Below are 72089 nucleotides of genomic sequence, written 5' to 3'. Positions count from 1 at the left end.
CGCCTCCCCCAGTACCACTATTCCCTCGCTAGCCGCTCCAGCACCGACAGCCTTCTCCCCCGTAAATCAAGCCCCCCAAAACCCCACCTTCCAAACTCCACCATGGCCGAACGCGAACCGCGCAGGATCTATATGAGCCGCGATTGGAGCAATCTCCCCAGTGACGTCCTCGGCCTCTGTTGTTCATGTATGGATATGTTGAGCACCCTGCGGCTGGCTGGATGCTCGAGGGGCATGCACACGGCCATCATCAAAGCGAGGCCAAAGCTTTTCAAGACACCCTGCTTGCTGCTATCTGGTCTTGCAACATTGGCTCACCATGATACGGAGGCGTACATGATGCCCCTCGACTTCAATCCGATCTCCATTAGCCGAAACTTCTTTGCAGGTATGTAGTGGGTCGCCGTACATAATTTCCCTTGACTTCGATCCGGTCACCATCGCCCGAAACTTCTTGGCAGGTATGTACTGGGTCAGCATGAACTCCCACTGGATGGCTGCCTTCAGAGAAGACGGTAAAAAGTTGGCGCTCGTGAACTTCCATACCTCCCATGAGATTATCCTTCCTCCGTTGGATTATATAGAGTTTCACCATCGCGGTCCTAGTCATCTAGATTACCACGTCAGTTGGATGAACCTTGTTTTGCAGAAGATTGTAATCTGCCAAGTGGCCACACGACATGCGAATTACGCAGACTTCAAGCTAATTGCCTTGTTCGACCGCGGACTCGCCTATCTTTACGCCGGTGCCTTCTTTAGCTGGAGACAACTCAGCTCGCAGTGGATCATCGTCAAAGCTGATACACACTTCTGTGATGCTATTGAACACAATGGCATCATCTACGCGATCGACAAAGCAGATGGCACCACTTATTGCTAGGATGGCGCGTGTAAGTTGTTTCCTTCTCATGTTAATGATGACGCCATGACACTGTTTGAACTTTTTGTGATGATTGGCATATCCCTGTTTGAGCAGAATTTGAGTAGAACTATGGCAATGTATTAGGGACGCCGTAAATCATCTATATTTGGAATGAGTTAATTCATGCGATTGTGATCATGTCATTACAGCCAATTTGTACCCCCTGAATAATCAAACGGTTAGGAATATATGGATATTCTCCTTATTTTACAGTAATCTATATACTACTACTAAATATGAGTGTGTATCAATGGCCATTTAGTTTCCTCATTTTTATGATGTAGAAACATGCACCACACTGTTGGTTTCATCTAACCATACATTAGGGAAGTAAATGTGCATATGGAGAACTCTATATTTGGAAGTACTGAAATCCTGTAATGCTTACCATGTGTACATACCTATATTCGCCCTTCAGCAATCAATGGCTAGAATAATATCCTAACAAAAAATTTGCCCACAGAACACGAGTATATAACAATGCATGGTCTGTTAGTTACCTTGAAGAATTTGTTTGTGAGGACGGAACATGATTCCATAACATGCATGACATGGTAGTTTCCTGTGAAGAATCGATTGCGAGATAACATGAGTATAACCATGCATGGCACTTCTATATTTTTGAACCCAGTATACATTTCCCTGTATTTTCCTCCCAGTTCCAACAGGGACATATCAATGCTGATCTTACATTAACAATGCTGATCTTACATTAACAATGATGTTTCTTGCATTATCCTACTCATACTCTGAAAAATGCTGATCTTACATTAACAATGCCTGTCCTTTTTAATATGATGCAGTGTCCCTATAGTTACTGCCCTTTGTAATCACACCACATTTGCCAAAAACAGGGAAGCACAACTGGTTCCTCACTCGATAAGACGACGGCAAAAGACTGATTATCATTCGGACACATGAGCCGGAAAAGTTATATTGCAAAAACCTCACTGTATACAAGCACCGTGAAATACGTGAGTATCCGGATAGTGGCTGTTACGTCTATGAGCAGGATACCAGCTTGTTGGGGCCTTCAGGATTTTTTAGTTGGAGGCGGGTCAACAGCCTTGGTTCACACTCTCTGTTTCTCGGACTCAATTATCCGGATAGTGTCTATTACGTCTATGAGCAAACTCCCCTGATTGTCAACGATACAGCCTGCAGCCAAAAGAAGGTGAGAATGACAAAGGCATTCGGATTAACTTTGATCCTTGGATGTCTCAATTACGACAGGCAGTGATGTGGTTCAAGCCTTCAGGTTGATAGGTAATTGGGCTGTTGCGTCAAAAGGGTGGAGTATTGGTGTCTCCGGATCATTGGTCGCTGAAGCGGGGCTAAAAATTATGATGGTATTGGATCATCTCTTCGGATGACTTTGTTGTCTTTGCTGCTTGTTCCGGATGGGTAGTTCTTTCTTTTGTTATGCATATTCCTTGTCATTTGGTCATCCTCGTCTATGTCACTCTTGCTATGTAATAGTTGGCTCTGTTTAGAATGTCATTCTTGTCTGGATCACGAGAGTCTGAGCACTACAGATGGGTGCGTTTTGGTGGTGTAGCAAGACTTCTTATGAACTATCATGTCTTGCTGTTTATGTCAGTAGTAGTCACTAGTCAGTGTTTGAATGTTGTATATATCGTTGTTTTGAACTGTTTATTGTCTCGAACTACTGGTGGGCTAAATGAGGGCATCACCATTCTCAAGTGTTCAGAGTGTATCTCCTATTTTCAAGTTATATAATTTGAGCTCAGTGTCTTTTCGATGATGTACACTTGTTTGGGCCAGTGAGGTGTCGTTGAATATGGGCCGAGTAGTAACGCAATGCCAAACAGGTCAATTATGACTCTCAGGCCGGGCTCTCAAAAGATCCTAAAAAAAGTCCGGGCTCTCCAAAATAGAAAGAATAAGGACTCTTAGGCTGACATGTGGGCGCCACCGGTGTTTTCGTGCGCTTGCGCGCCGAGAGCATATTGGCGCGTGTTCGAAATTCAAGCTACCTTTTCATCCCCAATCTCCCGCCCCTCACCCACCTCTGGAATCTCGATTCCTACTCCAGTTCCCCCAAATCCCCCAAATCCCCCTCCTGTACTCCCTGTACTCAAGCTCACTATCATGTCGCCGGTCAACGCGGATCTCCGAACGTCCGTCCTGCCTTCGGTCGCTGCGTGCTATCGCTCAATAGTGGCATGGCGGCGCTTGACGACCAGTTTGCAGGCAAAGTGCTGATGGTAACCATCAACGGCGACTGGCCTCTCGTCTTGCCGGACGACCTTGTCAAAGCTCTTGGCATTGCACATGACATCCATATAAGTGACTTGCTCGTTGAAGTCTGTCCGCCACCGGCTGATTTCTTCGTCAGGTTCCGGACAACTTTCGACTGCAGTCGTGTGTTCGAATCTTCCCGGCGTTTGTTTTGCGATGGCGTGCTGGTGAGCTTTGATTGGTGGCACCCATGATGGGGCTCGGTGCCCTCTGAGCTTGAGTTTTTAGCAAAGCTTACCTTCCACGGCATGCCTCGACGTGCTTGGAACAGTGAGTCCATGAATGAGCTTATCAACGACCTTGGAGGTGAGCTCGTAAGTATGTTTGTTCCTCAAGACAGCTGGGCTCTGACGGTTATGGCATGGATGAAGAAGCCGTCCACCATACCGAAGGTGATTGGTGTTGAGATACCGGTGCAGGAACCGGGGTTGTACTATTCGTCTCCACCAAGGCTGCCGCGGACCACGTTAGGGATGTACCTGTATCGAGTGTTCATGCATGTCGAAGAAGTGGTCAATCCATCAATCGAAGTCCTGGTGCCGCCGCTGGTGCCAGGGTCCGTCGATTACGTCCATTACAGGAGTTAACGGCAGACTTTCCCTGTGTTGCTCGGAACGATGGATGGCATAGGGCATACTCCATCGCGCGGCGGAGGCCACTGCTTCTTTGGGAGAAGAGGCAGGGATGGCTGCCTGGATGTGCTCTAATTTGAGGTAACAACTAAATCTTGTTAGATACTAGTTAAATTTGAGCTATGGGTGTGAAGCACTGATGTGCCAGTACATTTGATTGTGACCTGTTCTAATTTTGTACCTGAACTTTTTTTAGAAAGGGCTGTACGTCAAATTAATGTGCTAGCAGAACTTATTGTGTTGTCTGTCTGTTTTCTTTGCACAGCATTCAAGATATTTCCCTGTCATTGATAAAGACGATGAACCGTTATGTACGAGTTCGTTGGTTTCAACATAGCCCTACCCGTAGCGATCCACTGCTTCCATCCTGATTGTGCCGCCTGCGTGAAATTTTTGTATGCAAGTTCAGTGTGCTATGATGTTCTATATGATTGTGTCAACTATATAAGTTTTTACTGAGCATCAGCAATGCATATGGCTGAAAGATGTATTTACGAGCATCGACCGATGGGTCTCTCTCTCTCTCTCACACACACACACACACGCACACATGCACAAGTGGGACCCGTTGTCACGACCGGATTTTCGGGATATAATTTTCCCACAAAGCGGCCTTTGTGCTCACCAGCCCCAGGATTACTGTTAGCTGATGAGGCACCAACTTGATACAAGAATTCCAAGCAAGGTACAAAATATGTAGTACAAGACCATTGTGACCTAGGAGTACAACACTTGGCTTCTAGTGGTTGATGGCGGAAGCGGTCTGTGGTTCATCTGCGTCTATGGGACTCCATTTCCCACAAGAACAGCTGACCAGGATAACTCCTATCTTCGCGAGGCTGCTATCGTCATAGCGTAGGTTCCGGGGCTGTCATCGCGATGCTTATCTCCAAGCAAGGAATCTGGCCAAGACAATAGCCAGTGGACAAGCCAGTGAGTACGTTTGAATGTACTCGCAAACATTAAGAACACGGGTACAATATAATAAGAGACAACATGCTCCGGAATATTAATGATCACAACGTCTGCCATGTAAGTCTGTGATGCTCGCATGCAGAGAAAATATGGACATGCAGTACGGGAGTAAAAATAGAATGCACTAACCGAGTGTCTGAAAGGACTCCTCGAAAGGTTGCAAATAAATTAACAATGCCACAGTCGGGCGTCTGAGCGACACCACATAAAGGGCTTATAGAAGAATAAATAAACAACAAGCATGCAGCAGTCGGGCGTCTGAGCGACACCTCATAAAGGGCTTATAGAAGATAAGTAAATAACAAGTATGCCGCAGTCGGGCGTCTGAGCGACACCACATAAAGGGCTTATATAAGAATAATCATAGTGAATATCCAGGAGGTAGCACCGTCCCAGGGATACTCAATAATTGCAAATAAAGTAAATGGTTAGTCCACAATGATAATAAATCATAAACCTCACATAGGTCATAAATAAAGTTCTGGTATATCCGTTTCTCCATCCGAAGACCGTCACTAGATTCTAATCACGCCGTTCTCCATCCGAATGCCGTTACTAGATTCTAATCAAGCCGTTCTCCATCCAAATGCCGTTACTAGGATCCATCTTAGACTGTAGTCCTTACTCATGAACATGGCTATCCGAATGGATATATCCTCTGCAGAGGGTGTACTATTTACCCACGAGTGACGGGTTTATTTAGTCCCTCGAGACTAATTCCGTCTACGGCCTTTTAATTGAAAACACGCCCGACCTGCACACACCAGCTTAACTTACCGGTGTCTGGAATCACCCACGACACCCGTCAAGCAAAACTCTAAGTGGGGAGGCTACAACCTCGACGTAGCATGGGATCAAATTTATATACGCGCGCTCTAAGGGGTGCCCCCCTCTCGGTCCCAACCGGAAACACCCATGCCCCCGGACCAGGTGGCATGCCTACCGAATGCATCCAGTATCTTCCACCATGGCCTCTCTATAGGGTGTGTGCCTTGGTAAGGGGTTGACAACTTACTGAATCGTACCCTACCCGCGGCAGGGACCGGTGGTAGTACAAAACAAGAAGTGGACGCTACTAAACAGGACTCGACCCATGACTGACTCAGGTGGTCCAAGTATTCTCCGAATGAATAGCTTAACCAAAACAATTATTACCAAGGACGGATTGAATCACCGCTCACCAGAACTCGTCATGCCATACCGGACACGCTCGTCCCTACGAGGAACTAGGGACAAGCTCGTGTCTACCCAAGACCACGACTTTCCCGGTTTCCTTCCGGTATGCATGAGAAGCTCGCGAGGATGATCATTATCACCAGAATATCCATTTACAACAGCAAGGGAAAATCCCCAATAGGCTTTCATACATGTGACTATACCGTTACGCAAGAATAACGTCTGCTCCAAGTCAACGTGGTGTTGTAATCGTATCAAAACACCACACAAAAATATTATGCCAGAGTTCAGAAATGCTTGCCTTCAAGAGTATGCAAAGGGTGCACTTTTTGAAAGCTTTCTCCTTTCTCCAAAATCCTATTTTGCAAAATGTTCAAATAACAAATATTTCAAACACAGTACAAAAAGTTGTCTCAAATATTTTTGAAATAAATCTTAAAATAAACTAGATGAAATTTGAGAGAGGTAGGAAAAAGAATCAACTCATTTGGAGATTTATTTTAAAAGTTATAGCCAGTCAAAGATCAGTCAAACTTCTGTCTTTAAATAAAACCAGAAAAAAGAAAACGTTTCGGGAGAAATACGCTTTCGCAGCAGAGGAAACGTACTCAGGACGTCTGCATCTTCACTTAAAACAGAGAAGACGGCGTGCGGGTCACTGACAGTGGGTCCAGAGGGCCCACTGGTCAGGTTTGACCGTTCCTCCCTCTCCCCTCTCTCCTCTGCCCGACGGGAGCGGGACTCCGGCGATCGCCGGCGACGAACGGCGGCTCCTCGAGGGCACCTGAGGGTAGGGATGGACTCGCCAGATCGGGGCGGTCCTCTCGGTGGTCGTCGGGTCGACGGTGGTGGGAGGAGTTGCCGGCGGCGAGCTCCGCGGCGGAGCGGGCTACGGGGGTGAAGTGGTTTTTGGGCTCCGGTGGTCTCCGATCGAGGTTGAGTTGCTGGGCAGCTCCGCAAGGACAAGGGGAAGCTACTGGTGGCGCTGGTTGGGCGGGAGAGTGGCTGCCTGCGATGTATTGCACCGGAGCTCGGCGGCGGCCGAACCGGCCGGAGTTGGGGAAGATGGCCCTGACCGGTCAATCCACTGCTAGGGAAGCTCTAGGAGGAAAGCTTGAGGTCGCTTGAGGTCTTGCACGAGCTCGGGGATCCCTTAAATAGGCGCTCGGGGTTGGACCGCGGCGGCTGAGGATAAGATCGCCAGCGACAGCCGTGCTATAGCTGCAGGGCGACGTGGCGGCGACGAACGCGTGTCGACGAGCTTCGGGATAAGACCGAGCTGTTCACGGGGGCAGCTGGCGCGCAGGTGTGGCTTGGGCGGCGCCGTCCATGGCAGAGGCTCGCTGCTAACGCCGGCGTGCGGCCAAACGCTCTGCCAGCGGCGCTGCATGGGTCAAGGGTGGTGTGGAGAGTGGGCGAGGCTAATGCGCGGTTCAGCAGTCGAGCAGAGGCCAGGGACGGGTCGCGTCAAGTGCGGCAGTGCGACGCGGTGGCTCAGTGCGCGCGCGTGCAAAACGGGCGCTCTGGGCGCGCCCAGAGCACGCACGAGACATGCTCGACGAAATGCGAGGGCGATCTAGAGCGCGAGGGTGAGGCTGGCAATTAACAGGACTAGGATAGAGATAGCTAGGAGTTTAGTGGACAAGGTTGCTGGGTCAGGGGATCAAGTCCACCGTGCAAACTAAAAACTCAAGCCAAAACAGACTGTGCACACCAACTGTTCGACAGAAAGCCAAGTGCACTTAGACAACTCTTGGAGTGGCCAAAATCTACAGATCAGGGCCTCTTTAGGTGAGGATGATGATGGCAAGATCATTTGGGCAAAACCAGAAACTTGTTAGTGCAAGTTTTGTAAAACTCTAGATTTGGACAGAAAGGAAAGGGTCTCATTGCATGCACTTAAAATCCTCCAATGGGTCCAATCTCCTGGACTTAAGGGTTTGGTAGGGAGGGCTACAAGCAGGAAAAAGCTCAGGGTCACTAGTGCAAAATAAAATAGGGTTGTAGTACAAATCACCCAACTGGACCAGAATGAAAAAGAGGTTGATTCACTCAAATTTTCAAAGGACAACACTAGATTTTTGCATGAAGGTGAATTGTATACATCTACTAACATCTCCAAACACTTGGAAGAATTTTTAATGAAATATTAAAACAGGTTGTAGTGCAAAAATGCCTACTGGACCAGATTGGAAAAGTTGGTGTAGAGCTCAAAATCTCCAATGGCCAAGAGATATTTTTGCATAAAAGTGATGTGGAAACATCACATGACATCCCCAAATTTTGGTGGAATTTTTAAAGGCATTTGTCAAATGGTTGTAGTGCAAAACAGGCTCCAATTTCAAAGAAATCAGTTTTAAAAGAATAAAGCTCTGAGAAAACAAATCTTGCAATTAAACCCACTATTAAAGAATTGTTTTATTATAGAGAGTGTTCAAGTCCAGTAATCCTTAGGAAAGTTTGCACTTGAGGTAAAAATCCACAATATCAAAAGGGTAAATCAAGACAAATGGAAAAGTTTTATTTCCTGGAATTTTAATTAATAAAACAAAGGTCAAAATTTTGGGGTGTCACAACACTACCCCCCTTAAGAAAAATCTTGTCCTCGAGATTTGTCAAAAGTTGTCTTGAACAAATACTATTTTTATCAAAGGAAATCCTTCAACTGTGCAAAAACAAAGCGGCTACAGTGAGAGGGTAAATTTGTGGTGTAAAACCACAGTGTGGCACACTGGCGTAGCGTGGAAAAATCCACGGTCGGGGAAAACTGAGATATTTCTACGAGGATACAGTAATTCAGAATAAATTCTAAATTACTAAAATACGCTGATCGCACCCGAGAGCACAGTGCTCTCTCTGGCTGATAGGGGGGCCCAGGGCCCACTGTCGGCCTCTTCTTCTACCTCCGGCTCTCTCTTCTCTCTCGCGTGCTCTCCCGCGCTTCCTCCACCGGCGATGCCTAGCTTGTAGGGCATCTAGGCCATACTGCGGTAGTGCGCGGCGTGCTAGCTGCCGGTGCAGCGTGCACTCACCTCGCGGGCCAGTGGGCTGTCGGCACTGCTCGCGGACTCGTCTCCGAACACCGGCGATCGTGCGGCGAGTGGCGCTGGTGGACCTCGCCCACCGTACACCGATCTCGAACTATAAAATGATCGCGGTGCTCCTCTCTTCTTCCTCTCACCTGGCCTCGCTCCCACTCCTCCTTCCCTCTCCTGCATTTCTGTCAGCAGGAGCTCGAGACGAGGCTCTAATGGCGGAGGCGATGCCGGAATGGTATGTGGTCCTGGTGTGTGGAGGTTTGGCGGTGCTGCTGGGGTTCTCCGTGCTCCTGTGCGCGATGATCCTAGATGATCGTCGTGATGCTGCCGCTCGAGTGTTAGCTCTGCGCGGAAGCGGCGATCACGTGGATTAGGCGCGGCATCGAGGGCTAATTGCGGTCGGTGTGCTGGGGCAACTCGTGCCCGAATGATCACTCACAATTCTCTCTTACTGAGATTGTGATGCCCTCGAGTGTGGTTAGTTAGGCGCAAAGTGTGCACGAGGATTTGTGGTTAGCGCACGAGGTCGAGTGGTTGTAGCTGTGAGCCTACTGTTACGATGCTGCGAAAATAAAAAAAATCTATGTCGCGAAGATATATATGTTGTAGCAACTCGGGGAAAGAAATCTCATTAAAAGAAAACACCGCGAGTGAAAATTAGTTAAAACAAAAACAACAGCAGTAAAACTGCTCACATAAATGAAACCAATTTCGGATCCACCGCACAAATTACAGTACATAAATAAAATACTGGAATAATAAATACAGCGGTGACATTTACAAAGAAAACGGCAAAAACACAGGGTCCTGAGAAAACGCCTCTTGGTTTGGGTAAGCGGGAGGGATGTGCACCACTGCCCAATATTTCGAGGTGGAAGGGGTGATCCTCGATTTGAGCAACTCGTACTGGGGTGGATGGGTGGCACTCATGGTGCTGCAGGTAAAGTCCCACAATAATTTAACAAAACTGCCTGGGGTTGCATCTGGGGTCCTCAGATAAATACTGGGGGTCGGCATGGTAAAGGAATGGCTGTGAGTGTTGTGCACAAGGCGAGAGGTACTCGGCAAGGTCACGAAGTGGCCTTTATATAGCATCGGGGCTGGGTTACCTACCGTGGTGAAAGGTGACTGGTTGTCGATCCTGTTCTAGGGTCAAAGCCACAGATATACGCATCACATAAATGTGACGCATTACTGTGGGTGCTGTCGGGGTTGGTCTTGGTAGCTGCGCCCGAAATTTTAAGAAATGCACTGTACGTCAACGTACATATGCATAGCTACTACTCCAAAAAAAAACAGGGGCGAATAAGCAGACATCATTTAAAAAAAGCGATACAAGATCACACCATTACAAGCGGAGGGAAATTAAGGCTTGATACTACTCAAGCGACTTAGTCGACTTCGTTAATGTCTAAGTGGGCTGGCCTGGCTGATGCCGAGGTCTCTCCACGGGTCTCACCGTCGGGATTTGCTGGTTGAGGTTGAGGGGCTGCAGGGTCGGGGTAGTGGTGATGACCATCGCGGGGGTTGTTGGCCACAATCCCGTTGGAATGAGCTCCCAAAAGACGAAGAAGCACTTCTGGAGTCACCAAAGTACTCTGGTTGATGGCTGGGGCAGACCTCAAGGGATCGATCGGGTGTCCGAACAGCACGACTGGGTTGTCGGCGTCGGGCTCCGCTTCTCTTCTTGCCGGGGCTCGGCGAACCAGCTCTCCACGAGCTGCGATCAGATCGAGGGTGACCTGATCAAACAGTTGCTCTAGTGCGCTTACATAGCGCACCAAATGCAATAGTGCAGGATCTGTCTCGTGATCTCCGTTGGCAACCTGGGGCGGCCTACCATACCCGTCACGACTGGGGTAGTAGTAGAATGAGCAACAGTTAACTCTGGGCGACAAGTGCCGGAGTTGAACTATAGCTTCTCGGGCTGCCAGTTGGATGGCTTGTGGCTCAAAGGAAGTTGTCCTTCCAGTGAACCTGTAGGGGCGTTCTGGCGACAGACCCCTACCATAGATGTGCATGGTGGCCCAGTACTGACGGCTCTCACCGTACATGGGCCCTTGGTACACAACATATTCAGGGGGCTCTTCTAACGCATAGGCACGGCGGGTGAGGTTTGCGAGCACCGTCACAAAACCTCCAAGGTTGGTTGCTGTGGTCTCATTGTGAACAATGGGGCCAGGCATCGTGGCTTGGTTTTGGGAAAGGGGCTGTGCTATGCTGGGTTGAGGCTAGCGTGCCCTTTTTATAGGAAAAGGGGACGGAGTCTTCCTCCGCACGCTTGCGATTGAGACGGGTTGGGTGTCGGTCACTGGCGTGTGATCAACGGGCTAGGCTGATAGGTTGGGCACCGTCTGCCGAAAAGGCGTCGGGTCACTATGGGGCTATCTTACGCGGGAAGCTTGGCCGGGGTTAGGCTAAGGTCTGGTGGTTTGGTTAACCTAGGTTTATTGACCTGGCTAAGATAGGATTAGCCAATGGCCAGCCTGGCTCTGATACCAAGTCTGTCACGACCGGATTTTCGGGATATAATTTTCCCAGAAAGCGGCCTTTGTGCTCACCAGCCCCAGGATTACTGTTAGCTGATGAGGCACCAACTTGATACAAGAATTCCAAGCAAGGTACAAAATATGTAGTACAAGACCATTGTGGCCTAGGAGTACAACACTTGGCTTCTAGTGGTTGATGGCGGAAGCGGTCTGTGGTTCATCTGCGTCTATGGGACTCCATTTCCCACAAGAACAGCTGACCAGGATAACTCCTATCTTCGCGAGGCTGCTATCGTCATAGCGTAGGTTCTGGGGCTGTCATCGCGATGCTTATCTCCAAGCAAGGAATCTGGCCAAGACAATAGCCAGTGGACAAGCCAGTGAGTACGTTTGAATGTACTCGCAAACATTAAGAACACGGGTATAATATAATAAGAGACAAACATGCTCCGGAATATTAATGATCACAACGTCTGCCATGTAAGTCTGAGATGCTCGCATGTAGAGAAAATATGGACATGCAGTACGGGAGTAAAAATAGAATGCACTAACCGAGTGTCTGAAAGGACTCCTCGAAAGGTTGCAAATAAATTAACAATGCCGCAGTCGGGCGTCTGAGCGACACCACATAAAGGGCTTATAGAAGAATAAATAAACAACAAGCATGCATCAGTCGGGTGTCTGAGCGACACCTCATAAAGGGCTTATAGAAGATAAGTAAATAACAAGTATGCCGCAGTCGGGCGTCTGAGCGACACCACATAAAGGGCTTATATAAGAATAATCATAGTGAATATCCAGGAGGTAGCGTCCCAGGGATACTCAATAATTGCAAATAAAGTAAATGGTTAGTCCACAATGATAATAAATCATAAACCTCACATAGGTCATAAATAAAGTTCTGGTATATCCGTTTCTCCATCCGAAGACCGTCACTAGATTCTAATCACGCCGTTCTCCATCCGAATGCTGTTACTAGATTCTAATCAAGCCGTTCTCCATCCAAATGCCGTTACTAGGATCCATCTTAGACTGTAGTCCTTACTCATGAACATGGCTATCCGAATGGATATATCCTCTGCAGAGGGTGTACTATTTACCCACGAGTGACGGGTTTATTTAGTCCCTCGAGACTAATTCCTTCTACGGCCTTTTAATTGAAAACACGCCCGACCTGCACACACCAGCTTAACTTACCGGTGTCTGGAATCACCCACGACACCCGTCAAGCAAAACTCTAAGTGCGGAGGCTACGACCTCGACGTAGCATGGGATCAAATTTTTATACGCGCGCTCTAAGGGGTGCCCCCCTCTCGGTCCCAACCGGAAACACCCATGCCCCCGGACCAGGTGGCATGCCTACCGGATGCATCCAGTATCTTCCACCATGGCCTCTCTATACGGTGTGTGCCTTGGTAAGGGGTTGACAACTTACTGAATCGTACCCTACCCGCGGCAGGGACCGGTGGTAGTACAAAACAAGAAGTGGACGCTACTAAACAGGACTCGACCCATGACTGACTCAGGTGGTCCAAGTATTCTCCGAATGAACAGCTTAACCAAAACAATTATTACCAAGGACGGACAGAATCACCGCTCACCAGAAATCGTCATGCCATACCGGACACGCTCCTCCCGACGAGGAACTAGGGAAAAGCTCGTGTCTACCCAAGACCACGACTTTCCCGGCTTCCTTCCGGTATGCATGAGAAGCTCGCGAGGATGATCATTATCACCAGAATATCCATTTACAACAGCAAGGGAAAATCCCCAATAGGCATTCATACATGTGACTATACCGTTACGCAAGAATAACGTCTGCTCCAAGTCAACGTGGTGTTGTAACCGTATCAAAACACCACACAAAAATATTATGCCAGAGTTCAGAAATGCTTGCCTTCAAGAGTATGCAAAGGGTGCACTTTTTGAAAGCTTTCTCCTTTCTCCAAAATCCTATTTTGCAAAATGTTCAAATAACAAATATTTCAAACACAGTACAAAAAGTTGTCTCAAATATTTTTTAAATAAATCTTAAAATAAACTAGATGAAATTTGAGAGAGGTAGGAAAAAGAATCAACTCATTTGGAGTTTTATTTTAAAAGTTATAGCCAGTCAAAGATCAGTCAAACTTCTGTCTTTAAATAAAACCAGAAAAAAGAAAACGTTTCGGGAGAAATACGCTTTCGCAGCAGAGGAAACGTACTCAGGACGTCTGCGTCTTCACTTAAAACAGAGAAGACGGCGCGCGGGTCACTGACAGTGGGTCCAGAGGGCCCACTGGTCAGGTTTGACCGTTCCTCCCTCTCCCTCCTCTCCTCTGCCCGACGGGAGCGGGACTCCGGCGATCGCCGGCGACGAACGGCGGCTCCTCGAGGGCACCTGAGGGTAGGGATGGACTCGCCAGACCGGGGCGGTCCTCTCGGTGGTCGTCTGGTCGACGGTGGTGGGAGGAGTCGTCGGCGGCGAGCTCCGCGGCGGAGGGGGCTACGGGGGTGAAGTGGTTTTTGGGCTCCGGTGGTCTCCGATCGAGGTTGAGTTGCTGGGCAGCTCCGCAAGGACAAGGGGAAGCTACTGGTGGCGCTGGTTGGGTGAGAGAGTGGCTGCCTGCGATGTATTGCACCGGAGCTCGGCGGCGGCCGAACCGGCCGGAGTTGGGGAAGATGGCCCTGACCGGTTAATCCACTGCTAGGGAAGCTCTAGGAGGAAAGCTTGAGGTCGCCTGAGGTCTTGCACGAGCTCGGGGATCCCTTAAATAGGCGCTCGGGGTTGGACCGCGGCGGCTGAGGATAAGATCGCCGGCGACAGCCGTGCTGTAGCTGCAGGGCGACGTGGCGGCGACGAACGCGTGCCGACGAGCTTCGGGATAAGACCGAGCTGTTCACGGGGGCAGCTGGCGCGCTGGTGTGGCTTGGGCGGCGCCGTCCATGGCAGAGGCTCGCTGCTGACGCCGGCGTGCCGCCAAACGCTCTGCCAGCGGCGCTGCGGGGGTCAGGGGTGGTGTTGAGAGTGGGCGAGGCTAATGCGCGGTTCAGTAGTCGAGCAGAGGCCAGGGACGGGTCGCGTCGAGTGCGGCAGTGCGACGTGGCGACTCAGTGCGCGCGCGTGCAAAACGTGTGCTCTGGGATATGCTCGACGAAATGCGAGGGCGATCTAGAGCGCGAGGGTGAGGCTGGCAATTAACAGGACTAGGATAGAGATAGCTAGGAGTTTAGTGGACAAGGTTGCTGGGTCAGGGGATCAAGTCCACCGTGCAAACTAAAAACTCAAGCCAAAACAGACTGTGCACACCAACTGTTCGACAGAAAGCCAAGTGCACTTAGACAACTCTTGGAGTGGCCAAAATCTCCAAATCAGGGCCTCTTTAGGTGAGGATGATGATGGCAAGATCATTTGGGCAAAACCAGAAACTTGTTAGTGCAAGTTTTGTAAAACTCTAGATTTGGACAGAAAGGAAAGGGTCTCATTGCATGCACTTAAAATCCTCCAATGGGTCCAATCTCCTGGACTTAAGGGTTTGGTAGGGAGGGCTACAAGCAGGAAAAAGCTCAGGGTCACTAGTGCAAAATAAAATAGGGTTGCAGTACAAATCACCCAACTAGACCAGAATGAAAAATAGGTTGATTCACTCAAATTTTCAAACGACAACACTAGATTTTTGCATGAAGGTGAATTGTATGCATCTACTGACATCTCCAAACACTTGGAAGAATTTTTAATGAAATATTAAAACAGGTTGTAGTGCAAAAATGCCTACTGGACCAGATTGGAAAAGTTGGTGGAGAACTCAAAATCTCCAATGGCCAAGAGATATTTTTGCATAAAAGTGATGTGGAAACATCACATGACATCCCCAAATTTTGGTGGTATTTTTAAAGGCATTTGTCAAATGGTTGTAGTGCAAAACAGGCTCCAATTTCAAAGAAATCATTTTTAAAAGAATAAAGCTCTGAGAAAACAAATCTTGCAATTAAACCCACTATTAAAGAATTGTTTTATTATAGAGAGTTTTCAAGTCCAGTAATCCTTAGGAAAGTTTGCACTTGAGGTAAAAATCCACAATATCAAAAGGGTAAATCAAGACAAATGGAAAAGTTTTATTTCCTGGAATTTTAATTAATAAAACAAAGGTCAAAATTTTGGGGTGTCACAACACTACCCCCCTTAAGAAAAATCTTGTCCTCGAGATTTGTCAAAAGTTGTCTTGAAAAAATACTGTTTTTATCAAAGGAAATCGTTCAACTGTGCAAAAACAAAGCGGCTACAGTGAGAGGGTAAATTTGTGGTGTAAAACCACAATGTGGCACACTGGCGTAGCGTGGAAAAATCCACGGTCGGGGAAAACTGAGATATTTTTACGAGGATACAGTAATTTTTAGTAATTCTAAATTACTAAAATACGCTGATCGCACCCGAGAGCACAGTGCTCTCTCTGGCTGACAGGGGGGCCCAGGGCCCACTGTCGGCCTCTTCTTCTACCTTCGGCTCTCTCTTCTCTCTCGCGTGCTCTCCCGCGCTTCCTCCACCGGCGATGCCTAGCTTGTAGGGCATCTAGGCCATACTGCGGTAGTGCGCAGCGTGCTAGCTGCCGGTGCAGCGTGCACTCACCTCGCGGGCCAGTGCGCTGTCGGCACTGCTTGCGGACTCGTCTCCGAACACCGGCGATCGTGCGGCGAGTGGCGCTGGTGGACCTCGCCCACCGTACACCGATCTCGAACTATAAAATGATCGCGGTGCTCCTCTCTTCTTCCTCTCACCTGGCCTTGCTCCCACTCCTCCTTCCCTCTCCTCCATTTCTGTCAGCAGGAGCTCGAGACGAGGCTCTAATGGCGGAGGCGATGCCGGACTGGTATGTGGTCCTGGTGTGTGGAGGTTTGGCGGTGCTGCTGGGGTTCTCCGTGCTCCTGTGCGCGATGATCCTGGATGATCGTCGTGATGCTGTTGCTCGAGTGTTAGCTCTGCACGGCGGCGGCGATCACGTGGATTAGGCGCGGCATCGAGGGCTAATTGCGGTCGGTGTGCTGGGGCAACTCGTGCCCGAATGATCACTCACAATTCTCTCTTACTGAGATTGTGATGCCCTCGAGTGTGGTTAGTTAGGCGCAAAGTGTGCACGAGGATTTGTGGTTAGCGCACGAGGTCGAGTGGTTGTAGCTGTGAGCCTACTGTTACGATGCTGCGCGAATAAAAAAATATAGGTCGCGAAGATATATATGTTGTAGCAACTCGGGGAAAGAAATCTCATTAAAAGAAAACACCGCGAGTGAAAATTAGTTAAAACAAAAACAACAGCAGTAAAACTGCTCACATAAATGAAACCAATTTCGGATCCACCGCACAAATTACAGTACATAAATAAAATACTGGAATAATAAATACGGCGGTGACGTTTACAAAGAAAACGGCAAAAAGACAGGGTCCTGAGAAAACGCCTCTGGTACTGGGGCACACTCTTCTTCTATCGGGGGAAGCGGATTGACCAGTCGATGAATGCGCCCTTCCTGGTCAGGCCTCAGTGGTCTGCCAATAGCGATCCGAGGATTTAAATCAGCGAGGCTCTGGAGATAACCCATTACTCGCTGAGTCAAATGCTCCTGAGTGATAACGTACTAGGCAAGGTTGGCCAGTACCGGATCTCTCTCAGTTCGTCCACCGGGAAAAGATGCAACTACTCCGGGTGCTGCACGACTCGGAAAATAATAATATCCTCGCTCGCTGGCATAGGGCATCGCGAATCGAAGACGAGTGAGCGCCTCGTACGCAGTAGCTTCTATGGCCATATGCGGAGTCGGCATGGATTTCCCCACGAAGGAGACTTCCGTTGGGTCTTGGTTTGGGTAAGCGGGAGGGATGTGCACCACTGCCCAATATTTCAAGGTGGAAGGGGTGATCCTCGATTTGAGCAACTCGTACTGGGGTGGATGGGTGGCACTCATGGTGCTGCAGGTAAAGTCCCACAATAATTTAACAAAACTGCCAGGGGTTGCATCTGGGGTCCTCAGATAAATACTGGGGGTCAGCATGGTAAAGGAATGGCTGTGAGTGTTGTGCACAAGGAGAGAGGTACTCGGCAAGGTCACGAAGTGGCCTTTATATAGCATCGGGGCTGGGTTACCTACCGTGGTGAAAGGTGACTGGTTGTCAATCCTGTTCTAGGGTCAAAGCCACAGATATACGCATCACATGAATGTGACGCATTACTGTGGGTGCTGTCGGGGTTGGTCTTGGTAGCTGCTCCCGAAATTTAGAGAAATGCACTGTACGTCAACGTACATATGCATAGCTACTACTCCAAAAAAACAGGGGCGAATAAGCAGACATCATTTAATAAAAGCGATACAAATCACACCATTACAAGCGGAGGTAAATTAAGGCTTGATACTACTCAAGCGACTTAGTCGACTTCGTTAATGTCTAAGTGGGCTGGCCTGGCTGATGACGAGGTCTCTCCACGGGTCTCACCATCGGGATTTGCTGGTTGAGGTTGAGGGGCTGCAGGGTCGGGGTAGTGGTGATGACCATCGCGGGGGTTGTTGGCCACAATCCCGTTGGAATGAGCTCCCAAAAGACGAAGAAGCACTTCTGGAGTCACCAAAGTACTCTGGTTGATGGCTGGGGCAGACCTCAAGGGATCGATCGGGTGTCCGAACAGCACGACTGGGTTGTCGGCGTCGGGCTCCGCTTCTCTTCTTGCCGGGGCTCGGCGAACCAGCTCTCCACGAGCTGCGATCAGATCGAGGGTGACCTGATCGAACAGTTGCTCTAGTGCGCTTACATAGCGCACCAGATGCAATAGTGCAGGATCTGTCTCGTGATCTCCGTTGGCAACCTGGGGCGGCCTACCATACCCGTCACGACTGGGGTAGTAGTAGAATGAGCGACAGTTAACTCTGGGCGACAAGTGCCGGAGTTGAACTATAGCTTCTCGGGCTGCCAGTTGGATGGCTTGTGGCTCAAAGGAAGTTGTCCTTCCAGTGAACCTGTAGGGGCGTTCTGGCGACAGACCCCTACCATAGATGTGCACGGTGGCCCAGTACTGACGGCTCTCACCGTACATGGGCCCTTGGTACACAACATATTCAGGGGGCTCTTCTAACGCATAGGCACGGCGGGTGAGGTTTGCGAGCACCGTCACAAAACCTCCAAGGTTGGTTGCTGTGGTCTCATTGTGAACAATGGGGCCAGGCATCGTGGCTTGGTTTTGGGAAAGGGGCTGTGCCATGCTGGGTTGAGGCTAGCGTGCCCTTTTTATAGGAAAAGGGGACGGAGTCTTCCTCCGCACGCTTGCGATTGAGACGGGTTGGGTGTCGGTCACTGGCGTGTGATCAACGGGCTAGGCTGATAGGTTGGGCACCGTCTGCCGAAAAGGCGTCGGGTCACTATGGGGCTATCTTACGCGGGAAGCTTGGCTGGGGTTAGGCTAAGGTCTGGTGGTTTGGTTAACCTAGGTTTATTGACCTGGCTAAGATAGGATTAGCCAATGGCCAGCCTGGCTCTGATACCAAGTCTGTCACGACCGGATTTTCGGGATATAATTTTCCCAGAAAGCGGCCTTTGTGCTCACCAGCCCCAGGATTACTGTTAGCTGATGAGGCACCAACTTGCTACAAGAATTCCAAGCAAGGTACAAAATATGTAGTACAAGACCATTGTGGCCTAGGAGTACAACACTTGGCTTCTAGTGGTTGATGGCGGAAGCGGTCTGTGGTTCATCTGCGTCTATGGGACTCCATTTCCCACAAGAACAGCTGACCAGGATAACTCCTATCTTCGCGAGGCTGCTATCGTCATAGCGTAGGTTCTGGGGCTGTCATCGCGATGCTTATCTCCAAGCAAGGAATCTGGCCAAGACAATAGCCAGTGGACAAGCCAGTGAGTACGTTTGAATGTACTCGCAAACATTAAGAACACGGGTACAATATAATAAGAGACAAACATGCTCCAGAATATTAATGATCACAACGTCTGCCATGTAAGTCTGTGATGCTCGCATGCAGAGAAAATATGGACATGCAGTACGGGAGTAAAAATAGAATGCACTAACCGAGTGTCTGAAAGGACTCCTCGAAAGGTTGCAAATAAATTAACAATGCCGCAGTCGGGCGTCTGAGCGACACCACATAAAGGGCTTATAGAAGAATAAATAAACAACAAGCATGCAGCAGTCGGGCGTCTGAGCGACACCTCATAAAGGGCTTATAGATGATAAGTAAATAACAAGTATGCCGCAGTCGGGCGTCTGAGCGACACCACATAAAGGGCTTATATAAGAATAATCATAGTGAATATCCAGGAGGTAGCACCGTCCCAGGGATACTAAATAATTGCAAATAAAGTAAATGGTTAGTCCACAATGATAATAAATCATAACCTCACATAGGTCATAAATAAAGTTCTGGTATATCCGTTTCTCCATCCGAAGACCGTCACTAGATTCTAATCACGCCGTTCTCCATCCGAATGCCGTTACTAGATTCTAATCAAGCCGTTCTCCATCCGAATGCCGTTACTAGGATCCATCTTAGACTGTAGTCCTTACTCATGAACATGGCTATCCGAATGGATATATCCTCTGTAGAGGGTGAACTATTTACCCACGAGTGACGGGTTTATTTAGTACCTCAAGACTAATTCCGTCTACGGCCTTTTAATTGAAAACACGCCCGACCTGCACACACCAGCTTAACTTACCGGTGTCTGGAATCACCCACGACACCCGTCAAGAAAAACTCTAATTGGGGAGGCTACAACCTCGACGTAGCATGGGATCAAATTTATATACCCGCGCTCTAAGGGGTGCCCCCCACTCGGTCCCAACCGGAAACACCCATGCCCCCGGACCAGGTGGCATGCCTACCGGATGCATCCAGTATCTTCCACCATGGCCTCTTTGTACGGTGTGTGCCTTGGTAAGGGGTTGACAACTTACTGAATCGTACCCTACCCGCGGCAGGGACCGGTGGTAGTACAAAACAAGAAGTGGACGCTACTAAACAGGACTCGACCCATGACTAACTCAGGTGGTCCAAGTATTCTCCGAATGAACAGCTTAACCAAAACAATTATTACCAAGGACGGACAGAATCACCGCTCACCAGAACTCGTCATGCCATACCGGACACGCTCGTCCCGACGAGGAACTAGGGACAAGCTCGTGTCTACCCAAGACCACGATTTTCCCGGCTTCCTTCCGGTATGAATGAGAAGCTCGCGAGGATGATCATTATCACCAGAATATCCATTTACAACAGCAAGGGAAAATCCCCAATAGGCATTCATACATGTACCTATACCGTTACGCAAGAATAACGTCTGCTCCAAGTCAACGTGGTGTTGTAACCGTATCAAAACACCACACAAAAATATTATGCCAGAGTTCAGAAATGCTTGCCTTCAAGAGTATGCAAAGGGTGCACTTTTTGAAAGCTTTCTCCTTTCTCCAAAATCCTATTTTGCAAAATGTTCAAATAACAAATATTTCAAACACAGTACAAAAATTTGTCTCAAATATTTTTGAAATAAATCTTAAAATAAACTAGATGAAATTTGAGAGAGGTAGGAAAAAGAATCAACTCATTTGGAGTTTTATTTTAAAAGTTATAGCCAGTCAAAGATCAGTCAAACTTCTGTCTTTAAATAAAACCAGAAAAAAGAAAACATTTCGGGAGAAATACGCTTTCGCAGCAGAGGAAACGTACTCAGGACGTCTGCGTCTTCACTTAAAACAGAGAAGACAGCGCGCGGGTCACTGACAGTGGGTCCAGAGGGCCCACTGGTCAGGTTTGACCGTTCCTCCCTCTCCCTCCTCTCCTCTGCCCGACGGGAGCGGGACTCCGGCGATCGCCGGCGACGAACGGCGGCTCCTCGAGGGCACCTGAGGGTAGGGATGGACTCGCCAGACCGGGGCGGTCCTCTCGGTGGTCGTCTGGTCGACGGTGGTGGGAGGAGTCGCCGGCGGCGAGCTCCGCGGGGGAGGGGGCTACGGGGGTGAAGTGGTTTTTGGGCTCCGGTGGTCTCCGATCGAGGTTGAGTTGCTGGGCAGCTCCGCAAGGACAAGGGGAAGCTACTGGTGGCGCTGGTTGGGCGAGAGAGTGGCTGCCTGCGATGTATTGCACCGGAGCTCGGCGGCGGCCGAACCGGCCGGAGTTGGGGAAGATTGCCCTGACCGGTCAATCCACTGCTAGGGAAGCTCTAGGAGGAAAGCTTGAGGTCGCCTGAGGTCTTGCACGAGCTCGGGGATCCCTTAAATAGGCGCTCGGGGTTGGACCGCGGCGGCTGAGGATAAGATCGCCGGCGACAGCCGTGCTGTAGCTGCAGGGCGACGTGGCGGCGACGAACGCGTGCCGACGAGCTTCGGGATAAGACCGAGCTGTTCACGGGGGCAGCTGGCGCGCTGGTGTGGCTTCGGCGGCGCCGTCCATGGCAGAGGCTCGCCACCGACGCGGGCGTGCCGCCAAACGCTCTGCCAGCGGTGCTGCGGGGGTCAGGGGTGGCGTGGAGAGTGGGCGAGGCTAGTGCGCGGTTCAGAAGTCGAGCAGAGGCCATGGACGGGTCGCGTCGAGTGCGGCAGTGCGACGCGGCGGCTCAGTGCGCGCGCGTGCAAAACGTGCGCTCTGGGCGCACCCAGAGCACGCACGAGACATGCTCGACGAAATGCGAGGGCGATCTAGAGCGCGAGGGTGAGGCTGGCAATTAACAGGACTAGGATAGAGATAGCTAGGAGTTTAGTGGACAAGGTTGCTGGTCAGGGGATCAAGTCCACCGTGCAAACTAAAAACTCAAGCCAAAACAGACTGTGCACACCAACTGTTCGACAGAAAGCCAAGTGCACTTAGAAAACTCTTGGAGTGGCCAAAATCTCCAGATCAGGGCCTCTTTAGGTGAGGATGATGATGGCAAGATCATTTGGGCAAAACCAGAAACTTGTTAGTGCAAGTTTTGTAAAACTCCAGATTTGGACAGAAAGGAAAGGGTCTCATTGCATGCACTTAAAATCCTCCAATGGGTCCAATCTCCTGGACTTAAGGGTTTGGTAGGGAGGGCTACAAGCAGGAAAAAGCTCAGGGTCACTAGTGCAAAATAAAATAGGGTTGCAGTACAAATCACCCAACTGGACCAGAATGAAAAAGAGGTTGATTCACTCAAATTTTTCAAAGGACAACACTAGATTTTTGCATGAAGGTGAATTGTATGCATCTACTGACATCTCCAAACACTTGGAAGAATTTTTAAAGAAATATTAAAACAGGTTGTAGTGCAAAAATGCCTACTGGACCAGATTGGAAAAGTTGGTGTAGAGCTCAAAATCTCCAATGGCCAAGAGATATTTTGCATAAAAGTGATGTGGAAACATCACATGACATCCCCAAATTTTGGTGGAATTTTTAAAGGCATTTGTCAAATGGTTGTAGTGCAAAACAGGCTCCAATTTCAAAGAAATCATTTTTAAAAGAATAAAGCTCTGAGAAAACAAATCTTGCAATTAAACCCACTGTTAAAGAATTGTTTTATTATGGAGAGTGTTCAAGTCCAGTAATCCTTAGGAAAGTTTGCACTTGAGGTAAAAATCCACAATATCAAAAGGGTAAATCAAGACAAATGGAAAAGTTTTATTTCCTGGAAAATTTTTAATTAATAAAACAAAGGTCAAAATTTTGGGGTGTCACACCCGTTGAATTATTTCTTTGCTCGTGACAGCTTTTAATTAGGTTCCACTTTAATCTAACTTTTTTCTTAAGTTATTAATTGAGCTCAGTGACTTCAAAAAGTTGTACAAAAGCCTTGTTTGGGCCTTCCCGGCGTCGCTAAATGTGGGCTGAGTAGCCATGTTAGGTTGTACTGTACTACACATGCCTTTTTTCAACATCAGCAATGCAACTGGGCCGACAGTTGTACACAATATCCGGGTCAACTTGTTATTCTCCGCCCTGCTGGGCTGCAAACTTTCCTAGGAGGTATGCATTAGGCTTAACAAGAAAATGGACTTTAAGAAATAATAAATGGGATGTAATTATAATAACTGGGCAGTAACTATAAAAAAATGCACCAAACGCGTAATTAGTTTGAAAAATATATTATTTTCGGAATTTGAAAATTTTAATTTCATTACTTGTTGCGCGCGCAATATTTCGTTGGATTTTAACGTAATACAAATTTATTTTGATATTATATTTAATCTGACTAGAAATTTCGGATAAAAATATTTTGGATCCCATAAAAATGTGGGATTTTTTTTAATTCTATTTTGAGCGGTTGGTTGAAATTATTAATCGTTGTCCTAGCTAGAAAATGGGCTGTACTTTTAACAAAGTGTAAATGGGCTATAGTAAATTCCATTAGAATAAAAAAATGGGTTGCACATTCTTACAAATCGCAAATGGGCTATATGTTCTCTGCCACACACTTGTGGGCCTTCTAAGTTGACGCGTCCCCTAAAAAAACTAAGTTGATGCGTATGCAAGGCTTTGTCAACAACACATGGTTCTGGCAGCTGTGGCCATTGGATGTCCATCCAACGGATGTCGTGCTTCTTCTTCAATCTCGGATATTCTTGCTTCAGCCGCCCAAAAAATGATTCCTCCCCCTGACATCTGGGGTGCACCGTTTTGAAGACTGACCTGTGGGTCTACTAAGTTGATGCGTACCAAGGGCTTTGTCAACTTAGTCAATATAAACGATTCTAGCTGTAGTGACCGTACGATGTCTATCCAACGGCCGTAGTGCTTTTTCAACCTCTCGTCTTCTTGCTCCAGCCGCCCAAAGCAGCGCCGGTCGTGCCGCGTGCTCCTGCCTCCCGTGGCCGGCTGTGATGCCGCGGAGGCCTCACCGCCCCTACTACTCCCACCGCTGGCCAGGCCATCCCTCTACTCACCCACACCCCCTGTTATTCCGCGGCGACGGCAGCCTCACACCGCAGCCGAACCAGTGAACCCTCGTACTCCTCTCCGCGCGGGCTTCCACTGCCACGTCTTCCCCGGCCTCGCCATCGTCCACCGCACTGGTGCTCTCGGTACGACATCCATCGGACGTGGACTGTACGTGGAGTGGCTGACAGCTGGGTCCACGACGGCAGCAAGGAAGTGCCTCCTTATTACGCGGAAAATAATGATTCCTCCACCTGACAGTAGGGACCCACCTGACGGGCTACCGTATTTCGCGAAAAAAAACGTTTCCCCCTGACTGCTGGGACCCACCGGACGGGCCACCGCATTGCGTGAAAAAACGTTCCCCCCGCTGTCAGCTCGGACCCACTGGAAGTGCCTCCTTATTACACAAAAAATGAATACTCCCCCTGCTGGTTGGGACCCACCTTGGTGGGAGGCTGACTTGTGGGCCTACTAAGTTGACGGGGACGGAGTGCTTTGTCAACTTAGTCAATATGAACGATTCTAGATCCAGTGACCGTACGATGTCCATCCAACGGCCGTAGTGCTTTTTCAACCTCTGTTCTTGTTGCTCCAGCCGCCCGAAGCAACGCTGGTCGTGCCGCATGATCGTGCCTCCCGTGGCCGGTTGTGCTGCCGCGGAGGCCTCGCCACCCCCTACTATTCCCACCACTGGCCAGGCCATCCCTCTACTCACCCACACCCCCTGTTATTCTGTGGCGATGACAGCCTCACACCGCAGCGAACCAGTGAACCCTCGTACTCCTCTACGGGTGGGCATCCACTGTCGCGTCTTCCCCGGCGCCGCGTCGTCCCCTTCCTAGGCCTCGTAGTCGTCCACCGCCCTGGTGCTCTCGGCGCGGCGTGGTCAACGTGGTCAAGGAACAGCTTCCATCGGACATGGACTGTACGTGGAGAGGCTGACAGCTGGGTCCATGGCCACAGCAAGGAAGTGCCTCCTTATTACGCGCAAAATAATTATTCCTCCACCTGACAGCGGGGACCCACCGGACGGGCCACCGTATTTCGCAAAAAAAATGTTTCCCCCTGACTGCTGGGACCCACCAGCTACATCTTTGCACGCAAGGAAGTGCGTCCGGGCAAAAACAAAACAAAACGATTCGCCCCGCTGACTGTTGGGACCCACCAGATACATCTTCGCACGCAAGGAAGTGCCTGACAGTCGGGACCCACCTGGTCGAAGCGTACGTAGCGTTGTCATTCTGGTCGCGAACGTGTACGTACATACTGGTCGATGTAGAGGCGCGCACGTGTCGTAGTATAGGCGCGCACGTAGCATGTATACGTACGTACAGTGGCCAGGGTGCAAGAAAGTAAATACGGCCACATACGTACATACGAGCGGGGTCTCGAACGCATACTCGCGCGTACGTACGGCCAGGGCTCATGTACATGGCTGGGTCGGAACGGAGAAACAGCATCGTCATGTTCATGGGGAGCCAACCGGCTGGGTCGGAACAGAATGCGTCGTGGTGTTCATCGGGAGGGCTTGGACGAAATAGCCGATGGAAACGAGGCCTGGCGTACCGCAGAACAGAGGAAACGGCCTTGTGTTCGACCGGCCACGTTCGAAACGGGATCCTGCTCATCGGGCGGGGTCTAGCATACCGCAAAACGGAGGAAACGGACCTCCTACGATCGAAACGGGGGTCCTGTTGATCGGGAAGGGTGTGGCGTACCGCAAAACGGAGGAAACGGACTTGTGTTGGAGCGCTACGGTCGAAACGGGGGTCCTGTTCATCGGGAGGGGTGTGGCGTACAGCAAAACGGGACTCCACGGGATACTGTTCATCTCCACCGCTGACCCCCTCCAGCCTCCACGGGCTACTGTTCATCCACCGTCGACCTCCTCCAGCCTCCACCTGCGACTGTTCATCCACGGGCTCCTGTTCATCCAGCCTCCACCGTGCGCTACTCCACCGGCTACTGTTCAACCAGCCCTCTCCACGGGCTCCTGTTCAACCACCCCTCCACGGGCTACTGTTCATCCAGCCCTCCACCGTCTATGGTTCATCCTGCCCTCCACGGGGTGGTCCTGTTCATCCTGCCCTCCACGGGGTCCTGTTCATCCAGACTCAACCGGCTCGATCGATCGGGGTCCTGTTCATCCAGAGGCAACACCATGGGGTCCTGTTCATCCACCCCCACCGCAAACTATTCATCCAACCCCCCCCAGCAATGCTCACTGTTCATCCAGAGGCAGCATCGATCGGCTTCAGTTAGCAGCAGTAGCGAAGGAATCGCTCGAGTTCTGTTAGAGCCCAACGCCTCGCTCGGGTTCAGTTAGAGCCCAACGCCTCGCACCCACGCGCGTGCGTGTACGAGAAAAACGAGCATCGCTCGGCCCCGACCACCCACCGTAACCGGGAACACCCCGATATTTTCCTCGCCCTCGCTTCTACCACGATTTTTTCCGTCATGGACGACCCAAAGAATGTCATGCCGCTGCGTCTCTAGCCCGCCTAGGACGAAAAACCCATTTTCTGTCATGATTTTTTGTCATAGAAGTAGGACCCCACCACATCAATGATGATACCAGGTTTGGTCACAATTATTGTCATAGAAGTGTCATAAGTATGACAGAAATTTTTTTCGTTCGGCCCAAAATGTCAGGGATGTGTCTTTTTTATGTAGTGTACCTAAGCTTTCTTTTTCACTGCCACACACACACTCACTCACTCGTATTTCACTTTGTCTTTCTCTCTATGGGGTTCTCTCACACACCCTATATCTCTCTAGATATGACTCATACCACTAAAATTACTCTCTCCCGCAGACACAACATTTGTTGCGGTCTCCTTTCCGTCTCCATCCCAGTTATAAAACTAACATTATTCATTTGTTTACCGATCAGACAAACTCCCCCCCCCCTCTCTCTCTCTCACACACACACATAACTCATGCTTCCACTCCCCTTCCCGATTACCGTCTCTCTCTCACACACACACAAAACTCTCGCTTTCGCACCCCCGACTCGTATTTCTCTCACAAACATTTATCGACTGGGCTCCAGATAGGTTTATACACCCGCACACTCGTGCTTCCACTATCGCGTACATGTCTCTCTCGCGCTCCTTGTATCTATGTAGATTTTTTGCCCCTTCTTGAGACACGCCCTCTTGATCGTGCACACACACTATCGCCTCATTTTTAGCTGATACCTCTCGCACACACACTCTTCGTGTCTTTGTCACATACGCACTCCGTCCTCCTCCTCTCTCCCTCTCTCACACACACAACACACACACATGGGCTTTTTGCAATAACTAGCAAGATGCCCATGCGTTGCACAGAACATCAAGATGCATTTGTATGAGTAGTTTATCTTGTGGGAGAAAAGGATGAACGAGGGAAGGCATTATTTGCAAATGTGGAGAGGGGTGTGGGTATCTTTTTGCAAAATTGCCATAGTTTCCTTCCTATCCGTCAGATATGAATTGGACGGCCTACATTGCAGGATGGTAGGCAAACCATCATCACACACTCTGTTTTTCTATCTCTACTCTTATAAAAAGCATAGTTGGTGATGATGGTGTGCCTGCCATCCTGCAATATAGGCCTTCCGATCTATATCTAACGGATAGGAAGGAAACTATGACAATTTACCCGCACTCCTCTCCACATTTGCAGATAAGGCCTTCCCTCATTCATCCTTTTCTCCCACAAGATCTTTATGTTCTGTGCAACGCACAAGCATCTTGCTAGTAAGAGTAGAAATTAGAGATACTAGTCGTCAACCCGTGCATCTGCACGGGCTAGCATCATAAAACTATCATTGTTGAATAAAATATGTTTCAAGCCAAAATTGATAGTAAGTTGCTTATGAAACAACTTCAATCGAGAAATTTTTATTTGAATCTGTAACCAAGTGTAATATAATATAACGGATGAATCATTCACTGATTGTCATACTTACCAGTTATATTTAATCCACATGCGGAGGGCTCAATTCGATTGCTAGCATACTCAAAAAGCCAACCATGCAGCATTTTGTTGGAATTCAATCGGCAACTTCCCATGCTAGTGCAACACTATTGACAATCACCAGATGATGTGTTAAGCAAATGTAAGTAACATTTGAATACAAAACGCACACGTACACAAATGGCATTACATTAATACTTCTTTCAATAAATATCAAGCCTTTTCTTCTGATCTATATAGATATCAGTTTAGAGGCCAAGCACGGTTGATGAAAAGACGTTTATCCATGTACGAATATGATGATACTTATTGGCATGTTTTCATCCTCTATTTTTTGTTTGGGTTTTTTACCCGCTCTATTTATTGTGTAGATTGATGCTGCAAATTACTGTACCACGAAACAGTGAGAGACACAAGGTACTTCACTTGAAGCAATATATATTGATAACATCTATTGTAAGTGATATTAGATGGATATTACCTGCAGAACATCTAACATGATGAATTTTTTTGTTTGCGTGAATGCAACCTAACCAAGGAAAACCTACTTGTACTAAAATTTGGACATTCAGTCATCAAGCACAACTTCAAGGGTTGCATTAAAATTCAGACAACCATGTCACATAATGGAAAAGAGAGATACATATGCATACGCAAGAAAATATTACATTAGTGGCTGAGGGCAAGAAAACTGGGCACTTCTCAATTTCCATGCTTAGTTGTGTTCTCAAATTAATTATTAAGCCAATAGTTTCTTCTGTAATTTAGAAACAGAATATTTTTGGAACTATTTTTTACTAAATGAATATCGAGCAATCGAGCAAAATGATAAGGAAATGTATCATCCCTTTTTTGACAGCTTATCAATGCATTCCATAATTAATTATTTTTTGCAGAGAAGAGAGTGCTAGTAAAATAAAATAAAATTATAGTAACTAAATGTGTATTGCTGAAGCATTTTGATTTAATCTTAAAACAAAACATAGTCACATGATCCATAAGAGAGAAAAATATCTGTAGATTCTTTTTCAAACTCAACATGCATAGTTCATTAATTGTGTGAGTCCTTAAGCATACTTTTACCAAAGCGTTGTTAACAGAGAGCCTCGATCGAACCCTGGTGGTATTAGCTAAGGGGAGGTTTCGTGTGATTTCGATATTTCTCCAGCTTACGTTTTTCGAGTCGCCACGCCTATGGTGGATACATATAGACAGTGAGAAACAATACTAATGTTACACAAAAAAAATCAAAAACCTGGATAGAGCCCTAAAATACAAATTACTAATCCCCACAAGAAAAAACACAAATTACTAATGCTCTTGTGATGCAACCTTTTCCAGATCAAAAGAACACGCAGGTTTGGCATGTTTTTCTAATCAAAGGGGCACATGAATCTAATGGGAAATAGAAAAGCACATGGCTTACCAGAGATGATCACTATGGTCATGGATTTCAGAAGTTGAAATAAGAGGAGACCTAAGGATTTGGGAGGGAGGGGATTGGAGAGATTGAGTTGCAGCATCGATGGCCAGCAACCTATGGCGGAGAACAAAGAGGGAAAGAGAGCGGTTGAGCGTGTGGCAGCGGTGTACCTCGGGGCACGACGGAAGCTGCAGCTTCTACTCGCCGGCCATGAATGGGAGCGCCACCGGCCGACGTCGTCATCTACCTGAATACTGAGACCACATCTCATGGATGGAGCCTCTAGGCCTAGGGCAGGGAGAGCGGCAAAAGAGGAATATTGTAGAAGGCGGAGGAGGAAGACGGGCCAATGAGCATATAGGTTTTTTTCTTCATTATAAAATAAGAGGCAGCCATGTGCAATTGTTAGCCCAGCTAGGAGTCATCTAATGGCCCAGCTATAAGAATACATAACATGGGGTCCCACAAGATAAACGGCGCTTAATTTCTAATTAACGTGGTAATTTTCAGGGAGTCTCAAATTAGTATAGGTAGGTATAGATACCACTACTCGAATCTTGAAACCAACCACATTCCTTCCCTATCTCATCAAAACCGCCAATGGAATATATTTTAAGTGAAACATAACATATTTTTAGTGATATACGTATTTCAAAACTAGACTCTTTTTTCTATCAAATCGATGAATATGTATTAATCTACTTTGATCGTGTGGCAACGCATTGGCACATTGCTACTAGTTATTACTACTGTATAATTTGGACACTAGACAAACGGTGGAGTACATGTACAAAGAGAAGAGGCGCACGCACGCAGTCAGTCTCTCGCCGTCTCGCACACATGAGAGTTACGTAAAGGCACCTTTAACAAATAAACCCTAAAACCCTAGTGCACGATTGCTGCATGCGCGGGTACCGGGTACGTGGTGGAGCGCACCTTTGTAGGAATAGTCAGCTCGCGTGATAATTTGATCTGTAGGAGTTGATGGTTAGGACCATAGGTGAAAGACCTGGAGGCAGTGGCTCGCCAGTTGCCACTGATCGAGTAGCCATGTTTCAAACATCATTTTTTTAGCGGGGTAAGAGTTCATATTTTCAATGGTGCGTTATCTACACTCTTATAAAAAAACAGAGTTGGTGATGGTGGTGTGCCTGCCATCCTGCAATATATGCCGCCTGATTTATATGTGACGGATAGGAAGGAAACTATGGCAATTTTGCAAAAAGGTACCCACACACCTCTCCACATTTGCAAATAAGGCCTTCCCTCTTTCATCCTTTTCTCTGACAAGATAAACTACTCATACAAATGCATCTTTATGTTACATGCAATGCACTGACATCTTGCTAGTAAGTACTAAGTAGTTTTTAGAACGATTGGTATGGAGAGAAAATGGAATTCATAACTACTACCTCCTTGGCATATGGTTGTATGGGTTTATGTTGCGAAATGTTGAACCTGGTAGTTCTAGGGAAAATACTATGGTTTCGATGTTGGTTTTCAGTAATGAAAATCGGAAGGGGCAAGCCCTTCTTTGATAAAAAAAACAACTACCTCCGTCCTGGTTTACTAGTCCCCATTGTATTTTGGGTCAAAGTTTGTCCACGAAGTTTACTTGTAAAATGTGAATGGAAAACGAGATTTTTTATACCCAAACAAAAATGGACCGGAGGGAGTGACTGCTTTGACACGGACGCGACCTCTTATAGCGCAGGCATGGAACCGGCGCGCCTGTCAAGAGGGCCCCACTCACTGCAGGCCAGGCTGAACACGCCTCCTCGCCGCATGCAACCGGCTTCAGACTGCCCCGCCTGCCTCCATTGAATCCGCGTGTGTGCCGGCAACATGTCCTTCCGTGAGCCAGCCGGCATTTTAGAACACAACGTCAGCTGGCTCCTCTCGTCCGCTCGCAATTTAAACGAGGGCAGACGCCTGGAAAGAACCGCACCACACCGCTGCTCCCCATATCCTCCCTACACCATTTTCTCCACACTCTCCATAGCATCTGGTGAGCAGGAAGACGAGTTCTCCGGCATAAAAGCCGGCTGGGTGCCCCGACAAGCCAGGCAACTCACTGCCCCACCTCCCTCCCCGCCCCAGGCCGTTAGTACCATGGGCGAGGCTGTAGGCGGGCAAGCGGAGGAGCAAGCCGCCGCTCCAAGCTGGCCCCTGGTGCATCAACTCGACGCTCCAAGCCTGCTCGTAGAGGAGTGGCCAGTTGCTGCACGCCAGCACACAGGGGACCATGGCGACCGCTGCACCGTGTTTGGCTGTACCATCCAATGCAAACGTTGGCGGAACCGCGGCATGCTGGCGGAGGTGGCCAACACGTTTGCGGCCACCGCCGACACCGAGGAATAGTAGACCACGGGAGCCGCCGCCGCTTTGAACCCACGAATGCTACGACCATCGTGTCATAAGCATAGACACCCGTGTGTTGCCGGGTTTGGCTGAAAACATCATGGACCCCAGCCGCGTCCAGCATTAGATATTATACCTACTTCCAGAAGTTATTCGCGATTAGTCAAAAAATGAACAAAAAATAATTAATTATGCATGGTCTTGACTTGTTGTGCTCGCACTGGTAGTAGGAACTAGAGGTTTTTCTTTATTTACAACTCTCCTCACATTTTTTTGGCTTTGAAGTGAATCATGGTTGTGGACATTATCTATGAATGTGCAGATATCTGTGAACATGAGTTTGATGTGTAAGTTGAACTTGGAATGTTGGGCTTGCGCGTGAACTATACCATGTCCAATGCTTTATCTATTATTGTTTGGAAAGTAATTGCTGTTATTACATGACCCGAAAAAAATTATTTTGTTCCACATCAATAGATGCACGGACATCCCAACAGGCATGCTGACTGGATAAACATTTGAACCTAGCTATTATGAAGGAAAATTTGTAACAACAATTTTAGATAGCAGGAGACGCCTAGCCTGCTCTGTCGGATTCAGGGTTCCGCAGACCCTTGAGAGGTTCGAACTCTGGGGTGCATGCGAAGAACTCTCTCCTCCCTATCTGCCTGCCCAACGATTCCACAGCCTAGCTCGACAAACCCTAGGGACAAGAGACACAACAGTTTATCCTCGTTTGGGCCACCTTGCGGTGTAATACCCTACTCCAGCTTTGTCATGGATTGCCTCGAGGGGCTGAGGATGAACTAGTACAGTGGATTTGGTCCGTCCCCTCTATGGTGGTGGCTAAGTCCTATTTATAGTGGCCTTGGTCCTCTTCCCAAATGTAGGTGGGAAGGGATCCTACAACGGCCAAATTTGAAGCGGAACAACTAGTACAAGCTATCCTGACAAAAGTAGTCTTCGCCTGCAAAAGGCTCTGGTGGTGACGCCGCGGTGGGCTCCATGATGACCTCCGTCCTGCCGTCGTGGCGGTCTTGGTCTTGTTGCACCGATATGGAAACCTTTGCTTGATCCCTCGGGACTCTGCGCCTGCGCTTACCTCCTTAGCACTAAAGAGGAAGCTGGTACACTATGCCCGCTGGCGCCCGCCTGGCCGTGGTCGTCATGGCTCACGTCATATGAACCTCGCGAGGTACACCTTGCATTGATATCTCCGCTCCTCAGGAGCCAGCCTAGTGACACCACCCAAAGGGAGGTCTGTGTGTCGTCCGCCTCGCGAGGCTTGGCCCCTCGCGAGGGTCTTGAGTTGTTGCTGCTGAAGTTGGGCCGTACCAGGTGGTTGACGGAGCCACGCCGTGGGCCGCAGGCAGGCAAGTCTGGGTACCCCCGTTCCCAGGACGCCGACAGTAGCCCCGAGCCTAAGGCACGCTCGAACTTGGCTTCGAGGCGAAGCCAAAGGGCAAGTGTGGAGCGCCGCAGGCCCTAACCGCCTGCGGCCTTGGTCGACGCGTGGCAATTGATGGGACGTGGGCGCCTCCGCTTCCCCACGCTGCCTCGGCAACCGTTCGACTTGACGAGACTCTGCTGCATGCAGGAAAAACCATCATTACACACGATCATGGAGGCTGGCGGTTGGCCTCCTCTTGGCTATAAATGAGGAGAGGGGCGGAGCCCCCTTTGCTCATCTTCTTCTTCTTCTCGCCGCACACTCTCTTCTTCTTCTTTGCCTCGCCATCTCGCCGCAGCTCCTATGGCGCCGACGAAGAGGTTCTCTGCCGCAGAGAAGGGGAAAGCTCGCCAGGAGGGGCTCGGCTAGCCACCGCCTAAGAGGGGGCGGGGCCGCCCCTGCAAGCACGCCGCGACCCCCGCTGTGGCTCCTCGGGGGCGCGGGCGTACTCCTTCGGGGACCGGCGTCGTCCTTGGTGGCCGTAGTGGTGTTTCCTCTCGCGACGGGAGCCGCCCGGGGCGGGGCAGCCCTTACGCCAAGGGGAGGCCTGCCGTGGTTGCCTGGCCTCCCCGGCCGCGCTTCCATTAGGCGGAGGTTCTCCCGGAGTTCGTCGTGTGGTCGGAGAGGCCGGCCGGCACCTGGCTCCAGCTCCCGCGCTCCTTTGCCGGTGAGCTGTCGGCCATTGGTCTAGACGGCCTCCGGCTGTAGGCCGACGGTTGCTGCAGCAAGGCCTCGTGGCCGCGGTGGAGGTCTCCGCCGCAGGCAATGTGGCCTTGAGCCGCGGCTGGCAGACGTTCGCCCGCGCGCGTCCTGAGTAGGAGGTGCACCCTCCACTCCAAGTATGACGGCGTCGCGACCCTCTATGTGAGGGTGTTCGGGGAAGATGGTCGCCGCGCAGGGTGCTGTCACGAAGACAGTGGCGGCGACGAGCTTGGGTCTCGACGACGGCCGCGACGATGCTGAGGGTGAGCTTGCTCTTGGCGACGGCCATGACTTGTCCAGCGGCGGCGGCTCCTCCTCCAGCGAGAGCACCAGTAGTGGCGGCTATGACCAGCCGCCACGTCACCGGGCTCACTTCGAGGACGGTGGCGGGTCGTCCCGTCGCCACGCTCCGGTGAAGCGCGAAGAGGGCTCGGGCTGAGTCCGGGAGGCCTTGGGAGACCGGCCTCATGAGCTGCTGCGGTCGTGCGGGCCACTTTTGTTTAACCTTTCCTTTCTTCCTGCATCTGAAAAAAGTAGGGGGCCCTGCAGGGGCGTGTAATGAACCATGGTATTTATGCTACTATGCTATGTTTATTGTTCCCATGTTGTGCTGAAGTGTTCATGCTGCAAATGGATGTGGTAGGATAACTTAGCTTCATGTGCCCGCGGTAGTTTCCCTTCTTGCGAGAACGCATGCTTTATTACCTGGTGAGGCCCTCCTTGCTGGCGGCTCAAGGGTCATCGACCTCAGGAGGCATCATGAGATGCGGGGTTTTTAGAAAGAACCTAGTCGGGTGTCCTATTCTTCCTTGCACGAGCCCTCGACCACGAGCCAGTCGTGGCTTGGTGCAACGCGTCACAGTGCCCGGGGGCATGGACTTCAAGAGGGTGCATAGATCACGAGTGTTCTCAAGGGCATCTCGCGAGGATAGAACGAGCTGGAGCTGCGGGGCTACGGCGAAGTGTGTTTGCGGCGCGGGACGAGCCCGTCGCACGCACACACCTGCCCTCGCGTACGAGACGCGCGAGAAGGAGCGACGGGCAACTGCCGCTCCTCCTGAACCAGGACCAAACCACAAAAGAGAAAACAAAGGGGAAAGTCGGTTTGGCAACTAAAAACACGCGACCTCCAAATTTCATTAAAAGGTTACAAATCAGCTTTAGGAAGCAAATGAACAGCCGCGTCCGGCACCTAGTCTAGTCTTCTCACCAACGTTGAGCTAAGTGTTGCCACTAGGACATGGGAGGGAGCCCCCGAGGCTGGAGGGCGGCACTCTGGAGACTCCGGGGCGTGTACATCCCCACTCATTATTATGTGAGAGTGTCACAAGCGGAGACCTTCACAGGCACTGGGCCTTGCTTCATGGGTAGAACTTCCAGAGGTGTTGGATGTTCCAGGCGTTTTGGATGGGGATCCCGTCTTGCGTCTCCAGGCGTGCAGTGCCAGGCCTGGAGACGCAGGCGACCCTAAACAGGCCCTCCCACATGGGCGACAGCTTATGCAGCCCTTCCCTGGAGAGGACCCGCCGTAGGACAAGATCGCCCACCTCAAGCGTCCTGGAGCGGACGTTGCGCCAGTGATACCGCCACAGCGCCTGCTGGTACCATGCCGCTCGGAGCGAGGCTTGACGGCGGCGTTCCCCCCCCCCCCAGCTCGAGATCCATCCCCCGCATAGCATCCTGTCGTGCCTCGTCAAATGCCACGACCCGTGCGGAGCAATGCCTGACCTCATGTGGGAGAACCGCTTCGGCTTCGTAGACGAGGAAGAATGGAGTTTCGCCCGTTGGCTTGGTCGCGGTGGTGCGAATGGACCACAACACGGACTGGAGCTCGTCCACCCCGCCCCTGCTGCAGGCCTCGAGCTTCTTCTTGAAGGTTCTTGCCTTGAGGCCTCTCAAGACCTCCGCATTGGCGCACTCGGCCTGGCCGTTGTTGCTGGGGTGTGCCACTGAGGCATAGCATATCTGCATTCCAAGGTTAGCACAATACGTTTTGAAAAGGTTGCTAGTGAACTGCGAGCCATTGTCGGTGATGATGCGATTAGGGACCCCGAACCGACTCACGAGGCCCTTGATGAACTTGACTACCGAGCCGGCTGGGATGGTGCGGACGGCCTCCACCTCCGCCCACTTGGTAAACTTGTCGATGGCGACGTAGAGGTAGCGATAGCCCCTGGGCACTTTAGGGAACGGTCCCAAGATGTCCAGCCCCCAGTCCGTGAATGGCCATGAGAGTGGGATAGTCTGGAGGCCTGAGAAAGCTGGTGGATTTGCTTGGCATGGAACTGGCAGGCTTCACAGGATCTCACCAGCTCGGTTGCGTCGTTGAGCGCCGTGGGCCAGTAGAATCCGCTGCGGGACTCCTTGCCCACCAAGGTGCGCGATGAGGAGTGATGCCCGCAGTCCCCATCGTGTACGTCGGTTAACAGCTCGCACCCTTGCTCCCTGGAGATGCATCGCAAGGAAACATCGTTTGGTCGTTTTCAGTATAGCTCACCGTCCTGAATGCAGTAGGCTGTGGCCTGCGGAGCCACGCGCTCCGCGTCTTCCTCCTTCTCCGGCAGGGTTCCCAGTAGCAGGTACGCCTTGAATTCATTGGTCCAGCACCCCTCCTAAGGCTCAAGCGCAAGGAGCAAGCATGCTCCTGAGGTCGGGCCATAGGCGGGGGCTCCCGAAGTTGGCGGTGGGGGAAGCTCCTCCTGAGGCGGTGTTGGTTCCGCAGCCCGGGGGGGATGCCGAAGGCTTGAAGAGTCGCTCCCCGAAGACGCCGGGCTCCTGCGGATGGCGCTTGGACGCTCTCTTGGCGATATCGTCAGCTTCCTTGTTCGTGCCGCGAGGTACGTGCTGCAGCTCCAGGCCCAAGAATTGCTTCTCCATCCTGCGTACCTCTGCCAGGTATGCCTCCATGTGTTCATCCTTCGGTTCATACACTTTGTTGGAGAAGTTGACGAGGAACTGGGAATCGCCCTTGATGGTGAGGCGCTTCACGCCTAAGGCGGCCGCGGCCTTGAGGCCAGCGATCAAGCCTTTGTACTCCGCGATATTGTTGGAGACCTTCTTGCCGCGTTGGAAATAGAGTTGCACGACGTAGTAGAGCTTGTCGTGGGTGGGCGAGATGAACACGGCTCCAGCCCCTGCGCCCTGACGCGCGAAGGCGCCGTCGAAGTACATGACCCAGCCGTCTGGTGCCTTGCTCCCTGGTGAAAGGGACCGGTCCTCGCCCGCCTCGGCCCTGGAGTGTCTGTCCATTCCACCACGAAGTCGGTGAGCACGGCACCCTTGATGACCCTTGTGGTGTTGAATTCCAGCTGGAACGCCTGTAGTTCGATGTTCCATTCGTTGACCCTTCCCGCAGCATTGGGGCTCCAGAGTTCCCTCTCCAATGGGTAAGCTTTAGACGACCTTAATGGGGTGGCATTGAAAGTAGTAGCGCAACTTGCGCGAGGCCACAAGGAGCGCGAGCAGAAGCTTCTACGGCATGGGGTAGCGTGCTCACGCGTCCTGTAGTATCGGGCTGACAACATACACCGGGTGCTTGACGAGAGCGGGAGTGTTGGCGGAGTCCGAGACCTCCTGAGGCTGGGGGACCTCAGGAGCTCGGTCGCCTATCGGGGCAACCTCAGCCTCAGGAGCGCCATCTTGCGGGGCGTGGTCATCTGCTGGCGCTACTGTGGCTTCACGGGCATCGTCTTGGTGCTGCATCATCCTGACCGAATGCGTGGCGTCGCGAGGCTGGCTCCTGGCCCGGCGCTCCTCCCGGACGGCCACCAGCGCTGCACTAGCAGAATGAGGCGTGACGGCTAGGTAAAGCACCAAGGGCTCGAGAGAACGAGGCGCCACCATCACCGGTGGGCTGGTGAGGTATCTCTTGAGGTCTTGAAACACCGCGTCAGCCTCCGGAGTCCACTCGAATGGGCCCTTCTTTTTCATCAGCTTGAAGAACGAGAGGGCGCGCTCCAATAGCTTGGAGATAAAGCGCCCTAATGAAGTCACGCAGCCCGCCAGCTTTTGCGTTTCTTTGAGAGTCTGTAGTGGGCTCATCTCTCTATTGCCTTGACCTTCTCCGGGTTCGCCTCGATCTCTCTGTGTGACACAAGGAAACTAAGCAACTTACCAAAGGGGACGCCAAACACGCATTTCTCCGGGTTGAGCCACAGGTCCACCTTGCGCAGGCTAGCGAATGTCTCCTCCAGATCCTGGATGAGGGTCCTTGCCTCCCGAGATTTTACCACGATGTCGTCGACATAGGCCTCAGCATTCCTCCCGAGCTGCTGGCCAAGGGCGATGTGCATCAGCCACTGGAAGGTCGCCCCAGCATTGCGCAGCCCGAACGGCATGCAGGTGTTGTAGTACACCCCGCATGGGGTCAAGAAGGTCGTCTGTTTCTCAACGTCTTGCACCTCCATCTTGATCTTGTGGTATCCCGAGAAGGCATCTAGGAAGCACAGCAGGTCGCACTCGATGGTGGAGTCAACGATTTGATCAATGCGCGGAAGCGGGAACAGGTCCTGAGGGCAGGCCTTGTTGAGGTTGGTGAAGTCGACACACATGCGTTCCTTCCCGCCTTTCTTGGGCACGATGATCGGGTTCGCTAGCCATTCAGGGTATCTCACCTCACGGATGACACCAGCCTCTTGCAGCTTGAGGGTTTCCTAGACGATGAAGGACTGCTTCTCCGTGGACTGCCGCGCGCCTTCTGCTTCACCAGGCATATGTTGGGGGCACACCCTCAGGTGATGCTCAATTATCCCCCTCGGGACCCCAACCAGCCGCTTGGGCTCCTAGGCGAACACCTCCCTGTTCGCGCCCAGGAAGCCCACCAACGCTTCTTCTTGATCCGGGGCGAGGTCGGCGCCTATGATAAAGGTGGCTCTTGACGCCTTGTCCCCGTCGACTGGTACTTGCTTCGTATTGGCCCGATCTTTAGAGAACAACTGCTTCTTTTTAGCCGACGCAGCCCGCGGGACCTCAGAGGCCCTCCCCGCTTCTGGCCGCGCGGCGGCCGCGGCCCTAAAGACGAGCTTGAGAGCCGCCAGCGCCTCCTTGGTGTCCCCAGCCACGGTGAGGACGCCGCTGCTTCCCGGCATCTTCATGAGTTGTAAGCAGGGTGAGTCGCCACCATGAACTTGGCCAGGGCTGGGTACCCGAGGATTGCATTGTATGGAAGGCCGATGCAGGCGATGTCGAAGTCGATGAGCTTAGTGCGGTAATTATCGCGGGTGCTGAAGGTGACAGGCAAGCGGATTTGCCCCAGTGGGGCAGGTGGAGCCGTCGACGACTCCAGAGAATGGCTTGGTGGCGCGCAGCCGGCCAAACGGCACGTGAAGCAAGCCGAAAGCTTCCACCGAGAGAACATTGAGGCCAGCTCCACCATCTATGAGGGTCCTGGTTACCACCACGTTGCAGATGGTGGGGGTGCAAAGCATCAGGAGCGCGCCCGCCGTGGTTGCAGGGTGATGCCTGGAGTCGAAAGTGAGGTCGACGCTGGGCGACGCCCACCCTGGGGGAGCTCCCTGTTGTATGCAGGCGGCACCCACTTGGCGAAAGAACTTCTTGAGGTGACGGTCTGAGGGCGGCACTTGGGATCTGCAAAGGAGGGCGGCAACAGCATGGGGCATCGGTGCCGCAATGCGCGCGACGAAGAGGCCACGCAGCTCCTCCCAGGAGGCCACAAAGGACTCTGGCAGGTTGAGAAGCGAGGCGCGCGTTACACCGGTGAGGGCCATGGGGAACCAGTTGGCCATGACCTTGTCGTCCCAGTCGGCTGCCCAAACGGCCTCCTCGTAGTCCTGGAGGAAACCTGCCGGATCCGCCGCACCATCACAGCGAGGCGGCATTTCTGGCCTGAACTTGGGCAGCCACTGTACCTGCCGCAAGGCGGGCGCGAAAGCTTGGAGGCCCGCAGCGCCTCCGTGCGCGCTCACCGGTCCGGCCGGAGAGGCGGTGCTCGCCATGGGAGCAGGTTGGCGAGGCAAAGCAAACGAAGAGGCGAAGCTTCGAAGCACCCCTACCTGGCGCGCCAAATGTCGGATTCAGGGTCTCGCAGACCCTTTAGAGGTTTGAAGTCTGGGGTGCGTGCGAAGAACACTCTCCTCCCTATCTGCCTGCCCAACGATTCCACAGCCTAGCTCGAGGAACCCTAGGGACAAGAGACACAGCAGTTTATCCTGGTTCGGGCCACCTTGCAGTCTAATACCCTACTCCAGCTTTGTGGTGGATTGCCTCGAGGGGGCTGAGGATGAACTAGTACAAGTGATGAACAGCCTCAGGAGGTGAGGTGTTCTTGAGCTCGATGAGCTGGTGATGTGGTTCGGGTCAAATTGGTCCGTCCCCTCTATGGTGGTGGCTAAGTCCTATTTATAGTGGCCTTGGTCCTCTTCCCAAATGGTGGCGCGAAGGGATCCTACAACGGCCAAATTTGAAGGGGAACAACTAGTACAAGCTATCCTGACAAAAGTAGTTTTCGCCTACAAAAGGCTTTGGTGGTGATGCCGTGGTGGGCTCTATGATGACCTCCGCCCTGCCGTCCTGGCGGTCTTGGTCTTGGTGCACCGATATGGAAACCTTTGCTTGATCCCTTAGGACTCCACGCCCGCGCTTGCCTCCTTAGCACCAAAGAGGAAGTTGGTACACTGTGCCCGCTGGCACCCGCCTGGCCTTGGTCGTCATGGCTCACATCATATGAACCTCGCGAGGTGCACCTTGCATTGATATCTCTGCTCCTCAGGAGCCAGCCTAGTGAGGCCACCCTCGGGTAGGTCTTGGGGTCGTCCGCCTCACGAGGGTCTTGAGTTGTTGCTGCTGAAGCTGGGCCGTACCGGCCCGTTGACAGAGCCACGCCGTGGGCCGCAGGCAGGCAAGTCTGGGTAGCCCCGTTCCTAGGACGCCGACATGCTCTGCCTCTGCTAGCTTCTTTCTGGCTTCTTCCATCTCTTCTTTGTCTTGGGTGAAGAGAGCATCAGATTGCTCTGTTCGCTTCTTCAGGAACTCGGCTACATTCTCAAGGGCTGCTGCACGCTTTCTTTCAGCCTTTACAAGAGCCACGAGGACACGAACAGTTGACGACTCCACCTGGCTTGTGTGTAATCCAGCATCATCTAGGAATTTGCACCTTGTGTCTAATCCAGCATCATTAGGGAACGGGCACCTTGTGTGTAATCCAACCTCATTTTGGAAACATGATCTCGAGGTTGACCATACTTCCCTCCTCGCAGGAACTGCATCCTGACATGAAGTAACTTCTTTTTTAGATCAATACTCAGAGCAACCCAGATCCATTTAGTAGAATCCAGATAAACAGGACTCGGAGAAGTGAATTCACAAGGAAAAATATAAAAAGAGACTCCAAGGTGAGAACACCCACTTCCTACATCAAGCTAAAAACGAAAGCAATAGGACGATTAAGACTCTTCTTATTACACATCAAAGAACACGAGGCTAAGAAAGACAGAAACAACAACATATACACATCGAAGAACACGAGGCTAAATGAAAGTAATTGAAAGGGGGTTACTTACCAAAGCTCGTTTTACAGGTTCGGTGTAGCTCCTCTTTAACTTGCCACGCTCCTTAAAGATGTCCCCAATATCTCGTGTTTGGTCTTCATTGCTCCTCTACATGTCGCACTCGTGGTTTTAAAATCTCAACATGGCAAGAAAAATATACTAGTAATACTCACGCATCTTGTGGGCAACATTAAAGCCCTCGTCTACCATGTTAGAGCGTGTCCAACGAAAGCGCGACGCGCGACGCTTTAAAAAAACGTTTACAGCGCCGGAATAGCTAGTTTTTTGCGGGCCCGGAGTGCTGAGATAGAGAAGTAGAGATAGAGAGTAGAGACTAGAGAGTAGAGACATGGATAGTTCTCAGCATAGATATAGCATAGATAGATAAAAAAAATAGATAGTTCAACTACTCCTCATCGTCCGCCTCCTCCTCGGTGATGTCCTCCTCCGACGTCTCAAAGTAGGCGTGAAGATACCGATCGTCGTTGGAGTCCCAAGGCGACGCTGCTCTTAGCCTCATGTTTAATTGAGCGGCCGCTTTTCGCGTACGCTTGTCCTCGGGATACGCGGTTGGCTCCACCCTCCTTGTGACGCCCCCGATTCAATCGTACACTCATCATACACGCAAACGTGTATGATCATGATCAGGGACTCACGGGAAGATATCACAACATAACTCTAAAAATAAAATAAGTCATACAAGCATCATAATACAAGCCAGGGGCCTCGAGGGCTCAAATACAAGTGTTGGATCATAGACGAGTCAGCGGAAGCAATAATATCTGAGTACAGACATAAGTAAACAGGTTTGCCTTGAGAAGGCTAGCACAAACTGGGATACAGATCGAAAGAGGCGCGGGCCTCCTGCCTGGGATCCTCCTAAACTACTCCTGGTCGTCGTCAGCGGCCTGCACGTAGTAGTAGACACCTCCGGTGTAGTAGGAGTCGTCGTCGACGGTGGCGTCTGGCTCCTGGGCTCCAGCATCTGTTTGTGACAACCAGGTAGAAAGGAAAGGGGGAAAAGAGGGAGAAAAGCAACCGTGAGTACTCATCCAAACTACACGCAAGCAAGGATCTACACTACATATGCATGGGTATATGTGTAAAGGGCCATATCGGTGGACTGAACTGCAGAATGCCAGAATAAGAGGGGGATAGCTAATCCTGCCGAAGACTACGCTTCTAGCCACCTCCATCTTGCGGCATGTAGAAGAGAGTAGATGGTAAGTTCACCAAGTAGCATCGCATAGCATAATCCTACCCGGCGATCCCCTCCTCGTCGCCCTGTTAGAGAGCGATCACCGAGTTGTATCTGGCACTTGGAAGGGTGTGTTTTATTAAGTATCCGGTTCTAGTTGTCATAAGGTCAAGGTACAACTCCGGGTCGTCCTTTTACCGAGGGACACGGCTATTCGAATAGATAAACTTCCCTGCAGGGGTGCACCACACAACCGAACACGCTCGATCCCATTTGGCCTGACACACTTTTCTAGGTCATGCCCGGCCGCGGAAGATCAACACGTCGCAGCCGCACCTAGGCACAACAGAGAGGTCAGCACGCCGGTCTAAAATCCTATGCGCGCAGGGGTCTAGGCCAATTGCCCATTGCACACCTGCACATTGCGTACGCGGCCGGAAGAAAACCTAGCCTAGTAGGCGTTCCAGTCCAATCCGGCGCGCGCCGCTCAGTCACTGACGTCACAAAGGCTTCGGCTGATACCACGACGTCGAGTGCCCATAACTGTTCCCTCGTAGTTGGTTAGTGCGTATAGACCAAATGGCCAGACTCAGATCAAATACCAAGAACTCATTAAGCGTGTTATTTGATGTAACCGCGGAGACCGACCAGGGCCAGGCCCACCTCTCACCTAGGCGGTCTCAACCTGCCCTGTCGCTCCGCCACAAAGATCCACCCAGAGGGCCGTCGGGACAAAGGTCCTTTCAACCCCCAAATCCGTGAATCACTCGCGGGTGCTCCACGAGCCGACCCGACTTTAGTCACCACATGTATCATGTATAAAGCATATAGTATATACCCGTGATCACCTCCCGAAGTGATCACGGCCCAGTAGTATAGCATGGCAGACGGACAAGAGTGTAGGGCCACTGATGCAACACTAGCATCCTATACTAAGCAGTAGGATAGCAGGTAAGGGTAACAACTGTAGTAACGATGACAGGTTATGCAGCAGAATAGGATTAACCGAAAGCAGTAACATGATACACTACTCTAATGCAAGCAGTATGGAGAAGAATAGTCGATATCTGGTGATCAAGGGGGGGGGGCTTGCCTGATTGCTTTGGCAAGAAGGACGGGTCGTCAACAGCGTAGTCGGTCGGGGCATGAGCAGCGGCGTCGGTCTCGTAGTCTACCGGAGAGAAGAGGGGGAAGAAACAATGAATACAATGCAAACAGATGCATAACGATGCATGACAAAGCAAACGGCGGTGTTAGGTGTGCCCTAACGCAGTAGTAGGTGATACCGGCGAAAGGGGGAAAAATCCCGGAAAGTATCCCCGGTGTTTCGCGTTTTCGGACAAATGAACAGGAGTTGAAATGTTGCAGGTTCACTATGCTAGGGACGTGTGGCGGACGAATGGGCTACGTATCCAGATTCGTCTCGTCGTTCTGAGCAACATTCATGTGTAAAGTTTTTTCATCCGAGCTACGGTTTATTTTATATTAATTTTGAAAGTTTTAATCATTTATAAATTATTAGTATTAATTTAATTCGAAAATGTTTATTGCGTCATCATGATGTCAGCGGTCAGCATTGACCGTTGACTGGTCAAACTAACAGAAGGGCCCCACATGTCATAGACTAAGACTAACTAATCTGGTTTAGTTAGTCTAACTAAAATGATTAGGTTTATTAATTACAATTAATTGGGTTAATTAAGTTACTTAATTAATTAATTAATTAATTTAATTATTAATTAATTAATTTTATTTATTATTATTATTTATATAAAAAGTTCTAGGGGTGGGGCCCCATTGTCAATGGCCCAAAGGGGCCAAATGGGCGCTGGCAAACGGGTGCTGGCACCATTCCGCTCTGTTGCTGGGGCGTGCGGGCACCCGAGCGAAGGCCGAGCCTGGGCGGCAGCGGGCACGGCAGCCCGAGGCGGGGCCGGCAACAGGGAGGCGGAGGCCGAGCGGGACGGACCCGAACAGCACCGCGGAGGAAGCGGCGAGTGACGAGGAGGTTCGGTGGCGCGCACGCTGGCGACTGCGGGTGCGTGTAGAGCCGGGGAAGCACAGGCGGGTGGCTGGGCGCCCGGGGTTGCGTGCGGGTGTTGCCGAACACGGCGACGGCGCCAGTGTGGGACGTGGAGGCGCGGTGGTCGTGGGTAGAAACGGTCGGGCGCGACCGATGTGATGAGGGGGAGCCGGGTTAGCAGATGCAGCAGGGGAGCGGCGACACAACGGCGGCCAGGGGCACCGTGACTGTGCGCGGGGGAGACAGAGAGGAGGGTGTGGAGGCCGTGGCCTCACCGGGGGCGTAGGGTCAGGGTAGTGGGGCGCGGGGAGGACACGGGGATGACGGCGATGCGGTGACGAGGTGCAGCGGCGCGGCAGCTCCGGCAATGGCGTCCGGCGAGGTGGCAATCCGGCGACGGCGCCGGGGGGTCGATGGGATCGGTCCCGATCCAATCTGATCGGGAGGGGGAAGGTGGCGTCGTGGGGGGAGTGGGGGAGTGTGGCGCTAGGGTTTCGGGACAGGGGGTTTAAGGGGAGTTGGGTGAGGCCGGATGGGCCACGTGGGCTGGCCGGCTAGCTGGGCCAGTGGGCCGTTGGGGGGAGGTCCCTTTTTATTTTGTTGTTGTTAGTTTCTTTTATTTTTTTACCTTATTTCTTTTCTGTTTTAATTCCTTTTAATTATTTAGGCCTCTTATAATAGCACGGTTCCTTCACCATAAGTACCTAGGCATTTATTTGCCCACTCCGAACATTTTACTTTAATGTTTCAATATTTTTTATGTTTGATGAAAATTCAAATTTGAATTTGAACAGTTTCGATAAAACGCGGGATTAGCAACAGTAATCGAGGTGACGTGGCATCATTAGCAGATGTTTACTATAGCTTGATTATCCGGGCGTCACAATTCTCCTCCACTACAAGAAATCTCGTCCCGAGATTTAAGAGGGGTGTAAGGTGGAAAGTTCGAGTTACGAAATTCTAGCGAGTGTTCTCGGTCTTAGTTGCTCTTCTCGAAGAGGTCGATCCATTACATTGAGGTCTTCATTTCTCTGCTTCGGGTCATCATGATGAAGTTGTCGTCCTTCCTTCGGGATCTTCATCGTACTTACGAAAAGGATAAGGGGTAGCTTCAAAAGCACAGACTTCTACAAGGTTGCTTATCTTGTAGATAATATTAGGGAAGGTGGCGGAAAGTAACTCTCGAGTTGAAACTTAAGAAATTATCGAGAGCAAAATAAGAAGGTGCACCATAGAAGTTTCAAGCGCATAGGCAATCGTTCGTTGCCTGATATGAAATGTGAAAGGGGTTCAGAGCAATGGGAATAAGCATTGCGTCTGATACCAGAATAGATCACTAGGAAGGTGGCTCGTGATCTTTCATACGAAGCCAAGCATGAGGAATAACTTTAGGAACAGGGGTGTACAGGAGAGTCAGGTTTCGATCATGTGGAACTGTGGGTTATGGGCCCACCATGTGGGTTAAAAGTAGAAAGAGGGGTGACGTCTTGCACGATCATGTAAGCAAGGCATGTCAGAGAATAACCGATCAGTTATGTTGGCAACATCGTTGGTACCAAGGGCGAGGGGCAAAGAGAACCATTTTCCTGCTCGTTGAAACGAGGCGGACCAATAGGCAAAGTTCTCGTCCATCGGTGCTTACCGAAATGTCATCAACAATAGTAACAGGGTCTTACTGACTAGGTTGTACGACGAGGTGTTTACATAAGCAGGAGAATATTACTGCTTAGTTCATATAGTCCACAAGAAAGGTTAAAGAAGACAATGGAATGGAAAATAAAATTATCAGGTTAAACAGAACAATGGAAAGGAAAATTGTGATTACACACAATTATTAGGAGTATATCCTTCCCATGTACAAGCAGAACATGGCATACAGGGTAGGAGAGAAAGTACCCAACCATTCAGATAAGAGGCAAGGAATAATCAAGATGTTACCCATCCAACGGTGTTTGGATAGTTGAGCAGGAAACATTTAGCATTGGGCTTCAAATGTTCTTGTTGAAAATCGGAGTACCACAGACATGCTTCGAGATAGCATTGACATGGTCTTCAAGCAAAGGACAGACTTTGGATACACAAATGATCCATCAGGATAAACTTATTAAACAAGGCATTCAATTTCCTAATGGAAAAAATGGGTAACCTTGTTAAAAAGGAAACTATAACACTAGGTCCTCCGGTCAGGCGTGCTAGGCATGACATCACCTTACCGGGTCATATGAGGATCAATGTCATAACTCTTGAAAATATGTTCCAACCATCATAGCTGACCGAGATTCAGCTCTTATTGGTGTCAAGATACCTCAGACACGGGATGCCTGAGAAGAAAAGATGCAACGCAAATTAACGAGATGACATTATATGATTCTCGGGAAATGAACTATGGACGCGAGTTCCAAAAAGGGTTCATCATTAAGCCAAGGAGAGGATGAGGAGGTGGTTGATGGACTCGGCGATAATTCAACAAATATCCAAAAAGATGGATCGCCACAATTATGTGGATAAGGAGATAACATTTGTCAGACCAAATGATATAATGAAGTATGCTTGAGGAAAACACACACAATTAAACATTGGTTGAAAGGCGTGCCCGAAATATGGGTTTGGTTGCACGACCAATGTCGGAATGGTGATCCAATAACCAATAGTCTAAGAATGAACGGCCGACCATTAACTCGAAAGCAATAGGGTTCGTAGAAGGGCAGAATCCAAACAAGACCGTTAACTAGTTGGTACCTGTTGGAATCAACAAGAGGACCAGGAAAGAATGGTGATGGTGAGAAGTATCACTATACCAAGAATTCTTAAGAGGTGGAGCAATCCCCACAACATTCTCGATAGAAAAGACAATAATTCTTCAAGGCAGAACACAACACTAGCTGGAGAGCACGTTGTATTCATAAGGTGGACAAGTTTGTCATGAAAGGAAGTCAAGGGTGTTGTCGATGATAATAAAAATCATCGAGGGCAAGGATGGTATTTCTCATCATGGTCACAGTTGACATCTCAGAAGAAGTCAAAGTGTTGAAGGTGATCCGACACATTTGCCAGGAGGTTTCATGAAGAGGTAATCGAACAGCACCTGCTCAAGCAGAAGGACTGATGCAGCAAAAGATTATTGGAACTACGGATACAACACCAACTAGGAATCAAGCTTGCCGTTTGAGGTGAAACGATAAGACAAGGGAGATCAACATAAGCTTAGCTCATCGTTGAAAGTTGTGTTCCGGGAAGGACCGGGTAGCACAGTTAAAAAGTTTGCACGATAATGATATAGCCGATAAGGCTAGGAATGACTTGAAGGATTATTAAACTCGTAAGCAACAAAAATTACTTAGAGTTATAGAATCAGAGTGCGGAATTGATTCACTTATCGGTGTTCTCGAGTGAATAATAACTCAGAGTCCGTGGAAAATTGGAATCGGTGAGAATGTAGCACTTGATGAAGAATTCATAAGAAGTTATGCAGTTCCATGATAATCTCGAGATACCAGGGGGTAATACTCGACGACAGATCAAGGTAGAGGTTGGACTAGGGTATTGCTCTACAGAAGACAAGTGCTCAAACTTGCACGAGAAACGGAATCAAGGAGAAACATGGTCGGAACCACGTCCACGGATACCAGATGAACTTATAACAAGGGGATAATTATTTTAAGAGAAGCTTCCATGATAAGGTATACATCGTGTCCATGGGCATGAACAAGGGTTCAAGGTCGACTCCCACTTGTTCAACGCATAACCTTTCATTCACCTCATGTATTTCGAAAATGACATTAGTTGTTGAAAGTTTTTACCTGGTGCAATACCAGATAAGTATGACCCGTGTAATCTTTCGGGTTCACACGGATTAGGGAAGGCGTAGGTTCAACCCATCAGGGTATCTTAGGAACATATACCACAAACTTCGGAGTAAATATTACAAGCTCGAAAGTAGAGCATTGTTCAAAAGCAGATGATACAACTTACCAAAGGCATTATATACCCATGGAAAGGCTCACAAGGTTATTCAATATGAAGGACACTGTCGGATAAAATCCAACAAAGGAACCGATGGTCGACAAGGGATCTGATGTGAGCATCGGTACTCAACCAGAGGAAGAAGAATGCAAGGAGATCTGATTATAGAAACAACTGACTAATTCAAAGTTTAAATGCAAAAGAATTATGATTTCCAAATCAGGGGATCAGAAGCAACGCTCTGATCAAGGATGGATAAGTTGAGTAGGCTTCGGGGTACAATCGATGGCAATTTGATTGGCTGAGATCCAGCTCACGTTTAAAATGACGTCTGAGCCGGAAGGATGAATTCTAGGATCTGATTGAGGATTGCGAGCATTCGCAACAAATTGAATCAACGGACTCAAAATGATAATGACAAGAGATGCCAATAAGATTATAGACTTATGGGATTAACCATAATGCAAGCAAGTAAGAATTTCAAGAGCAATAGGCTACTCAGGATTTCGGAAGTTCAAATAGTATTTTGAAGACTTTTGTGAAATACATGAATCAACTGGGGATGAGCAAATATCCGATGAGTGCTAGAAATTATCCATAGTGGTATTCATGTGGCAATGAACAGCAAGGCAGTAAGCTCAAAGGATTCTCGGAGCAACAAAGAGAATTTTGGGGTATCTTGTAATAACAAGATCAACTGGGAAGCATTGTATGAATGGCGAGTATACGTGGTTATCCACAGGGGTTTATCAATGGAAGGGAATTGCCAAAGCGACACCATAAAGTCTCAAGAGAACATCGGAGAGTATCTTCGGATCCTTCTGGTGCAGCAGACGATCATCTGTAATAAGGGGCTCTCCGGGAGAAAGTATTATCGGGAACCTAGAGTCAGAGTTAGCAAAATCGTTTAACACGAATAGATGTCAGAGTCCCAGAGTATAGGTTGAGGAATAAAAGATCCTACTACCACCCAATGGCGACGTGGGCCCGTAAGCCACACAGCCATGTTAGTAAAAGAGTTTTCACTAACTAGACTCAACTTCGGCCAAGGAGTGTGGAAGGGGGATTCCTACAGGCAGTCGGCTCTGATACCAACTTGTGACGCCCCTGATTCAATCGTACACTAATCATACACGCAAACGTGTACGATCAAGATCAGGGACTCACGGGAAGATATCACAACACAACTCTAAAAATAAAATAAGTCATACAAGCATCATAATACAAGCCAGGGGCCTCGAGGGCTCAAATACAAGTGCTCGATCATAGATGAGTCAGGGGAAGCAACAATATCTGAGTACAGACATAAGTAAACAGGTTTGCCTTGAGAAGGCTCGCACAAACTGGGATACAGATCGAAAGAGGCGCGGGCCTCCTACCTGGGATCCTCCTAAACTACTCCTGGTCGTTGTCAGCGGCCTGCACATAGTAGTAGACACCTCCGGTGTAGTAGGAGTCGTCGTCGACGGTGGCGTCTGGCTCCTGGGCTCCAGCATTTGGTTGTGACAACCAGGTAGAAAGGAAAGGGGGAAAAGAGGGAGAAAAGCAACCGTGAGTACTCATCCAAAGTACACGCAAGCAAGGAGCTACACTACATATGCATGGGTATATCGGTGGACTGAACTGCAGAATGCCAGAATAAGAGGGGGATAGCTAATCCTCCCGAAGACTACGCTTCTGGCCACCTCCATCTTGCAGCATGTAGAAGAGAGTAGATGGTAAGTTCACCAAGTAGCATCGCATAGCATAATCCTACCCGGCGATCCCCTCCTTGTCGCCCTGTTAGAGAGCGATCACCGGGTTATATCTGGCACTTGGAAGGGTGTGTTTTATTAAGTATCCGGTACTAGTTGTCATAAGGTCAAGGTACAACTCCGGGTCATCCTTTTACCGAGGGACACGGCTATTCGAATAGATAAACTTCCCTGCAGGGGTGCACCACATAACCCAACACGCTCGATCCCATTTGGCGGACACACTTTTCTGGGTCATGCCCGGCCGCGGAAGATCAACATGTCGCAGCCCCACCTAGGCACAACAGAGAGGTCAGCACCCCGGACTAAATCCTATGCGCGCAAGGGTCTGGGCCCATCGCCCATTGCACAGCTGCACGTTGCGTACACGGCCGGAAGCATACCTAGCCTAGTAGGCGTTCCAGTCCAATCCGGCGCGCGCCGCTCAGTCGCTGACGTCACGAAGGCTTCGGCTGATACCATGACGTCGAGTGCCCATAACTGTTCCCGCGTAGTTGGTTAGTGCGTATAGACCAAATGGCCAGACTCAGATCAAATACCAAGAACTCGTTAAGCGGACACTGACCAGGGCCAGGCCCACCTCTCACCTAGGCGGTCTCAACCTGCCCTGTCGCTCCGCCACAAAGATCCTACCGGAGGGCCGTCGGGACAAAGGTCCTTTCAGCCCCCAAATCCGCGAATCACTCGCGGGTGCTCCACGAGCCGACCCGACTTTAGTCACCACATGTATCATGTATAAAGTATATAGTATATACCCGTGATCACCTCCCGAAGTGATCACGGCCCAGTAGTATAGCATGGCAGACGGACAAGAGTGTAGGGCCACTGATGGAACACTAGCATCCTATACTAAGCAGTAGGATAGTAGGTAAGGGTAACAACTGTAGTAACGATGACAGGCTATGCAGCAGAATAGGATTAACCGAAAGCAGTAACATGTTACACTACTCTAATGCACGCAGTATAGAGAAGAATAGGCGATATCTGGTGATCAAGGGGGGGGCTTGCCTGATTGCTCTGGCATGAAGGAGGGGTCGTCAACAGCGTAGTCGGTCGGGGCACCAGCAGCGGCGTCGGTCTCGTAGTCTACCAGAGAGAAGAGGGGGAAGAAACAATTAATACAATGCAAACAGATGCATAACGATGCATGACAAAGCAAACGGCGGTGTTAGGTGAGCCCTAACGCGGTAGTAGGTGATACCGGCGAAAGGGGGAAACATCCGGGAAAGTATCCCCGGTGTTTCGCGTTTTTGGACAGATGAACCGGAGGTGAAATGTTGCAGATTCACTATGCTAGGGACGTGTGGCGGACGAACGGTATTAATTTTGAAAGTTTTAATCAATTTATAAATTATTAGTATTAATTTAATTCAAAAATGTTTATTGCGTCATCATGATGTCAGCGGTCAGCGTTGATCGTTGACTGGTTAAACTAACAGAAGGGCCCCACATGTCATAGACTAAGACTAACTAATCTGGTTTAGTTAGTCTAACTAAAATGATTAGGTTTATTAATTACAATTAATTAGGTTAATTAAGTTACTTACTTAATTAATTAATTTAATTATTAATTAATTAATTTTATTTATTATTATTATTTATATAAAAAGTTGCAGGGGTGGGGCCCCGTTGTCAATGGCCCAAAGGGGCCAAACGGGCGCTGGCAAACGGGTGCAGGCACCAGCCCGCTCGGTTGCTGGGGCTTGCGGGCGCCCGAGCGAAGGCCGAGCCTGGGCGGCAGCTGGCACGGCAGCTAGAGGTGGGGCCGGCGACAGGGAGGCGGAGGCCGAGCGGGACGGACCCGAACGGCACCGCGGAGGAAGCGGCGAGCGACGAGGAGGTTCGGTGGCGCGCGCGCTGGCGACTGCGTGTGCGTGTAGAGCCGGGGAAGCACATGCGGGTGGCTGGGCGCCCGTGGTTGGGCGCGGGTGTTGCCGGACGCAGTGACGGCGCCAGTGTGGGACGTGGAGGCGCGGTGGTCGTGGGTAGAAACGGTCGGGGGCGACCGATGTGACGAGGGGGAGCCGGGTAAGCAGATGCAGCAGGGGAGCGGCGACACAACGGCGGCCAGGGGCACCGCGACTGTGCGCGGGCGCGGCGCATGGGTGACCGAGCGCGGGGGAGACAGAGAGGAGGGAGTGGAGGCCGTGGCCTCACTGGGGGCGTAGGGTCAGGGCAGTGGGGCGCGGGGAGGAGACGGGGATGACGGCGACGCGGTGACGAGGTGCAGCAGCGCGGCAACTCTGGCAATGGCGTCCGGCGAGGTGGCGATCCGGCGACAGCGCCGGGGGGTCGATGGGATAGGTCCCGATCCAATCTGGATCGGGAGGGGGAAGGTGGCGTCGTGGGGGGGAGTTGGGGAGTGAGGCGCTATGGTTTCGGGACAAGGGGTTAAGGGGAGTGGGGTGAGGCCGGATGGGCCACGTGGGCTGGCCGGCTAGCTGGGCTAGGGGACCGTTGGGGGGGAGGTTCCCTTTTTATTTTGTTGTTGTTAGTTTTAGTTTTTCTTTTTTTACCTTATTTCTTTTCTGTTTTAATTCCTTTTAATTATTTAGGCCTATTATAATAGCACGGTTCCTTCACCATAAGTACCTAGGCATTTATTGGCACACTCCGAATATTTTACTTTAATGTTTGAATATTTTTGATGTTTGACGAAAATTCAAATTTGAATTTGAATAGTTTTGATCCAATGCGGGATTAGCAACAGTAATCGAGGTGATGTGGCATCATTAGCAGAGGTTTACTATAGCTTGATTATCCGGGCATCACACTCCTCTTCTCCCTCTCCGCCCTCCTTTGCACGTTCAACTCGCGCTTGTTGATGATGTCCTACGGGAAGCATTGGCGCCACAGTGCCATGGCTTTCTCGTCCATCTCGGCGATGCTGAGACGGTGCTCCCGCCTCCGGTTGTCGTGACGATCCTCGTTGGTGATAAGCCGCGGCAGAGGCGTGAGCTCCTGCGCTTGCTCCCGCGTCGGCATGTTGGGGAATTTCAATGTTCTATTAGGCCACCGGAGGCACCACGCCGCCGCGTCATACGCGCAGGTGGCCTCGTGGGTGGTGTCGAAAGTGTCGAGGCTGAGGCGCATCCCGCGGAACCGGATCTCGGTGGAGAAGCCGCCGGAGGGGCGCGCGCGGACGTCGTGGTATCCCCAAGTTTCCTGGTGACGCGGCGGCAGCGAGGCGAGAAAGAGCGGGGAGAGAGCGGTGGCGAGGCGCATAGCGGGGAGAGAGCGGTGGCGAGGCATAGAGCGGGGAGAGAGCGATGGCAAGGCACAGAGCGGTGGGAGGGTGTTGGATTTTATAAAGCGTGTCGGACGCCGCGCGCCAAAACTAGCGCGTGCCCGGCCGCTTTTATGTGCGCGCATGATCCTTTCCCGATGTCCCTGCTATCTCTACTCTCTTCTCTACTGTTATATTTATTTTATTTTTAATATTTATTTCTACTCTTCTAAAAACAGAGTTGGTGATGATGGTGTGCCTTCCATCCTGCAATATAGGCCGTCCGATTTATATCCGACGGATAGGAAGGAAACTATGGCAACTTTGCAGAAAGATACCCATAACCCTCTCCACATTTGCAAATAAGGCCTTCCCTCGTTCATCCTTTTCTCGCACAAGATAAACTACTCATACAAATGCATCTTGATGTTCCGTGCAACGCATGGGCATCTTGCTAGTTCTAAAAAACTTTCCATCATTTGCCACACTACTGGTTGCAGATGAAGAACCTACCCAAGCACAGCGCAATACAGGAGCGACGCACAATTACAAGTTGATATTCTATTGGACAATGGAGGATATAACCAATTACTTTTACATGAACAATAGCTACCAGGAAATTTGAAGGGTAGGTATGAACAAAATTGGAACGGCACATGTACTGCTAAGAGATTCAATACACACATTACCAATCGAGGAGGAGTACGATGGTCGCGGCGGCCTCTGTGCACCATGGTCAGCAACAGGATTCAGTTCATTGTCCACGATGGTAGTGCTTCTGCGCTTGGCGTCGACTTCCAAGAAGCAGATCCGAGACCGTGGAAGACGGTGCCGGGGAAGAGGCTCCATGTACGACGACGATGGTGGACCAGCTCCAGTGCGGCGTATGACATCGTCAATGAGGCAGATGCGCTACGGTGGACGAGTGCGCCGATGTAGAAGGGCAGGAGCATGAAGGCTGCGATGCCGTGGAGAAGTCTATTTTGCGGTGGGCTTAGAAAATGGGGAGTATTCAGGTGTACTACTCTGGGTGCCGAGGTGGGGTTGGCTGGGTAGGGTGAACCTGAAGTTACCAAAACAGCCCCCTACCAAGCGTCATCCGTAGGCCTGTTCCGAAGGGTATGATGGTAACTTTGCACTGCTCGAATCAGGGTCGCGGAAGATTTCCCCGCTTACCTCAAAATTTTGTGACACTGAACTGCCCGTGTGGTGTGTTGGGTGATTGGACTAAGAAACTAGCGAGTAGTACTAGTAGTTAGTAGTACTAGTAACTAATAGTACTCCCTCCATTTTTATTAACTCTGCATATTAGGTTTGACCAAAGTCAAACTTCCTAAAGTTTGACGAAGTTTATAGAAAAATATAAACATTTACCATAACAAATATGTATGATGTGAAAGTACATTCCATAATGAATCTAATGGTATTTATTTGTTATTGTATATGTTAATATTTTTTGTTATAAACTTTGTGAGAGTTTACAAAACTTGACTTTGACCAATGCTAATATACAGACTTAAATAAAAATGGAGGGAGTACACATTTTTTTTCTTACTTTTTAGTGAATTAATCATTTGTTGTAATTGTGAAATAAATATATTAGGCTACAGACTTAGAATGTAATGGTCTATACAATTCAATAGTTACAATCATTGTTGAACTCCAAGATGTATACGAGGTCTATAGTACTTCACAATATGCTCAAACTCGCATAATCCCAGTCAAATGAAAATCTAAATTCATTTCATAGTTATTACTTTGTAGGATGCAACAAAACCAACCATAACTCTACATCATCCATTATAAAAGCAACATTTTGAACACATCCCAATGTGTGAATGAAACGTGTAGAGAGAGCTTGCGAAGGTGGAGCAGATAGGGCGGGAATGATTGTATGTATTCGGGCGAGAGAGTAGGAGACAAACCTAACGAGAGAGAGATAGAGAGAGAAAGAGAGAGGAAGAAGTTAGGTCTGTGAGAAAGATGGGGACATGTAATATACGTGAGATACGTGTGCATCCGGATTTTGTACACATGGAAGGAGAAGAGACAACAGGTTTGATGAGAGAGCTGGAAAAACATGGACGAGAGGGGAAGGATCTCGTGGGTTGAGGGATTGATAATTTTGTGCGGGAGAGAGAGGGATTGGTAATTTTGTGCGGGAGAGAGAGGGGGAGGAGTCAGTGAGCCTTCATCACATCATCCTGCTTCCAAATGGCCCCGCATTCTCTAGTGCAGTGTGGTCGCCGTCTTCGATCTCCTCGATGCCCTCTTTGAAGATTGAGGTGGTGTGCATGCTGGGGTGCAGAGAAGCACAAGCGAGAGTGGTCACCATATAACCTTGGATGGGGATAAATTGTGTGCTCGGGGGAGGGGGAGTGTGTGTGCGGTGTGTGTGTGTGTGTGTGTGTGTGTGTGTGTGTGTGTGTGTGTGTGTGTGTGTGTGTGTCAGATATTGAGAGAAATCAAACCTATGGAGAGAAATGTGTGTGTATGTGATGGAAAGCTACATGCTAAAATAGGGTTTTCACGAAGAGATTGTGCGTGCGAGATAGAGAGCGATGTGCGGGCCTTGAGGTGGGCAGGGACCGGGTGAGGGTGTCAAAATGTGTGCGTTGATGCATGTGTTACATGCGATCGTGCAAGGGACGAACAAATCTAGAGAGATGGTTGTTGTGTTACGGATGCTCCTCTCTCTCGCACACACTCAAGTACAAATAGAAGACCATTCTCTCATGTATACACAACGAATCGGCATCTCTCTATGTCTCACTCATGCATGATCATTTGCACATTGACAACTCTCTATGTCTCTATCACACGCACACCGTCTCCACATTGCCCTTCCGGCACAACACACATATGGTCACATACACACGTTCTCTCTTAGTCACACACACAAAATCAGTATTAAAAAAACTAGGCGCACCTAAAATGTCCAAATCCAATTAAACACGAACTGAAGATAAATTCAAATATATGGAAATATTGTAGCGTGAAGAACTTTTCCAGGAAAAAAGTTGAGTAATATTCGGGGATTATTTTCACACACACAAAAAGGTTCGGTGGATGTCCTTCGAGCGCGACACAGTGACGCACCGTTCCATCGACCGCCGCCACCGCTGTTGCGCATGCTGGTGCCCTCCTGCTCCGGCCAACCATTTCTCGCCCATCGCCGCCGTGTCGCCGCCATCCCTGTGCGATGAAGCCGAAGGCTCGCCCGTTCATGTCATCTGCAGTCCCTCCCCGCGATGCCGCCGCGCTGCCAAGCACGCGAGCAGCTGGTAGAGCCGCGTCTATGCACGCAGCATACGAAGAGGAGGACGAGCGCATGCTCCAGCACGCCGGCGAGGAGGAGCTAGCGTGTCACTTTTGTCTCCGCCCACGTGGAGGAGGCGCGCCTGGTGGTTGTCGCGGCAGAAGCCGGTCGCGCCCGTGCTGAGCCTGCAAACCGGGTGCGGACGCGGAATCTACCTTCGAGACCTTGAATGCCGCATGGATCCTGCAATCTGAAGGAGCAATTAGGGTTTGGATGCAACATGGATGGCCAGAAGGGTTTCTTCAACCTCCGAAATTGATGCACTGTTCATCTTCTCTCTCAGGCATCGAGCCGCCCGCACGCCAGACGCCTAACCGCCTGCCGCCATAGCCATGCCCTCCCCTGAACCGCCTGCCACTGCCATGCTCCCCCCACCCTCACCATCCGTTTAACCCCGGGCACGATCCATTTTTTCTGGCGAACTGCATTCCACACCCAACACTCATAAGATAGATCATGGGCACCCTGCCACCCTAAATAGATACTGGGGTAGCTTCTCTTCCGTCTTCTTCCTTCGCTCCATCGAAATTCTTTCACAAATCGACTAACCCAAATTATACTACTAGCAGGACGAATGTATTAAGTACAGTAGGAATACGAAGATACGAGCAGTAGGAACACGAAGATACGAGCAGTAGTACCAACTACAAGAAGAACAGTAGTAAGACATACTAGTACTACTGTACGTACTGAAGAGTTCAAATAACGAGAAAGAACATAAACATAGTTCTGCTAGGGGCTCAGCACAACACACCCCTGAAATAAAACTAAGCAACTAGTCCGCTTGACACTGCAGTAGAACCAGCATGAGCGACTGCACTGCCACCTTACTCGGAGTCCGAGTCCACGTCCTCGGCTTCGTCCTCGTCCCTCTTCATCTTCCTCTTCGCCGATGCTTCTTTGCTTGAACTGGACATTGGTCTCTGCTTCTTCATCCAACCCTTGTAGATATTTAAACAAAGGTAGGCATCCATTGCTACTTACAGGATGTGATCTTCATCTATTGTCTTCAACTCCCATGCATGCTGGTACTTGTGGTGAGATTTCTTCAGTTGAGCGTACGAAGGATCAATCATGGCTGTTGCCAGGGTCAGCATTAAAGGCTGAGAGGAGGGCACCAGGCTTGCCTTCTGGAGATCGAAGGGATGGCCTAACGAGGCCTATCCGACCCAGGACAATCCTGTCGTTCCTAAAGTCTACATTAACGAATTTCACTCTTTCGTCCTTGAGGAAGTTCTTAAAATCCTGGCACTCAACGTCGGCATGGCATATGTGGTAGACCAAGCACACGTTATGTACGCAAACCAGGATCACGACGGGCTTCTTCTTCTCTGCCTCCTATAGAATCTTCTCGCTTTCCAGGACTGTGGTGTACTCAACATCTAGCCCAGCGACCCACTCATCCTTTGAACTGTTGAACATGCGTAGGAAGCGAGCAAGGCATGCTTTCACCGTCACGGATCTACGGGTGTAGATGATGATGAACTCATCGCTGGTGATGGCTCTAACCTGGTACTCAGCGGTGATCATGGAGATTTGGGAGGCCATGGATTTTGGAGGCTGGTTAGGAGAAGTTGAACTGGTGTAATGTGAAAGGACAGTGGGAGCGAACGGTCGTAAGGAAGAAGATGGGGACGAGTAGGGCGTGCTAACGGTGTGGGGTTGTTGGCTTGCCCGGTGGATAAACGGCTGCATGCCCCGAAAGAGTTCTCAAGTACTATGCGGGACCCACTAGATGTCAAGTCTACTAGACCCATATCGTAGGCCTGACGGTATAGCTTCTGCGTGTTCGCACGCCATGCCGACACGTGGATGTAACTTCACTTAATTCCGTCAACCATCGTGCCTCCCATGACCTTTGCCTCCCTTGCGCGGTCGCGCCCTTTGAGACTTCGATTGGCTATAAATGAGCAATTTTTTTGCCTAGTCCGCATGCATGATACTTCCTTTGGTCCTTTTTACTCCGCATAAGATTTGTGTCAAGTCAAAGTTTGCAAAGTTTTTGACCAATTTTATACTAAAAATATCAATATCTACAATACCAAATATATATTTTATGAAACTACGTTTTATAATGAGTGTAAAAATATTGATTTTACATTGTGAATGTTGATACATTTTTCTATAAGTTTGGTCAAAGGAGAGGTACATTGACTTCAGACAAAATTATATGCACAATGCATACTACATCCTCCGTCCAGGTGCGTGCCATGTCCTATCTAGTCATCACAACAAGGTTAGCTATTAGAGTACTACTACCTCCCTTCTAGTTTAAAGGGCTCGATTCAAAAATTTCACCTACTCTTACCAAGATAGAGGCGGTGGAATAGTTTTTGTAGTGGTTTCTAGAGTCTGGACTCCATCTTCAGGAACCTTCACCGCCGCCGGCAAGAATGCAAGGAGATGAACCAGAAAGGAAATGAGGCTGGAATGAGTAGTTCCGTATTTTATACAGTGGCGGAGGTGGGTAAATATCTGCTACCTCCGATGGCAAGGCCATGTCTCTATGCACACACATCTCAGTCGTTGGTTCCAAGTAGATCGAACGACTCACATTTTCCAGAGGCAGACACACCACCACCACCAACTGATATTTTTATAGGAGTATAGATATAGAGTAGAAAATAGAGATAAGAGTCGAGATAGAGAGTAGAGAGTAGTCAATATTCTCTTTAGGCTACTCATAGTAGAAAGTATCATATACTAGTATCATGTGCATAATACTAGTGTATGATACGGGACTACCTTTATAGTGCCATGTATGACACAAAGTAGCATACTCCCTCCATCTAGGTGTGCAAGTCATCTTACGAAAACCAAATAATCCCAAAACACTTAGGCGCGGTGCATTAACTTCTACCTCGTTTCTTATTTCTTGACATATCAACCAATAAGAGATGTGGGATGTGCATGCTTTTAATGACTTAAGACTACCAAACATGACATGCAGTGGTTAGTTCATTGCATGCAATGCTATTAATTAGCAAATAAACATTAAGTTCTCTCGTTTTCCCCTCCTCCTTGGTCATGGTGCACAACCTAAGATGACTTATTCACCTAGGCGGAGGGAGTAGTATTTTAAATGATACGGTATCTACCTATGTTAGTCTAACCCCCTCTCTTCTTTAATTCTTTGCCACATCAGCATGTTTGCTATTCCTGTGTGCATGATGCCAGCTAGTAAGATACCACATTACCACCACTATGGGCAGCCTTAATCATCGCATGCAATAATTTAGTGTAGCTTGTAATCTGAACGCCTGCTTGACTCTCCTTCTCCCTCCGGCAGTCCCACCACTCCACCCCGTGTGGAAAAAATCTGCATGCATGACTCTCCTCCCCCCGCGCTCATCCAATCCGTTGTGACCAGCAATATTTCTGCCCCTTCCCTCCCCCATAATTTACTCCAACAAATATGCCCACGTAGTTGTTACGTTAATCACGCAACATATCTTACGGGACGCTGCTTCAGTTACTTAACTGCAGGTGCATTGGGTCATTAACATGTGGGCCCAACAGGCATCTGGCCCACATGTCAATGACGCAACTGCACCTGCAGTTAAGTCAGTGAAGTTCAGTGCATATTGTCGGATTGCGGGTTCCAGCAAAACCCTTAAGGTTCGAACTCTGGGGTGCGCATGAAGATCTCTCCCTCCCCTAGCTCACTCACTCACCACGATCTCAAAGCTCACCTCGTCGAACTCGAAGAACAAGGGACACAAGAGTTTATACTGGTTCGGGCCACCGATGTGGTGTAATACCCTACTCCAGTGTTGTGTGGTGGATTGCCTTATAGGCTGAGGATGAACAAGTACAAGGGAAGAATAACCTCCTAAGGGGAGGTGTTCTTGAGCTCGGTGAGCTTGTACGTGTGAGGGTGGAAAGGATATGATCCAAAGTCCGTCCCTTTCCTATGGTGGTGGCTAGTCCTATTTATAGAGGCCCGGGTCCTTTTCCCAAATGTTAGGCGGGAAGGGATCCCACAACGGCCAATTTGAAGGGGGGCAGCTAGTACAAGTTATCCTTACAAATGGTGGTCTTCGCCTGCTACAGGCTCTGGTGGTGGCGCCGTCGTGGGCTCCGCAATGACCTCCGTCCTGCTGGTCTTGGTCTCGTTGCACCGATATGGAAACCTTTGCCTGATGCATTGGGACTCTTCGCCTGTGCCTGCTCCTTTAGCACCTAAGAGGAAACCAGTACTCTGCGCCCGCTGGCGCCCGCCTAGCCTTGATCATCATGGCTCACATCACGGGAACCTCACGAGGTGCCCCTCGCCTTGATCTCTTCGCTCCTCGCGAGCCAGCCTAGTGAGGTGGCCCCTGAGGAGGTCTTGTGTCGTCCGCCTCACGAGGCTTGGCCCCTCGCGAGGGTCTTGAGTGTTTGCTGGTGAAGATGGGTCGTACCAAGCCGCTAGATGAGCCACGCCGTGGGCCGCAGGCAGGCAAGTCTGGGGACCCCCATTCCCAGAACGCCGACAGTAGCCCCTGGGTCCAAGGCGCGCTCGGACTTGTCTTCGAGGCGAAGACAAGGGGCAAGTGCGGAGCTCCACGGGCCCCAACCTCCTGTGGCCTTGATTGACGTGTGGCGACTGACGGGACGTGGGCGTCTCCGCTTCCCCACGCTGCCTCGGCAACTGCCCGATTTGACGAGTCCCTGTTGCATGTAGAAAAACCATCATTACCTGTGATCGTGGGGGTCGCCGGTTGGCCTTCTCCTGCTATAAACGGGGAGGGGGCGGAGCCCCCGTCACCCATCTCTTTCCGTTCTGCTTGCTTCTTCTTCCTTGCTTCACTGCTAGCAGCGACACCCATGGCACCAATGAAGAGGTTCTCTGCCGCGGAGAAAGGAAAGGCTCGCCAAGAGGAGCCCGACTCTCCTCCGCCCAAGAGGGGCGCGGTCGCCCTCGCAAGCATGCCGCGACCCCTGCTGTGGTTCCCCGCGGGCGAGGGCGAGTCTCTTCGGGGTCCGGTGCCGCTCCGGGCGTCAGAAGTGGCGCTTCTCCTCCTGGTGGGAGCCGCTTGAGGCGCGGCGGCCTTGTTGATGACGGGAGGCGTGCCGCGGCTGCTAGGCCTCCCCGGACGCGCTTCCACTCGGCGGAGGTGCTGTCGGAGTTCGTTGTGTGGTCGGGGAACCCGACCAGCACCTGGCTCCAGCTTCCACGCTTCTTTGCCGGAGAGCTGGCGGATTCGGTTCCCGGCGGCCTCTGGCTGCAGGCGGACGGCTGCTGCAGCAAGGCCTCGTGGGTTGCTGTGGAGATTTACGTCGCGAGCAACATAGCCCTGGCCCGCGGCTGGCAGACGTTCGCCCGTGCGCGCGGCCTGGGCAGGCGGTGCACCCTCCACTTTAAGTACGACGGTGCCGCGACCCTCTTCGTGAGGGTGTTCGGGGAAGACGGCCGCCGCGCCGGGTGCTGCCCAGAGGACAACGACGGTGGCGAAGTGCTCGGCCTTGGCAACGGCTGCGACGAGGACGAGGGCGAGCTCGCCCTTGGTGATGGTCGTGGCTCGTCCAGCAGCAGCGGCTCCTCCTCCGGTGAAGGCTCCAGCAGCGGCGGCTATGACCAACCGCCCTGTCGCCGCACTCGCTTTGAGGGCGGTGGTGGGTCGTCGCGCCCCGGTGAAGCGCGAGGAGGACTCTAGCTGAGTTGGAGGGAGCGTTGGGGACTAATTCTCAGGAGTAGCGGCGGGTGTAGGGGCCGCTTTTGCCTGTTTTTCTTTCTTTTCTTCCTGCATCGCAAGAAACAAGTATGGGGCCCCGCGGGGGCGTATGATGAACCATAACACATTTCCTGCCTTTGCTAAGTTTATCATTCTAAGTTGTGCTGCGGCATTAGAGCTTTACAAAGGCGTGTAAAGATAACTTAGCTCAGCGTGTCTGAAGTAGTTTCTGCCTCGTGAGGCGCGCATCTCTAGCACCTGGTGGGACCTCCTTGCTGCAGACTTGGGGGCGTCGAGGTACTGCAAAAAATTGTTAAGAGACCCTTATTCTTCCTTGCTCAGGGCCCTAGGCATAGCCGGTCATGACCCAGCGCTCCACATCGCGTTACCTGTGGGGCACGGACTTAAGAGAGGGGGGTGTGCCAGTTTGCGAGCTCGAATGAGGGTGCCTCGCGAAGACCAGGGGAAACACTTGCGCACGCACTCTGTCCAGCCCCCTCACGAGGCATGCGGGGGAGGGTGCGGGCCAAAACAAAGAACTGAGGAAAAAATAGAGAGATAAAGGGAATCGAACCAAGCCAACGAGAAACACCAGAATGCGAATTTCCATTAAAGAGGGGCAAGCCAACTACGGAAAGCAAATGAACAGCCGCGTCCGGCACCTAGTCTAGTCTTCTCACCAGCGCAGAGCTAAGTGCTGCCACTAGGACGTGGGAGGGAGCCCCCGAGGCCCGAGGGTGGCACTCCGGAGACTCCGGGGCGTGTACAGCCCCACTCATTATTACGTGAGAGTGTCACGGGTGGAGACCTTCACAGGCACTGGGCCTTGCTTCATGGGTAGAACTTCCAGAGGTGCTGGATGTTCCATGCGTTCTGGATGGGGACCCCATCCTACATCTCCAGGCACACGGCGCCAGGCCTGGAGACGTGGGCAACCCTAAACGGGCCCTCCCACATGGGCGAGAGCTTATGCAGCCTTCTCTAGAGAGCACCCGCCTTAGGACGAGGTCGCCCACCTCGAGCGTCCTGGAGCGGACGCTGCGGCAGTGATACCGTCGCAGCGCCTGCTGGTATCTTGCCGCTCGGAGCGTGGCTTCACGGTGGCGTTCCTCCCCCAGCACAATGTCCATCCCCCGCATGGCGTCCTGCTACGTCTCATCAAACGCTAGGACCCGCGCGGAGCGATGCTTGACCTCGTGAGGGAGAACCCCTTCTGCTCTGTAGACGAGGAAGAACGGGGTCTCGCCTGTTGGCTTGGTGGCGGTGGTGCGGATGGACCACAACACGGACTGGAGCTCGTCGTGCCAGCCCCTGCTGTAGGTGTCAAGCTTCTTCCTGAAGGTCCATTGCTCCTGGGGTGTGCCACCGAAGCGTAGCAGATCTGCGTTCCAAGGTTAGCACAATATGTCTTCAAGAGATTGCTAGTGAACTGCAAGCCGTTGTTGGTGATGATGCGGTTAGGGACCCCGAACCGGCTCACAAGACCCTTGATGAACTTAAGTGCGGACCCGGACGGGATGGTGCGGACGGCCTCTACCTCTGCCCATTTGGTGAACTTGTCGATGGCGACGTAGTGGTAGCGATAGCCCCGGGCGCTCGAGGGAACGGGCCTAGGATTGCCAGCCCCCAGACCACGAATGGCTATGAGAGTGGGATGGTCTGGAGGCCCTGAGCTGGCTGCTGGATCTGCTTGGCGTGGAATTGGCAGGCCTCACAGGACCTCACCAGTTCGGTCGCGTCGTTGAGTGCCGTAGGCCAGCAGAACCCGCTGCGAAACGCCTTGCCGACTAGGGTACGTGACGACGAGTGGTGCCGCAGTCTCCGCCAGGTATTTCAGCCAGCAACTCATTCCCCTGCTCCCTGGAGATGCATCGCAAGGAAACATCATTTGGCCGCTTCCTGTATAGCTCACCGTCCTAGATGCAGTATGCCGTAGCCTGTCGGGCCACGCGCTCCGTGTATTCCTCTTTTTCCGGCAGCGTCCCTAATGTCAGGTATTCCTTGAACTCCTCGGTCCAGCACCCCTCTCGAGGCTCGAGCGCCCGGAGCAGGTGCACTCCTATGGTCGGGCCACAGGCGGGGGCTCCCGAGGCCGGTGGTTGAGGGAGTTCCTCCCGAGGCGACGCCAGCCCCGCAGATGGGGGTGCTGCTGATGGCTTGAAAAGCTGCTCTTCGAAGACGCCGGGCTCCTGGGGCAGACGCTTGGATGCCCTTCTGGTGATGTCGTCGGCTTCCTTGTTCGTCCCGCGAGGCACGTGCTGCAGCTCCAGGCCCAAGAACCGCTTCTCCATCTTGCGCACCTCCGCGAGGTACGCCTCCATGTGCTCATCCTTCGGCTCGTACACCTTGTTGGAGAAGTTGACGAATAGCTGGAAGATGGTGAGACATTTTACCCCCAAGGCCATGGCGGCCTTGAGACCGGCGATCAACCCCTCGTACTCGGCGATGTTGTTGGAGACCTTCTCGCCCCGCTGGAAGCAGAGCTGCACGGCATAGTAGAGCTTGTCTTGGGTGGGCGAGATTAGCACGGCTCCAGCCCCCGCGCCTTGGCGTGCGAAGGCGCCGTCCAAATACATGACCCAACCATCTGGTGCTTCACTCCCCGGTGAGAGGGATCAGCCCTCGCTAACCTCGGGTTCTAGGGCGTCAGTCCATTCAGCCACGAAGTTGGCTAGGGCGGCCCCCTTGATGACCCTGGTTGTGCTGAACTCGAGCTGGAATGCCTGAAGTTTGATGTTCCATTCGGTGACCCTTCCTGCGGCATTTGGGCTCCGGAGCACCCTCTCCAGTGGGTAAGCTGAGATGACTTTAATCGGGTGGCCTTGGAAGTAATGGCGCAGCTTGCGTGAGGCCACCAGGAGAGCGAGAAGGAGCTTATGTGGCATAGTGTACCGTGCTGACGAAGTATACTGGGTTCTCGATGAGGGCGGGAGCGCCGATGGAGCCTGCGTCTGCCGGAGGTTGGGGCGCTCCCTGAGGTGACGAGATCCCCGGAGCCTGGCCATCCATTATGGTCTCTGCAGGCCAGAGAACACTGTATGGCTGGACCTGATCGTTTGCTGGCATTGTGGCGGCTCTTGCGGCATCCTCTTGTTGTCGCATCGCTTCTGTTGGGGGTGCGGCATGGCGCGGCGTACTCTTGGCCTGGCGCTCCTCCCGTACCGCCACTAGCGCCGCGCTGGCGGAGTAGGGAGTGGCGGCAAGGTAAAGCACCAGGGGCTTGAGGGGACGAGGCGCCACCATCACCGGGGGGCTAGTCAGGTATCTCTTGAGGTCTTGAAACGCCAGGTCGGCCTCCGGGGTCCACTCGAATGGGCCCTTCTTCTTCATCAGCTTGAAGAACGGCAATACGCACTCCCCAACTTGGAGATGAAGCGCCCTAGCAAGGTCACGCAGCCCGCAAGCTTCTGCATTTCCTTGAGAGTTTGCGGTGGGCTCATGTCTTCTATCGCCTTGACCTACTCTGGGTTAGCCTCGATCCCCCTATGGGACACGAGGAAGCCCAGCAGCTTGCCAGAGGGGACACCGAACACGCACTTCTCTGGGTTGAGCCGCAGGTCCACCTGGCGCAGGCTTGCAAAGGTCTCCTCCAGGTCCTGAATCAAAGTTCTCGCCTCCCGAGATTTTACCACGATGTTGTCGACGTAGGCTTCAACGTTTCTCCCGAGCTGCTGACCTAGGGCGATGTGCATCAGCCGTTGGAAGGTCACACCTGCGTTGCGCAGCCCGAACAGCATGCAAGTGTAGTAGTACACCCCGCATGGGGTTAGGAAAGTCGTCTTCTCCACATCGTCCACCGCCATCTTGATCTGGTGGTAGCCCGAGAACGCATCCAGGAAGCACAGCAGGTTGCACTCGGCAGTGGAGTCGACAATCTGGTCGATGTGCGGAAGCGGGAACGGGTCTTGGGGGCAGGCCTTGGTGAAGTTGACACACATGCGCTCCTTCCCGCCTTTCTTTGGCATGACAACGGGGTTCGCCAGCCACTCCGGGTACCGGACCTCGCGAATGACAGCGGCCGCTTCCAGCTTGCGCGTCTCCTGGACAATGAAGGACTGCTTCTCTATGGACTACCGCCGCGCCTTCTGCTTCACAGGGTGCACATTGGGGCACACCCTTAGGTGATGCTCGATCACCCCCCATGGGACCCCTACCAGCTGCTTGGGTTCCCAGGTGAATACCTCCTTGTTCGTGCGCAGGAACCTCAACAATGCCTCCTCTTGATCTGGGTCGAGGTTGACGCCTATGGTGAAGGTGGCTCCTAAGGGTCCACCTTCCTCGATCGACACTTGCTTAGTTTTGGCCCAATCTTGAGTGAACAGCTGCTTCTTCTTTGCTGGTGGGGCCTCCTTAGCTCCGGGGGTGGCCTCGTCGGCTGGGCATGCTCTCGTGGCAGCTTTGAGGGCAAGCTTGAGCGCCGCCAGAGCCTCCTTGGTGTCTCCAGCTACGGCGAGGACGCCCTTGCTCCCGGGCATCTTCATGAGGTTATAGGCCGGATGAGTTGCCACCACTGAGCTAGGGCCGGGTACATGAGGATGGCGTTGTTTGGGAGGCCGATGCGCAATGTCAAAGTCAATCAGCTCGGTGCGGTAGTTGTCGCGAGTGCCAAAGGTCACAGGAAGGCAGATCCGCCCTAGGGGGCTGGCGGAACCGCCGCCGACCCCGGAGAAGGGCTTGGTGGGACGAAGCCGTTCGTGCGGCACATGAAGCAAGCCGAAAGCTTCCACGGAGAGCACATTAAGGCTGTCCCCGCCATCGATGAGGGTCTTGGTGACGGCTACGTTGCAGATGGTGGGCGTGCAAAGCATTGGGAGCACACCCGGGCTGGTGGTGGTGACGGGGTGATCCCCTGAATCAAAGGTGAGGTCGGCCTTGGGCGCCGCCCAACCTGGGGGAGCTCCTTGCTGCATGGAGGCGGCGCCGATCTGGCGGAAGAACTGCTTGGTGTGACGGTCCGAGGGCGGTGCTTGTGAGCCGCCGAGGAGGGCTGTGACGGTGATGGGCACCGGTGCTGCGAACCGCGCGACAAAGAGGTCGCGCAGCTCCTCCCAAGATGCCACTGAGGATCCTGGGAGGGTGAGCAGCCAGGCACGCGGTGCGCTAGCCAGGGCCATGGGAAACCAGTTGGCCATGACCTTGTCGTCGCCTCCAGCCTTCAGGACGGCCTCTTCGTATGCCAGCAAGGAAGGCTGACGGGTCCGTCGCGCCGTCGTAACGCGGCGGCATCTCCAGCTTGATCCTGGGCGGCCGCTGTACCCGCCGCAAGGCGGGGGAAAAAGCTCTGAGCCCCCTGGCGCCGTCGTGGGCGCCCGTCGTCCCATCCGGAGGAGCAACGCCGGCCATGGGGACAAAGCGTGGACGTGGTGGAACGTGGATCGACGGAAGGAGAGCTTCAACGCACCCCTACCTGGCGCGCCGAATGTCGGATTGCGGTTTCCGGCAAAACCCTTAAGGTTCAAACTCTGGGGTGCGCACGAAGATCTCTCCCTCCCCCTAGCTCACTCCCTCACCACGATCTCAAAGCTCAGCTCGTCGAACTCGAAGAACAAGGGACACAAGAGTTTATACTGGTTCGGTCCACCGATGTGGTGTAATACCCTACTCCAATGTGGTGTGGTGGATTTCCCTATAGGCTGAGGATGAACAAGTACAAGGGAAGAACAGCCTCCTGAGGGGAGGTGTTCTTGAGCTCTATGAGCTTGTGCGTGTGAGGGTGGGATGGATATGATCCAAAGTCGGTCCCTTTCCTATGGTGGTGGCTAGTCCTATTTATAGAGGCCCGGGTCCTCTTCCAAAATGTTAGGCGGGAAGGGATCCCACAACGGCCAATTTGAAGGGGGACAGCTAGTACAAGTTATCCTGACAAAAGGTGGTCTTCACCTGCTAAAGGCTCTGGTGGTGACGCCGTCATGGGCTCCGCGATGACCTCCGTCCTGCTGGTCTTGGTCTCATTGCACCGATATGGAAACCTTTGCCTGATGCCTCAGGTCTCTTCGCCTGTGCCTACTCCTTTAGCACCGAAGAAGAAACCAGTACTCTGCGCCCGCTGGCGCCCGCCTGGCGCCTGCCTGGCCTTGATCATCATGGCTCACGTCACGGGAACCTCACGAGGTTCCCCTCGCCTTGATCTCTCCGTGCCTCGCGAGCCAGCCTAGTGAGGTGGCCCCTAAGGAGGTCTTGTGTCGTCCGCCTCGCGAGGGTCTTGAGTGTTTGCTGGTGAAGATGGGCCATACCAGGCTGCTAGAGGAGCCACGCCGTGGGCCGTAGGTAGGCAAGTCTGGGGACCCCCGTTCCTAGAACACCGACACATATCTTATGTAGGTGTGCCATTGCTCGCTATAAATATTGCGCCTCCCATAGCATATGGAAGAACGCTCACGTTCATCACTATCTCCTCCCCTCCCTCTCACGTCGCCCACCATGTCATCGCCCCTCCCAAGCCCTAGGCACCCCCCGCTGCACCGGGCGGACGGTCATGCGTCGCCATTCCATTCCTCGCCGCCACTAGTCGAGGAGGACGCGTCGGCGATCCGCTCCTCGTCGCGACGCGTCGAGGTGGATGCGTCGGTGTTCCCAATCTCGCCAGCACGCGCGTCGGAGGACGCATCGGCTCCCTGCTACGAGGAGAACATCACGCCGCCCGCCGAGCCCCCAGCCTTGAGGAGCTTTGGAAAGAAACGGATGTCGCCTTGTGGAAGGCTTTGCCTCCGGAGGAGCGCGCAAAAATAGAGGCGGAGAAGAAGGCCGAGGAAGAGAAGCACACCGCGAGGCAAGCTGCCTGGCACGCCTATGTCGCGTCCGAGAGTGTCAGGCAATTGGCTCTTTCGCAGAAGGCTCATGCGAGGGCCGTGAGGGTGGCGGAGGATGCCCGTGCCAAAGCCATGAGTGCAATCGGGCCCAAGCGCCTCATCTACGCTTGGCGGTACGTGGACCGGGTGCACGCTTCTAGCAAGCAGGACTACCTGTTGGCGCCGGATCACCAAACCGATGAGATCGTGCTCGCCCGCCGACAAGCCACCAATCAGCACCTCGCGAGTTGCGAGGCTAACGAAGAGGCGTTCTGTCGGCGCGTTGGGAAACGGCCGTGCACCAGGGCACTCGTGGCGTGCCGCAAGCGCTCATGCGAGCGACGTGGCTTTTATTAGGAATATAATTTAGTTTGATAAGGCGATCTCATTAGTTTTGGGATGCAAATGATAAATCCCGAACGTTCGGTAATTATTAGCGTCCTTAATTAAGTATGCAAAAGGAAAAGTTTGGAAACCTTGTGTATCCGTACGCATTTTGTAAGTATGTGCATATAACACAAACTTTACTATATACTATCGCACCACACGTCTCTTTCGATATATGCTTGCAGACTGTGCTACTACTATTACTTATGTACGTGCAAATGCACGTTTTAACATTACGATGCGGTTTTTGTAAAAGTAGAAAAACAACACTAGTCAAGCTTGTGAAACGATTCAATGCAAAACAAATGCAAAAATGCTCTTTTGATTGTTTACTTTTAGCTTACTTCTCTGTGGTTATTTCTCTATCGTAATTTGTACGGAGTATCTCACTGGTCGGGAAGGCATGCAAATTCCCAAACCGCTTCCTACACCCTGTATCGAATTTTTTGCCCAACAAGTTGTGTCGTGCAATTGGAATTCCAACTTGAGTACTACTACTAGGAGTACCAGGGGCCAGTTATTTTAGGCTTCTAGATTAGTAATCCCATAACTACTACCTCCGTCCTAGTTTTTGGTCCCCATTGTAATCTGTGTAAAATTTTGACCATAAATTTAACTAATGAAATGTTTGTGCATGTCACATGCACTAACATTTTATCAGTTAAATCTTTGGTCAAAATTGGGCACAAATTACAATGGTGACGAATAAACCAGGACGGAGGTACTAGTAGTTTAGAAGCCCAAATAAATGAGTGAGGCGCCTTATGTTACTCTCCACTGTGACTAGTGTTATGGGAAAAGCCGGGGAAGAGACGGCTTATTTTTTAAGCCGCCAAAAGAACTGACCCTAGGAGTAGTAGCTAGGGATACTAGGAGTAGTAGCTAGGGATACTAGGAGTAGTAGCTAGGGATCAAGTGTGCGAGATGAACTGGAGAACGTAAATACAGATAGATGAAATGCAAAAAATACGGAGGGATGTGATGGTTGCTTGTCCGTTTATTTTACCATGCCTTTTATTACTCGGAGTGGTGGGGTTTTGTGATAAGACGGCTTTACTTCCGCGCCACGAGCGGGGTGAGACTTCCGTGTAGCGCCGCCGTCTACACTAGTACTACATCGGTCGTGGTTTATTAGTCCCCCATTGAATTTGACTGAAGATTTAACTGACAAAATGTTAGTGCATGTCAACAAAAACTATATCGTTGGATTCGTATTTGACCATCGTTTTCAATGATATAATTTGAGGTAACATGCATGAGTATTTATCGTACTATATATAATGTTAGTTAAATTTATGGTCGTACTAATCTATAGTAAGGTGCCCGTGCGTTGCACGGAATAGTGAAATGCATTGATCGAGGAGTTTTTTATTTTGCCAAAGGATGTGGGGGTCATCTCATGTGCAACGGGTATCGATAGGTTTCTTCCGATATTATTTCATCTTTAGAGCTCACAAACATCCGTGTGAAATAGATAAAAAGGTATCTTTTGCAAAAAAAGCGTTCAACTGTTCAACCTGTCCAAAACTTGTGCAAAAATAACACTTATTGTGCTTTGCAAGAAATGATCTTTAAGAATTATTTTTTGAGTATCGATTGTTATACGTGTTGGCTACAGATGACATGGCACTTTCTTATAGTCAATAGTTGGCTATACTATTAAGTATTAACCATGCTCTTATACACCTAGACGGAGGGATTAAATCAGGATGACTTGGAAGGGGGCAGAGGAGATGTAAGAAATGGTTCATCATAAGTCTTTCACCAGTACTGTATTAAAAATTCTAGTTAATCTCATAAATGGCAATCGAGAACTCTAATGGAGCAAAAGCATACATGGAAGTTCTAGACTAAACGATAAATGGGTACACTTTTATTCAAGCGCGATACTCTAATGTAGCAAGATCATGGATGGAAGGTTCTATACTATATAAATAAGAAGCCTCCACATGCTTAGACAGCGGATTACATTGAGCGAAGACTAATGATCAACATTTAACTTGGTAATGCAT

At 50.9% G+C, this 72089-nt stretch overlaps 1 protein-coding gene across 1 annotated transcript; it reads right to left on the bottom strand.

Annotated features, from left to right (window-relative positions):
• Window positions 1-36740: 36740 nt before the first annotated feature.
• Window positions 36741-37506, bottom strand: LOC141042822 (uncharacterized). The gene is made up of 2 exons (XM_073511718.1): window positions 37144-37506; window positions 36741-36869 (listed from the first exon to the last, which is right to left on the bottom strand). The coding sequence occupies exons 1-2, from the start codon at window positions 37504-37506 to the stop codon at window positions 36741-36743; spliced, it is 492 nt and encodes a 163-aa protein (XP_073367819.1).
• Window positions 37507-72089: the final 34583 nt, after the last annotated feature.

The sequence above is a fragment of the Aegilops tauschii genome, chromosome 3 (genome assembly GCF_002575655.3).
Source record: "Aegilops tauschii subsp. strangulata cultivar AL8/78 chromosome 3, Aet v6.0, whole genome shotgun sequence".
In the NCBI taxonomy this organism is placed as follows: Eukaryota; Viridiplantae; Streptophyta; class Magnoliopsida; order Poales; family Poaceae; genus Aegilops; species Aegilops tauschii.
Note: the sequence above shows the minus strand (reverse complement) of the source record. Positions and strands in the feature narration are given on the sequence as shown.

Coding starts and splice junctions, on each gene's coding strand:
- LOC141042822 (XM_073511718.1), bottom strand. CDS start 37,506: ATGGACAGACACTCCAGGGCCGAGGCGGGCGAGGACCGGTCCCTTTCA. Junction 36,870..37,143: donor TGGAGGCATACCTGGCAGAG/GTACGCAGGATG, acceptor CTTGAGCCTTAG/GAGGGGTGCTGGACCAATGA.